The sequence below is a fragment of the Camellia sinensis genome, chromosome 5 (genome assembly GCF_055761805.1).
Source record: "Camellia sinensis isolate YWXY chromosome 5, ASM5576180v1, whole genome shotgun sequence".
Classification (NCBI taxonomy): domain Eukaryota; kingdom Viridiplantae; phylum Streptophyta; class Magnoliopsida; order Ericales; family Theaceae; genus Camellia; species Camellia sinensis.
Genome location: NC_138965.1, coordinates 172,752,005 through 172,824,093, shown reverse-complemented (window position 1 = coordinate 172,824,093; position 72,089 = coordinate 172,752,005). Strand labels below are relative to the sequence as shown.

Sequence of the window (72,089 nt, the reverse complement as noted above, 5' to 3'; positions counted from 1 at the left end):
CAGTTGTGGTGACAGTTTACGGAGTCTTGCTGGACCCTTGTAGAAACTAACCGGAATCAACGTCGGGACAGTTTACAGAGTCTTGTCGGACCCATGAAGGAGCTAACCGGAATCAATGTCGGGACAGTTTACAGAGTCTTGTCGGACTCTTAAAAAGTTGCACCCTCAAAAGGTGTGCCCAATTTTGTCAAAAGGCGTGCCATCAAAAGGCGTGCCCAATTCATCAAAAGGCGTGCCATCAAAAGGCGTGCCATCAAAAGGCGTGTCCACTTTGTCAAAAGATGTGCCATGAAAAGGCGTGCCAGTTTGTCGGGCGGCAAGAGGCGCGCGATACGCGTGGCTGCCTCGGCTATTTAACCAAGACGAAGGCTGAGGCTGAGGCATACCATTCTGAAACCTCTGAAACCAACCCTTCGCTGAAAAAACTCTGCCTCTGCGGAGAGAGAAACTGTGGAACACTTTGTTGCCATTCTGTCACCAACCCTTCCGAACATTACCAGTCTGAAATTGCTATTTCGCTGAAACACTTAGCAACCCAAAAACATGGCCTCTTCTTCCCGTCCAGCTACCCAGAACCTGCTCACGCTCTTTCCAGAACTGAACGAGCCCACAAGAGAAATAACTGGTGCGGTGGCCAGTGAACCTCAACCAAACACCTCTGGTTTTGCTCCATTAAACTTTCCGATGCGGTCGGTGGAGCAAAAAATGGCGGTGCAAACTGATATTGAGGCTAATCAGTATACTCTGAAGTCATGCGTGGAAACCATGACGGCGGTCACAAATTTGTCGAACCGGCTGCAGAGTAGGACAAATGAGGTGCAGCATTTAAATTCCCAGCTGGCTCTGCTCCAACGCATGTATAAGGATGCGCGAGCAGAGATAAGTGTGCTGAAAGCAGAAAATAAGGAGCTGAAGCGGAAGGCCACTGTGATGTTCCGATTTGGAGGTCCGCCGTATGCTGCAGTGGAGGAGTATGGAGGAGTGAACGTGCTCGGCGGCGTAGGAAACACGGAGGCAGCACCGTCAAGGGCCGCCCAGGACGGAGGAAAGAAGAAGAGATCTGCAGCAGAGTAGAGAAGAAAAATCCCACTGTGGGTGTTGGGTGTGTTATGGTGGTTTTTTTTTTTTTTTTTTTCTCGTGTAAAATTATGATCGGGGTTGATCCTGACATGAATAAAATAAGTGTGTTTGGCAAACTCGAATGGTAGGTGTGGTAAGGCAGAAAAATCAACTGGAATGATTTTTTTTTTTTTTTTTTTTTTTTTTTTTGTGAAAATAATAATAATAATAATAATAATAATAATATTAATATGGAAATCATGGAGTGGGCGGTGGTACAAAAATATTGTGTAGAAAAAGAGGGAGATGGTGGAAAAGAGAGGCCACTCATGTTATTAAAATAAATTAAGGAATTAAAAAAAGTGATATTGGTTTTGTTTTCAAAAAAGATGGATTAAAATAAATATAAAAAAAGAAAAAGAAAGTGGAGACCATGATGAAAGGTGGGAACAAGTGTGCTGGTGCTGTGTTGTAATGGTCAGAAAGAGAGATAAGAAAATAAAATAAAATAAATTTCAAGGTGCTGTGTTGTAATGGCATTGAAATATCCACCATCATAAAGAGTATCAGTGGTGCTGCATATGTTTATGAGCATTATTTGAGGCCTTTCTTTCTTAACCCACAGCAGACTGTTAACGTCTAGTATGTCCCAAGGAAGAAGGACATCTTCAGTAAGCCAGATGACATTCTAACTGCTGCTGAGAAGTACATAGAAGAACATGGCCCGGAAGCATTTGAGAAGCTTGTTAGCAAGGATAGGGAAACCAAGTTCAGGAGTAGCAATTACACGTATTTTGATGAGGACCACAGCTATTGAGCCTTGTTTGGCTGAGGGAAACACCTTTTTTCCGCTGCTGTTAGGAGTATCTTTCCGGTGGAGAAGCTGCTATGGACTATTTGGGGAGAGTGATGTCGAAAGCCGGAGCCTTGGATCTCGCCACCGGCGTCGGCGGAAAGATCGAGAAAGACGATGTTCTCTCCGCTGTCCAGAAGTATGAGCAGTATCACGGCTACTATGATGCCGAGAGAGAATGAGATGTTATGAAGATATGATGAGGAGGTAGGTATGTAGTAGACAATTCTAGCGGACTAGGTTGAGGTCCGGCGGGCGGCCAAGGCGAGGTTGCCGCCCGCCGGTGAAGCGAAAAAATATTAAATTCTTAACCTTGCTCTGATACCATGTAAGAATTTATGTATTATTGATTGATGTCTTGATTGATAGATTACAAGATTCCTATATATAGAAGAGTAGGTGGTAGTAGGTGGTAGGTGGAGTAGGTGAAGTGGAGGTGGTAGTGGTATAGTGGGTTAGGTTTAGTGGAGTAGGTGAAGTGGAGGTGATAGTGGTGTAGTGGGTTAGGTTTAGTGGAGTAGGTGAGGTGGTAGTGGTATAGTGGGTTAGGTTTAGTGGAGTAGGTGAAGTGGAGGTGATAGTGGTGTAGTGGGTTAGGTTTAGTGGAGTAGGTGAGGTGGTAGTTGTGTAGTGGGTGGATTTTAACAAGTATGATTGTTTGAGGGAGCATAGCAGCCGACACACAAATATATATAGACAGGGGTAGAATTGTAATTTTATTTCGGGGGGAAAATGGGGCTGAGGCCGGGCCGGTTCGGGGTTGGGACATGTATCCCCGTCCCCGGCCCGAACATCATTGGGGATTTTTTTTTGAATATCATCCCCGGCCCGTGGGAGATATTTTTCGGGGAATAAGCGCTCAATTTGGGGTCGGGGGGTCGGGTCACCATCGGGCCGGTTTTAGATTGCCATCCCTATGTGTCTTTGGCTTTGAAGTTATATGACCAAAACCAACCATAGCATTCTGTATAATTTTTCTCTGTTCATATCATCACTGTAGTCTAATTTTACGTAGGAGCGGAATTATGATATCGTATCTTGTGTAATTTTGGAGGATAGCCCTTCACATTGGACATAAATGGAGAAAGAATAGTTTGCTTTGTGCTCATGGCACAGCTTCATCCGGTACCTACTTCACGGCATTATGCTCTAATTGCATTGCTACATTGTCATCTTGTTGTGGCTGTGTGCTCATATTGCTGCACCTTTTCTTTTTATATTAAAAAAAAATCTTTATGCTATCCCTTTTTTTTTTTTTCCTTGCATGTTTGGAAAAAAATTAATTTTCTATTCTGTTCCACTTACCTCACTGTGGTTTATATTCCTGATGCAGCTGCTGATGTATCTGATGTTGATTGCATATTGAACTGTGATAGTGAGTCAGTCTCCATCGGTGCTAACAATCCTGAAGCATATTTACACCTACCAATTGTGGTATGTGATGTTTTTATCACAAAGTATTTAGGGACTTAAGGGATCTAACTATTTAAAGGTTGGAACTTTTTATTGGTCTCTTTTAGTAATTGTCTTGCTAATTTTCTGCTTTTTTTTTTTCTTTATTTCTGGCTAGAACTCAAAATTGGACAGGTTTTCTTTGTTAAGAAATCTCCCTTCTGTGCTGAATTTTGCAAAGATAAACCTAAGAAGAGGGAAGAAACTTCTAGTTTGCTGCAATAATGGTAAGTGTAATGTTCATTTGTCCTGTCTTTCCCTGGAGAGTTACACCAAGAGACATCAGGATCTGGCATGGGAATGACATTGATCCATGTAGCAGTTGGACCTATGTTATTTTGTTTTACATAGCATATAAAATGTTTGCTTTCTATAATATGTAAACATTATTTTAGGATCTCCGTTCTTTGTTTCTTTGGCTGCCCATCACTATCTTCTTACAGGTTTATTTTATCACTTATTTTGAATTTTTTATGTATATTGTGCCTTGAGTGATTGCATTATGTTTTGTGTGTTTCCAGGGGAAGATATTAGTATATGTGCTTCTTTGGCAATCTTGACATCATTATTCACTGATGAAGGTACACTTTTAAGAAATAATTCTATTTCAAGCCCTAACTTTCTGTGAGATATTACGAAGACCCTTCATAGAATTAATTTTTCATGTCTAGAACCAGAGGAAATCATATTTGACAACTTTCCTTTTGAATGTAATTCCATTACAAGTATGGTGCTCTTTATTTTCTTCGACTTCTTTGATAATGCAATTGGTGTGTACTGTTTTTTGTACGTTGCATCGGTGGTCTTAAATGCATAAAGTGAAAAAAAGATCAGCATTGTTTTGATTTTTTCTCAAATTTTGGACACTTTTCAACAGGATTGTTTGATGATGGGGAATCTTTCGGTCAGACATGCATTACTAAGTTGGAGATGCGAAGACGACTGGTGTTCATCTGTAAATTTGCAATAAATGCTCGACCGTCTAGAGGAAATCTGAGACAAGTCTTCAATTTCATCAGCCATGGGAGTGTTAATTCTGTCATGGCTAGTGAATATAGATGATATGCTATCTACTTTCGTATGTTGTATTGTAGCAGAACCAATAAACAAAGGTTGTTGCCCCACGAAAACCATGGAAGACTGCTGTAGTAAAGTAGGCGTTTATTATGCATCTGCAGTTCTGCGAAGCTGCTAAAATTTTGAGAAGAAATGATGCGAAGACTCACTCTTGGCCTATGTTTAAGGGCCGATTTTGTGTATTTTTTGGGGGTTTTAATTTATGGAATTTTTTTTTTTTTATATATTTAAAATACATGTACTATTAACCTCTGTGATATAATTTCAGCCCCCCAATTTTTTTGGGCGGATTACACTAACAACCTCTATGGTTTGGATTTATGTCACTTTAGTCCTTAATTTTTCAATTGTAATATATTTGATCTTGAATTTTAAATTTTATTCCAAATAAGGGTAATTGAAGTTATCGTTGCTTAATTTTAAGGATAAAATCGTTAATTTAGTAAAATATAAGCTAATTTGACAAAAATAAATGTCAAAAAATTATTTTTACCCATTAAAGATAAAATTATGTAAAATTTGATAAATCTTTAGGTATTTATTTATTTATTTACTAAATTAATTTTTATTATGTGTTTGGATGACGATCATGTAATGGGTAATTATTACGATTTTAATGTGTGATCGATATATTTAATATATGAAATATTTTTAATTTTGGATTTTTTCATTTAATTGATTGGTTTAATTATGATATCAAAATTGTAGCCATATTTGATTTTTAAAAAAAGAAAAACTAATTTAATTAAAATATAAATAACCACTTATTACATGATTATTATCTAAACACATAATAAAAATTAATTTAGTAAAATAAATAAATAAAGTCTAAAAAATTTATCAATTTACATAATTTTATGTTTAGTGGATAAAAATAATTTTTAAAAATTTAAAAATATTTTTTTGATATTTAATTTTGTCAAATTAGTTTATATTTTATCAAATTGAAGATTTGACTTAGAAATTAAGTAATGATATCTTCAATTGTCTTTATTTAAAACAAGATTCAAAATTTTGGGTTGAATGTTCACCATTGAAAAGTCAGGGATTATAGTGACACAAATCCCAAACTATAGGGATCATTAGTGTAACTCACCTTTTTTTTTTTTTGAGAAAAATAATTTCAGTTTATCGTACCGGCTAAGTTCTGTTCTGTCTTTCTTTTGTGAAATTCAAGTATGCCATGCCTATATTTTTTTTTTTTGGTGAAAAAAATAGATATGTAGGTATGCTACTTCACATATCTGTTATATCTATTAGGAAGTATTGTCCCTTAGCGCTCACCTACAGGGAATCTCACTGGTTGAAACTAAGGTCTTACGTGCTCTTTGCATTAAGAAGTACATTTAGAAAGATTCAAACTCATGCTTGGTTGAAATTAAGGCTCCTACGGACTCTTTAGGTTAAAAAGCAAGTTTAAAATGATAGACCAGAGTTAAGAGAGAGGGTAGCTACTCACTTGTTATCAGTGTGGGAAAGTGCGGCACATGAAGAGATTTTTTCCTCAGTTGGGTGACACATCTGGGTAATAGGGTCCCCGTCGGGGGTCGGGAACGGAGAGATTTTCACCATCGGAGATCGGGGAGTGTGATTCCCCACCCCGCCCCACCCCGCCCAACACACAAATCAAACCACTAAACAATTATAACCTATAAGCTGAGAACAAAAACAAGGACTTTGAGTAAAGAATTCGAAAGCCTTACCATCTCAGGTTGGTCTGCCTGCCATGCCTGCATTGAGAGAGAGAGAGAGAGCGAGTGCAGTATTCCATGGGTAAAAGAAAAAAAAAATATTTCAATTAATTTATTAAACAAAAACATACTAATAAATTCTTAGACCTGTCTACGTGATCTGATTTGTTCAATTTATTGGGTTTGTCAAAAAATAATTTGTGTGAAAATTAGGTTGATTGAATATTAGTAATCACATAATTGGATCATAATTATTTTTAAATAACAGACTACAAACGTAATTTTAAGAATAAATTGTTTAATTTTTGTAAATAAATGTGATTTGTTCATTAGTTATTAATATTCGATTAATTTAATTTTTTCATTAATTATTTGATTAATGAGTTTAACAAAATAAATAATTCAGATCATTAAGTTTACTAATCAACTTTTTATATGACTAGTAATACATAATTTATATTTATAAAAAATGAAATTACACACAATCTATATAGATATATTATATAATACAATTTGTAGGCAAGGTGGAGTAGTTGGAAGCTATCCTTCAAAGCACAACTCATTTGTTTGGGAAGTAGATTTATTTTTTGATTTTTTAGTTATTTTAGTCTGAGGCTAAAAAGAGGTCTTCTGGAAAGAGGGTAAAAAGTTAGCTTTTAATTTTTTACCCATTTTAGGTCACATCACCTCTCATATTTTTCACCCACAAAAAGACAAAATAGACTAAAAAAGTCAAAAAAATTAGGTTTTTACCAACTTCCTAAAACACTCCAAAGTCTCGTTTGAGATAGACTTTTTGACTTTTGTAAGAGAAAAAACAAAAGGGTAAATTACATTTACCTCCCCTAAGGTTTTTGACAAATACAGGGACCTCCCCTGTGGTTTGAATAATTACAGTAACACCCCCTACTTTACCTGACAATGTCAAGTTTCCCCCAAAAGTTGACAGCCGTTTAAACCCCTAACAGACCCTGCCTATGTCATCAAATGTAAACAATAAAATGCCCATAATACCCTCAACCCATCTATATATAGCAAATGCTAGAGTCTCTCCAGCTTCACTTCAGTAAATCCAAGTGGAAGAGAAAAATTTAGAGAGGCAACCAAAACTAAAGAACAACAAAAAGAAGAAAGGGCCAAGCACAACACAGGTATGTTCCCAGTCACATTAACTATTTAAAAAAAAAATGCATATGAAAATGCATTATAACTATGCCCATTATTGAGAAATGAAGCACAAGCACAACACATGTTCCCAGTCACATTAACTATTTATAAAAAAAAAAAAAATTGCATCTGAAAATGCATTATAACTATGATCCATTATTGAGAAATGAAGCACAAACACAAGTATGTCCCATGAATATATGTCCTGAAAATGCATTATAACTATGATCCATTATTGAGAAATGAAACACAAACACAGGTATGTCCCATCAATATATGTCCTGAAAATGCATTATAACTCTCACATTTCATGAATGTAGGTTCACTGGATGGATATATCATCATCAAGTAATGGAGGAGGGGTGATGAAATATAGAAGCAAGATCTGTTACTGTGGGAGCAAAGCAACAATTAAAGTCACTGAATCTGAAAAAAATAGAGGCAAATTGTATTATTTATGCCCAAATGGGAAATGCGGATTCTGGGAGTGGTGCAAACCAGTAAACTCATCTGTTGGAGGAGAAATGATGATGGAAGACACTCAAACAACTGTTAACAGACACACTTTATCCTATGAAGAAGAAAGTCCTGCAACGAATTTAATGAACCAAATGGGGGCTATGCAAACAAGGATGCAAGTACTTGAAGCAAACATGGGGTTTATAAAGATGATAATGATCATGAATTTTGTGATGTGTTTGATTTCCCTAATGGTTGCTCTAAAAATGTAATGGTAATGATTCACCTAATGTTTTGTAATGGCCCTGTAATGGCCCTTTTGTAATGGCCCTTATGTAAGGTTTTGTAATATTTGGTAATAGACCTTGTAATGCAATATGTTTTGTAATGGACCATATATAAATATGATGAAGTTATTTCAGCGTTATGTAAATATGCACATCTCATTTGAATAACATAATGACCTGTAAACATAATCTAAACAGCAAGTAAAACCATTCCATAAATATGCACCTGTTTAATTACATCATGATTGTTGTAAAATATGTTCAAGTAGTTTACTTACATCATTCCTATCAGATATGTTCAGTTACATCATCAGTTATAAAATACTTCATGGCCACTACAAAAAAACAAAAATGGCCACATCATCATATTGCTATTCTTAGCATTGCATGTCCACTACAAAAATACAAAAAAGTGGAACATGATCCTCACTAACTATACAGTCAAGCAACATATATTTTATACCTTTAACCTATGTTAATCCTTGTACCCAAAATATCAACAACTTAGCTAAGTCATCTGCAAAAAAAGTCAAACAAACAAACAAACAAATAAATTGATGTTGTCTGGCCTGTGTCACAAACAAACAAATATCAACAACTTAGCTAATTTCATTGTAACTTCATAAGTAAGTTCATAACTAACATGATGTTGTGTGACCTGTGTCACACATTCAGCAGGCATTGGGGGGTCCCTCTTGGAATATCCTAAATTGAAAACCAAAGTAAGGTAATAAATATGCATATCAATATCATAAATTGATAGAAAACAAATAAAAATCACAAATGAAAAGGCAAAACAAATACAAAAAACTTACTTGTGCATGGTTGGCCTTGCCCTTGCCTCTCCCACTTGAACTTCCCTTCCCAGCTGAACTTCCTCTTGTAGTTGTATTTCCCCTCCCAGCTGAACTGTCCCTTCCACTTGAGTTGCCTCTACCACTTGCATTGCCCCTCTTAGCTGAACTACATCTCCCACTTGAATTGTCTCTACCTCTGCCCCTACTCACAGATCTGCCACTGCCCCTACCAGTAGTTTTGGCACTGCCTCTACCACTGGATGTGCCGTCAGTTTTGCCACTGCCTCTACCACTGGATGTGCCACTGCCCCTACCAGCAACAGATACTTCACCCCTGACTGGACCTCTTTGGCAAGTTCTCTTGTTGTGTCCAAATTGCATGCACCATTTGCATCTCAAGGTACTAGACCTTTTGGTTTGACTTGTTCCAACTGGTGGCTCATGAGCAGCCCTCTTTCTTGAAGTCCTCGGCCTTCCTGGCAATCTTTTCAGTGGTGGGGGTTGTAAAGGGTCCCCAGGTATAAGTGTCCACATGCTATGGTGTAAGATGGGATGTATCATTCCACCATTGGCTCTCAAGTAAGTTGCCTTAGAATAGTAGGGGTGGACCAAATCTTCTATGTTTAACCTACTGTGAGAAATTGCAGCCACAACATGCTTGCATGGAAGACCAGATATTTCCCACTGTCTACATACACAGGTCATTGCCCCAATATGGACAATGTGATTAACCCCCTCATTATCCTTCACCTCATACTCATTGCCTCCTGCATACTCCACTGTGCAAGTCCTTGACCATTTCAGTGTGACCTCAAGCTGTTGCTTCACATTCAATGTGACATTAGATTTCCATTGCATTGCCTTTTGGTACCTCATCTGAAACTTACCCATCAACTTGCACCTTATGCCCTCTAACATAGTTAAAATTGGCTGACTTCTCAAATTTCCTAACCAATTATTGAAGGACTCTGTCATGTTATTTGTGATGTGATCACTTCTAATCCTACTATCAAATGCATGCCTAGACCTTCCTTCAACTGGAACCTTCTACAATCAAATGCAAGCATCATTGTTCAGGTCCTTAATGGTTTGCATAGCCTTATCATACTCCATCTGATTGTAAGCCCTTGCTGCTCTCCAAAATTGCTTCCTCAAAATTAAACCCGGAAATTTGGCTCTGAAATTGTTATATAGGTGCATGCAACATCTTCTATGAGTTGCCTCCGGTATAATGTCACTCACAATCTTATCAAGGCCCTGCATATAAAAACAATGAAACATTACTAAGTATTACAAGTTTAAAATTAGAGAATCATTTGTAATTATGTAAGTAAAGTAGTTGTTGAATATGTCAGTAAAGTACCTTTTGTTGATTAGACATGATGGTCCATGGTCTAGAAGGTAGTGCATCTTCTATGATTGTTCTCAAGTTGTGCAAGAAAAAAGACCAACTGTCCTTGCATTCACCCTCTATTATTGCCAATGCCAATGGAAACAAGCCATTATTTCCATCCAAGGCAACTGCTGAAATTAAAACACCACCATAGGGACCCTTCAAGTGACAACCATCTACCCCTATGAATGGCCTACATCCATTAATGAACCCTGCTTTCATTGCATCAAATGATATGAAAATTCTTTGGAACAATGGATATTGAGGAATGGTAGGGTCTGGTTGTTCTCCATCTTCTGAGACTGGGGTAGAGGGTATGTCATAATTTATGACAACCAAGCTGCCAAGGTTTGTTTTGTTGATTTGACTAGCATATGTTGGCAACAACACATTGGCTCCCATGATCACCCTCCAGCTCCTCCTTGCACCTCCTTTTGGCTCTATACAGTTGCATTCTTGAAGCCTCAATCCCAAACATTTTATTCAGTTTCATTTGCATGGTATCTAAGCCCATGTGTGGATTGTCCTTAAAACTTTCAACCATTTTTTTAGCAATCCAAGCTGATGTAGCTTCAGTGTTTGTGTTCATCCTGCTACATGTGTGAGTAGGTACTAAGGTTTTAATCCCATCTGGAAGTGGAGATGCATGAATTCTCCAAGGGCAGCCCTCAGCAGCACAATGGGCTGTTACTCTAGACTTCTCATTTTTGTCTCTTACTATCTTGAAACCAGTTTGCACTGCATAGTCCCTTAATGTAGCCCTAAAAGTATTCACTTCTGGAAAAATCATCCCTTCTTCCAACACAACTTCTCCATTTTGATTTATATATGGCTCTTTCCCATTGTAGGTACCATCATACTTCATGCCTGGAAACCTCATCTCTTCATCATCTAGACAGTCTGCTTCATCATCATAATCATCATCAGTAGTAGAATATGGCACTTCATCATCACCAGATTGGTAATCACTAAGTTCAGCATCATCACTTGAGTACTCATTATCATCATCACTCAAAATCTCATTGGCATCTGATTGGTTTTCATCCTCAGCAATTGCATTCCAATCCCTATCCTCATCACTAAACCCATAAACATTGTCCTGATGGTACTCTTCATCTACATCTACAGTATGGTAGTCTTGCTCTATATCTACAGCATCTACTCCATGATTTTCATTTCCAACATTACTTTTATGTCCACCATCACTCATTCCAATAGAATATTCTATGTTTACATACAAGTTAATTGTTTTACTCCTTCCTTGCACATAAAACATGTCTAGCACATCAAGATCATTTTCTACTAATCTCCTTCCGTCAGTACCAGGCATATCACAATGCAATGTGATTGATATTGCTTCACTACAAGAAATGTGAGACAGGACTGTTGCAGCTACATCCTTCAAGGCATCAATGTAGCAATACATATTTGGGTCCACATCAAACACTCTTCCCACTTTTCCTTTGTAGTTGATGATTAAATCAAAATAAGGAAATGCGGCCATACTGTAATCATAATGATGTACCAATTATAAAATAAAATAAGCAAGCCCATACAATGACAACTTGACAAGAAAAAGAAGAAAAATGATGTAAAAATTAACTCAGTACTCAACAATTAACTGAAGAAAATATGCAAACATGAAGAAATCCGTAAATTACAGTATAATTATACTAATATTAAACAATCATAAGTAAAACCCAACAAATCAGAAATTCATTCTAAACATACATCTCCTGAAAAACACCCAGAAAATCATAAATTCATAAATTTTCAACAAATTCCTTCTTTTCGAATCAGAAATTTTGCAAATCAAATAAAAGCCCTGAACATTGCAAATCAAATAAAAGCCCTAAACCTTGCAAATCAAATAAAAGCCCTAAACAAACATCTCATAAATAAAATAAAAAAAGTCAGAAATTTATATTAAATCCCTACATTACACTACTATTATAGTAATATTCAACAAATTCCTTTTTTCCAGTCAGAAATTTTGCAAATAAAATATAAACTCTAAATATATATTTTCGAAGAAAACCATTTTCACATACATTTCATCAAATCAAACACAGAATACAAACAAATTTGTAAGAAAAAAGATGGAAAAAAATATTCGAAAATCATCAACACACATTTTAAAACACTATTCGAAGCTTACAGAGTTCGAAATCTTACCTGGAAGCTGTAATAGCAACTTCTCACCGATGAAACTCTTTTACATTGTGTACTGGCAACGACGATTGGTTCAAAACCTCAAGCTTTTTCGTCTTCTTCACAATCGACGATCGGTTCACGACGATCGCCTCCCTCTCTCTTTTCTTTCTCTGAACAATTCGATTTGTATTGTGAATGAATTGATTAGGGATTTTGTGAACAAAGGGCTTTTTGGTCTTTTTGCAAGAAAAAGCAAGGGTCACATAGTCATTTTCTATTGGATACTAACGTCGTTTGGGCAAAATAGACGGAATGGGGGAATCTTGACATTGTCAGGTAAAGTAAGGGGTGTTACTGTAATTATTCAAAACACAGGGGAGGTCCCTGTATTTGTCAGAAACCTTAGGGGAGGTAAATGTAATTTACCCAAAACAAAATAATTATAGTTTGGATGTGAGATTTTGTCTTATTAGGCTAAAAAGTCTATTTTGTCTTTTTATGACTATTTTAATAAAAAAAAATCTCATTTTAACTTATGCAAAATGAATGACATTATAATATAATTAGGCTTAAAAATTTGTTGAACCATCCCCAGTAGGTGATGATTGGTCTAACAATTTTTTTTTTCTCCCACTCTTTGCACGTAGTATACTTTTATAAGGGAAAATGGGGAGAACACCCCCCCGCGCTGGGGTAGACCCCAGCATCCCCAGTAGGTGATGATTAGTCTAACAAATTTTTTTTTTCTCCCACTCTTTGCCCCCCACGTGTATGTGGGGGGTCGTTCCCAACTGGAGGCCTGCAGCAGTGTTGTAGTTATAATGGCAGCAATGATTTAGAAAAAATAACAATTTAGTTGAATGTTGAAAATAAAATTTCAAATTGATAGTAAAGTTTATAAGTTTTAGGGGTCTTACGTGTAGGTCATAATAAGTAGATTTATTATTTAATAAGTTCTATAATAATTAATGACGTTTTTCAAAAACTATTAAAAAAATTCACTAATTGTTAATTTTCAACAACATCTTGAAAATTTTATTATAAAAAATGTCACTAATTATAAATTTTAGTGACAGTTTAAAAAAATTATTATAAAAAAGTGACTAATTTTTAAATTTTAGCGATAATTTGAAAAATTCGTCACAGAAAAATGTCACTAATTGTAAGTTTTAGTAAAAATTTATAAAAATCGTGACAAAAAAGTCACTAATTGTCAATTTTTAGAGACATGTGCAAAAAATTGTCACAAAAAATTCTTTTTAGCGACGATTCTATTAATACTTATTTTTAATAAGACTTGATGGGAATTAGATCAAATTATTAAGACCTATTAGTAGTTTATTCTAAATTTTAATAATTAAAGTTATAAAATTTTCCATGTGTACGTAATTATTTTTGAAAGTTGACCAGAGTTGTAATTTCCCCAATGTTTTTGAGACAAAATGTTGGATAAAAAAAACACATTTGTAAAATGAGTATAATTGAAAAGAGAGTGCTTAGATAAATATATGATAACACTAGAAAACGTCCAAGGAAAAAAATGAATATATTAGCAAAATGACAAAGGTATCACCGATTGAAGTTGAGAAAGAATAAACTAACTTATTGGCAAAATATAAGCTCACAATAATATTTATATTATGAAAGTTAGTTTGTTTGATATATTTTTAATTTTTAAAAAATTTCTATTTTTTCTTAGAGTGACTAAAGTGATTTTTTTTGGGCGCAGCACAAATGAGTCAGCCAAATAAACCAAGATTCTTTTAGCAAACTGATTTTTTTAGCTAATAAATTGGTTTTAACCACAACCAAATGAAGTCCAACATGGTTTGCTTATATATAAAGAAAACCTATAGATATAATGATAAGAAGGAAAAAAAAAAATGATTATCATAAATGAAAATATTAGTGGGAGAGAAATATCTTAAGTGACATGGAAAGCAGTAATTAAAAAAATATAAATTTATCTAATTTAACTGAGTGTATAATCTTTGACATAATAGAATGACAAAAAAATTATTCATATAATCGACCCATTTAATTATGACACAAAATTTAATTTGATTTGATTTAATTTAGCAAATAAAAATAAAAAGAGAAATTATATAGCGCAAAAAAAAAAAAAAAAAAAAAAACAACAACAACAACAACAACAACAACTCAATCTCTTATTAGTGTTGATAAATAGACTATTAGGAGATGACCATGTTAATCACATAAAAGGTTGCTTTTTAATAAACTTTAACTGTGATTACTTGAAAATGACTAAAGGGAAACACTTTATCAACAACTAAAGAGTTAGGGGCATCATGGACAAAACCACAATGACTTCTTTTAATTTTTTTTCTTCTTGGGGTCCAAGCTTTTTCATATCACAATCCTCTCTTCGCTTTTGATCAAAGGTAGGGTAATTATGTAAATCAAATGAAGATTTTATTGCTCTTTTGTTTTGCTCACTCTCTGTGTTGGTTTAATATCTAAAAATATCTATGTGTGGTTTGAATTGAAATGAGTGGGACCAATCTAGGGTTAAAACTCACTTCAATAGTTAAATTTCATTATGAGAAAGGATTATCTCTACTTTATTGTTTGAACTTGAAGATGCTACAAGTTAAGTGGTTCAATTTTAAAATTTTTGTGTGAACAATTTATAAAAAAAATTAAATTGATCAATAATCTTAGTTCTATAATCTTATTATATTTGTAATAAAAAAAAATAGATAATATGCATGACTTAAATTGTTCATTTTATTTGAAAACAAATATAATAATTTTTTGTGATTATAATTATCAAATCAATTTAATTTAATTAATTGATAATTTATACATAAAATTTACAAAATAAATAATTCAAATAACGAGAATGAAACACGCAATGAGCAAATCCAAATAATATTTATCTCTCTTAAATTATTTGTTCTAGAAAGTCTTTACTTTATCGTCATCATTCATATTTTTTTTTGACATTTTTGCAAATATCTATCTCAACTCAAAAGTAGTGGCTTTAGGTGGGGTGGCGTGTCCATAACAGCTATTTGTGATTAGTGAAGGGTACCAAATAATATTATAAAATTTTCTTTATAAGATTGTTTTGAGAATTACAAGATTTTGTTTGGATAAAGAAAATGACTACTTCCATTTACGCCATGTTTTTATCTCGTTACAATAATTTTTAATTACACCCCGTAAATAAATTTAAAATTTAAAAATCTTTTACACCCCTTCTCTTCCTCTCTCATTTCAGCCCTCTTTCTCTCTCTTTTCCATCTTTTCCTTATTTGTTTGGCTGTATGGTTTGTTCAACCATAAATGATCGAATAAATCAATTTTATTCCGTTCTGGCCAATCAAATAGAGAAAATTGATAAAACTAGTTTTCAGAGGTTGAATAGTTTGATTTTGTTCGACCAACCATAGCTGACAAAATTCAGACCAATATATATATATACATCAACATGATAAAAAAAAAATCATACTCAAGTAGCCCTAAACACCAAAATCTGTATATAAAATCTATTTACAATTATTATATGTATGTTTTAACTGCGATTTTTCCAAATTATATATATATATATATATATATCTATATATATTGGGTAAAAGTGAGCAGAATGAGAAGAGAGGAGAGGATGTCAGTGGTTGGTGGGGTTGAAGGGGTGGCGGTGGTTGGTAGAGAAGAAGGGTGGTGGCTATTGAAAATGAGAAGAAATGGAATGGGAGTAAAGATAAATTCTATTAGCTTGTTTGGTTTTGAATAGTTTTTAGAAAATTTTATTTTTTTATTTTCTGTATTTTAATGTTTTTAATGAATTTTTTTAATATTTTAAAAAAAAAATTAATTTTTTTTTGGACACACCTAATATAAATACACTTAAAAAGTATAATATTTGTGAAAAAAATCTTTAAAAAATACACTAAAAATACCAAAAAATACAACAACAAAAAAAAAATTCAGTACATTTTTCGTATTTTTGTGTATTTATTAATTTTTTAAAATATTTTTTCACAAATATTTTACTATTTAGATACATTTAAGTATGGTACATCTAAAAAAATAAAAAAATTACTTAAAATTTAAAAAATATTCACTAAAAATAAAAAAAAATATGAAAAAAATACCCTCAATTTTTAAAAAATTAAATTTAGAAAATTGAAACCAAATACACTAATTAAATTTTTTTATGTTTTTAATCCTTAAAGGTAGTTTTAAGAGGGGTAATATTGAAATAAAAAATATTTAAAATGAAAAGTCTAATAAAATAATACTGTAATGTAAATAGAAGCACCCAGATCATGTTAGAGGTCCCAAAATTTCTATTAAATATTTTACCAAATGTCATGTGGACCCCACACTTATATGGAACCCACACATATTAGACATTTAGAAGAAATTTTGATATCCCTAATATTCCTCCCTAGATAAAGGGTTGGTAGTTCTGATAAATAAATAAAAAAAGGATAAAAGGTTGCTAGCAGCCTTTATTTCTTTATGGATCCTACAAAAATAATTAATTAGATAAATTATATTAAAAGTATGCGAGAGAGTGGAGGGTCGTGGGAGTGGGGTACGGCGAGGAAGGGTGAGAAGGGGCTGGGAGGTAGCAGGGAGCACTACTAGAAAAAGGGTATATGACATGGAAGCTTTTGCGACGGTTTAAAAATTGTCGCAAAAGGTTGATTTTTGCGACAGCAAATAAAATCGTGGCAAGTAGATTTTTTTTGTGATAGAAAATCTAATACCATGGCAAAAAGTAAGATTATATGCGACAGAAAATAAAACCGTGGCGAAAATCTTTTTTTTTTGCGACAAAAATTATAAGCCCGTGGCAAAAAGTAAGATTTTTTGTGACAGTTATTTAATTGTCGCAAAATGTTTTATTTTGATGGTCCTCAACATGGTCGCAAATCGTAATCCCTAAATTCGCCCCCCTTCCCTTTTCCCAAACTTTATGTATTCTCTTAGTATAAAAAAAAAAAAAACCCTTCAATCTTCTGCCCTAATCTCACTGTCTCTTGGCTCTGGTAGAGCCGTGAGAAAGTGATCATAACTTATAACCTAACAGCTTATAGTTTATATCTGTGAATATAATCTAATTTTTGACTTATAAATTAAGCTTCTCCTCTCCACTCAAAGAATAAATTGATTTTTAACTTACAAAAAATTATAAACTATATTGTTAAACTGAATCAAACACATCAAAACAACTTAAATTAAATTAAAAGTAAATAAGTTACAAATAAGTTCTACTAAACAGAGCCTTTCTCGCGCCCAGTCGATCGTCACACTCTCTCTCTCTCTCTCTCGTCGCGGCAACAACACCAGCGTGGGCTCGTCCAAGTAATCCTCATCTCTTCTTCTTTCCTCTCGCTCTCGCTCTCGCTCACTCAGACCCTGACAATCTCTTCGCGTTACCCTCACAGATTGTCTGTAGCAGCAGCGACTTCGTCACCGGTTCTCCCTCTGACATTCAGGTATAGTTTTCCTCTGGTCTCCTCGACTGTCTTCTCTTCTGCTCTCCTCACTGGTTCAATTGATTGAATTATTTTGATTAAGAATATATTTAATTAATGTATTGTGTAGTTGATGTTTAGCATAAGCTCTAGTTAAAAAAAAAAAAGAAAAAAAAAAAAGAGTATCTTTTCTGTTCTTCAATTTCTGCTAAACCAGAAAAATTTAAGAAAATATAATGGAATCACATGGGATTTATATGTACTTAGCACTTGTTAAACTCACTGGGGTAAGGAATCAATTAATTCAATTCCATGCAAAACGTACTCAAGTTTGATTTTGAGAGAGAGAAGACACATAATTCTGTTACTGATTTTAGATTATTGTTATCAATTATTTCTGGTGACAGGATGTGTGAACATTTATTAGATTGCTGTACTTGATACAAAAGTTCCTTTTCTTGATTTACCACAAGATTACCTTTTATATCAGTTGGGCGGAGAGAATTAACTAGCTATTTCTGTAACCAGACATCATTACTGCTAGTATCGACGAAGTCTCATCAAATACAAAGCCTTTGATTCGTCAAATATGGAAATTGCCCAAGAGAGTTAAGAAACTAATGGAGATGATTCCTCATCTGTCTCATGACTTTCAAACATTTCCAGAAGGTAAATACCCTCAATGCATTTGTTAGTTTTCTGCCACATCGGTCTCTTACTTTCCTACCAAACAAAAAAATAAGGAAAGTGGAAATGTAAAAACCTTGTGTGGTTTACTCTAGAATATTTATTGATGTCTGAATTTTAGAAAACCAATCAATTTTGTGGTGTATTGTTCAGAAAGCTTTTTGATTTACTCTAATAATTGATATTTTAATCTCTGACTGGACATGATTTTTTTGGCTTGATTCCATATCGCACCCAGAGCTATATAGGTTGTATAAAACTTAATATTTGCATATTTATGGCTTAAATTTTAAATACTGAGAGATGAGAATTATCTTTTACTGATTTCTGTTTTCAGTATGTTTCGTGGGAGGTCATTTTGTTTGTCTTGACATTTATCATATGTGGAAGCACTTTTACACACTGATGGTTTTGGAGTCGAGTGGCACATTACCCTTCCACCCCTGTTTGAAGAATACTGTGGCTTCATGCTGTCCACTGCTGTTGGATTTTGTTATTCTAATAAAATATTCAACAATATTTTTTCACGTTCTTCATGTGTAGGACTATGCATAACACATAGGGTTACAATTCAAATATCACTTGTAAATGAATAAATCACATAGAAAGGCAACATTTCAATAACAGTTAAATTTCATTGACCATTTGAAAGATGTTTCACTATGCAGTTCTCTGATCTTTTCTGGATTATCATCTTAACAGTCATGATAATGCACATTGATGATCATTGTTTTCTACAGTTTTCTTTTCTGGTAACAAGTTTAAACAAAACTGATAGGGTGAATGCTACTTCTATCTAACATTTTAGTGAAAATTTACCCTTTTTTTCTAGCTCATTAATTGAAAATTTACCCTGTTCTCAGGTGCTTTTACTTAGCTACATCCTACAGTTTGGCTGGAAAGAGGACAGAAGCATATGCATTGTACTGCCGTGCCCATTCTCTAGCTAATGATGCCCTTAAAAAATTTAAAAGTCTGACTACTGCTGATCAGGTATATATATTTTGGTTTTGGTTATTGTTTTGGTTTTCGTTTACTACTTTTCTTTGGAGTATATTCATAAAACTGTATAGAACTTATATGCAGCTGCATGAAGTGATGATGTTACTGATGTCCTATGATTGAGACATTGGGAATCCTTCTCTCAAGTTCATATTAGAAAGAACTTTCCTTTTGGCTTTAATTATTCAGTTAGTATAATTTGCTATGGTTCTTCACTATCACTAATTCATTATTTTCTTAAAGGACCATCAGTTTGCTGAAGCTTATAGACTTTGGCTTAAGATTGGTGACCCAAAAACATGTAATAACATGATTTCTCACATTTTCCCCTTTCCTGCTACAGGTAATGATCAAGAAATTGAAGATGTTATATGATGACAGCAGGTCTAACAGCTGCATAGAACATGCAACAGGAATTAGAGGAGGAGAAGGCTCCAGAGAATCTCTCGAAAAAAATCTCTACGATATCATTAACTGGAGCTGATAAGGAGGTACCGTTTAGCTTAGGGTTTTCTACTTGCCTTTCTTAGACAAGAAATCTAGTATTAAATTGGATTTTTCAGCAAATCTTTCCAAAATAATAGTTTTAAGCTCATAATGTGGCCAGCCTTCTTATCTACACTATTACGGACTATATTATCTCAGATGTAACTCTGATATACGTGAATGACTTCACAGTGATGTTCATCCCAGGAGGTTGCATGTTTAACCTTGTATTGAACAGAGTAGTTAGGGATTTTTGCGACATTATTCATAGAAAGCAAAATGACAATACCAAGCATTGATTTGGTGTGAATATTATAAATAAGTGATCCTGGCCTGTAGAGAATTGATCTCCCCTATAATTTAGGTTGTGCACAAGTTGCTCCATCTAAAAATCTTTTTAATATTTTGGGTTTATAAATTCTAAATCGACCAGTTGGATGATCCCAAAGCTTGGTTACATTTGTTAAACCAATTTATCTCTTCCAAGTCAACCATCAAGCACCAGCCATCACCTAATGTTACATGGACATGGTTATGACTGTTGGGTGCGGGTGCGTATTCAAGCATCAGATCTTATTAAATCTTAGGATATTGGGATATGCATCCAAAAGTTGGGTATGGGTATGAGGACACGTCTTAAACACTTATATATTGTATATTCTTGACTAATATGCAATATATGAGGACACATCTTACCCTCGTATGTGTCCACTACATATATATGAGGACACTTCGTACATTTAAATTATGTATGTGATTGTAACAGCCCATCTTTTCCAAGGAATGTTAATCCATCTGTGAGATTGTTGGAAAATTGCAAGAAAATGGAAAAAAGGAAAGAAGAGGTTTCAAGTGGGAAAATGATGGACCATCAAATGAGTGAAGAAATCTATACACAAAGAAGGGTAAGGGAACTAAGTGTAATACTGCAGTGCATGAACCAAGTACTTTGATTTCACAATTCAACTATTTTTCTATACTTGATGAATGCACAATGAAAGATGGGGTTTATAAAGGGTGTGGCTCTTAGTTACATGAAGTGGGGACCGGTGGCTGGGATGGAACCACACCGTCATGGTGCACTGCTAGGTTGGGAGTGCCTCTGGGAGAGCTTTGTATTATGTGTATATATAATGTAACATCAAAAATAAAAGATTTTCTTTTTTGTTGGGTTTATTCAAAAACTGATTGGCTTACATATTGAAGCAAGGGTTCTTACTGATAACATCCTCTCATTCTTGTTCTTGTACTACTTCTCCTCTTATTGGTAACAGGGGTTCGATATGTTTGGCAAGTGTGTTGGCTTTGTTAAGTTCAATGCAGATGTGGTTGATAAGGCAACAGGAAAGAAGGTATTTCATCAGCCATATGGTTTCCTTCTTTGGATTTATTTGATTTAGCATCTCAGTGTTTTGCATCTGAATTTGGATCATGCCCTAGTCCTTTTTTTGAAATTTGAAATTTTATGTTCTTTCTTTTTTCAACTGAATTTAAGCATGCTTAGGTTCCAGGTATTGTGTTTGCACATGGGCCAGCAGTAGCTGTGCTGATCCTTTTGGAGTCGGATGGCAACACTTTTGCTATGCTTACTGAGCAAGTACTGTGTTTTTGTCTATACATGTATTTTATTTTATGTTCTTAATGAAGTGTTGGAATTCTTAAAATAAGTATAATTGTTAGCTAATGAGCTAGACAACAATTCTTAATGAAGAGTTGCTAAACTTTAGTAAACTTTAGCAAACTTCAGTAATTTTATCATTGAATATAAATACAATTAACAAAGAATACCATGAATATCAAAGGTACCGAATGCATTGAGTGGCCACCGTGAATCTACAGATTATGAGACCGATGAGAACCCACATACACCACCACCAGATGATGAGGTAATCTTTCAAACACTTGAATACTTGTCGTTTGTGAAAACTTGTCATTTAGTAAATTTTTTTCCAAGCTGGTTGACTCACTAAACTGATCAAATAGCATCGAATGTCAACAAAACTTGATACACATGACGATCTAGGCACAAATGACTTGTAGGAGAAAAAGGGACTTGAAACCGATTCTCTGGTTTGAATCTAGAGCCTAATTTGTTTATGAAAACTTCTTCTTTACAAACTTTTTTTCCAAACCAGTTGACTCACTAAAATGGTCAAACAGACTCGGATGTCAACGAAACTTGACACACACAACACAAGTGACTTGTAGGAGAAGACGGGACTCAAAACTGATTCCCGATTTTGAATCTAGAGTCTAATTTCCGTTTATGAAAACTTATTCCTTACGAACTTTTTTTTCAAACCGGTTGACACATTAAAATGCTCAAACGGGCTCGGATGTCAACAAATCTTGACACATACAACATACTAGGCACAAGTGACTTGTAGGAGAAGACGGAACTCAAAACCAATTCCCGGTTTTGAATCTAGAGCCTAATTTTCGTTTATGAAAACTTCTTCTTTACAAACTCTTTTTCCGAACCGGTTGACTCACTAAAATGGGCAAACGGGGTCGGATGTCAACGAAACTTGGCATACACAACATACTAGGTACAAATGACTTGTAGGAGAAGACGGGACTTGAAACCGATTCCCGGTTTTCAATATAGAGTCTAATTTCCATTCATGAAAACTTATTCCTTACAAACTCTTTTTCGAACCGGTTGACATACTAAAGTGCTCAAATGGGCTCGAATGTCAACAAAACTTGACTCACACAACATACTAGGCACAAGTGACTTGTAGGAGAAGACAAAACTCGAAATCGATTCTCATTTTGAATCCAGAGCCTAATTTCCATTTATGAAAACTTGTTCTTTAGAAACTCTTTTTCGAACCGGTTGACTCACTAAAATGGTCAAACGGTGTCCGATGTCCATGAAACTTGACACACACGACTAAGTAGGCACAAATGACTTGTAGGAGAAGACGGAACTCGAAACCATTTCTCGGTTTTGAATCTAGAGTCTAATTTCCGTTTATGAAAACTTGTTTTTTAAAAACTCTTTTTCAAACTGGTTTACTCACTAAAATGCTCACACGGCGTCCGATGTCAATGAAACTTGACACACACAACTAATTAGGCACAAATGATTTATAAGAGAAAATAAAACTCAAAACCGATTCTCGGTTTTGAATCTAGAACCTAATCTCCGTTTATGAAAACTTGTTCTTTAAAAACTCTTTTTCGAACCGGTTAACTCACTAAAATGCTCACACGGCATCCGATGTCAACGAAGCTTGACACACACGACTAACTAGGCACAAATGACTTGTATGAAAAGACGGAACTCGAAACTGGTTTCCGATTTTGAATCTAGAGCCTAATTTCCGTTTATGAACACTTGTTTTTTGCAAACTCTTTTCATCTTTTGTGTTTATTCGATTATTGTTAGATTATAGCACAATGTATTCAATCACTACCTGATTTTAATAGTATTATCATCATTGTAGGTTGTAATTAAAGTTTCTTTGGATAGTTCACGTATACCAATAGTCCAATTGGCAGAGGGACTTCTTATTAGTGACGATCCGTTGCAGTTTACAATCTTTTTTGTATTTATTTAATTTTTGAAATAAATATCAAATGTTTTATATTTTCTGTAAGCTTGAAATTAATTATATTGTAAATGATGTCTTTTTTGTGTTTCTTTTTGTAGATGCAACCCCTTTTGAGTATGTGATGATATCTTCGCATATCGATATTTGAGCTTACTATTGATATTAAAACAAACTATAATATATATGTTTTTTTATTTGCATTGTCGATACTTTTGTTTTGCTTTAGATACAAAAATTTAAGTTCTTGAATATAAAAAATTATTAGTATTGCTGGAGAATGTTTTATATATTTTTGTAAAGAATATTTGGTTGATAATTGTTACAAGGTGCATATATACGCATGATTTTGAGAATGTGAATGTGGATGTGTATAGATGTAGATGTGGATGTGGATGCATTTTATTTTAAAAAATATTAATAATTTATACAGGGAATGAATTAATAAAATATATGTTGATTTTATAAAAATAATTTTATTGCGACAATAATAACCGTCACTAATGTAATCATCATTTCCTTACATTTTATTAGCAACGGATTAACCTGTAGCATATACATATTAGTTCAAATCTTTAGCGACGGTTTAAACTGTCGCAAATATGGTATTGATTAATTTTATTTTTTTGCGACGTTTTAGATCGTTTCTAATAATACTTTTCGCGACAGTTTAAATTGTCGCAAATATGATATTAATTTAATTCTACTTTTTTTGTGACATTTTAGACCGTCCCTAATAATACTTTTCGCGACGTAAAATACCGTAGCTAAAAAAGTTTTGGCGACGGCAACCAACATCGTCACTAAAGTGAAATTTTTTTCCCTTTTTTTGTGTCGAGTTAAACCGTCGCAAAAACTATTGATTAGCCGTTGCTCCAAGAACGTGACGGTTTGTAACCGTCGTAAATACTTTTTGTCACGCTTACTTTTGCCACCCCCATTTCCCATCGCTACTCCTTTGCAAAAAGTCTTTTGCGACGATATATGAACATTTTGCGACATTTGAGACAATCGCAAAAAGTTCGATTTTTAGTAGTGGAGGGTGAAGAAGGTGCTAAGGTGAATGAAGTAGTGGTTGGGGTTGTGTAGAGTTAGATGGGATATAGAGTTGAAATTTTATATCAACAAGGGTTAGTTTAGTGGTAAGGCTTTCGAATTTATCACTCAAAATTTGAGTTCGAATCCCTATAGCACTTTATTGGGATTAAACATACTTCTTAGTACCCAGAGCATGATGGGGGCTTTAGTTTTGACTCCAACATAGATGTAGTGGAGTTTCTTACAGATGCGTTGTAAGTGCTAAGAGACAATACTCTCTGACGGGTATGTGGAGTAATCTATCTACATATCTAGTTTTTTAATAAATAAAAAAAAAAGTAAAAATTGAAAGAACTTCTAATTGCACCACATTAATATCTCTTTACACTTGTGTGTAAGTCTTTCTTGATATCTTGCAAGTGTTACAATATATAAAATATATATATATAAGAAATTTCATTAGTGTCCACATAATCTTCCAAAAGTCAGAGCTCCAAGGGTAGGAGTATAAAAATGGCCCGTTACCCGTGGGTGGTCCGAAGCCCACCCGCGGCCTGGAATGGGCCCGACCTGTTTAGGCCCTTGGGCTTGGGCCATTATTTTGAAACCCAACCTGGCCCATCGGCCCGCTTAAGGCCCATTCAAGGCCCGACTCGAGACCTGGCCTGGCCGAAACCCAATTAGTGTGTTTGGTTTGAGTTTTTTGAAAACTCAATTTTTTGGTTTTCGTGTTTTTTTGTTTTTAGTGAATATTTTTAAAATTTTAAACATTTTTTTTTACTTTTTTAGATGCACCTTACTTAGATGTATCTAAAAAGTAAAAAATTTGTGAAAAAATATTTTAAAAATTTAATAAATACATAAAAATACAAAAAATGTATTGAATTCTCATATATATATTTTTGTGTATTTTTGGTATTTAGTGAATTTTTAAAAGGTTTTTTTCACAATTTTTTTTATTTTTTAGGTATATTTATGTTAGGTATGTCTAAAAAGTAAAAAAAAAATTGCTTAAAATATTAAAAAAATTCAGTAAAAACAAAAAAATATGAAAAACAAGAAAGTAGAATTTTCTAAAAAGTGTTTTTAAAAAAACACAATCAAGCAAGCTAAATGTCTTTTTTAGTGGAAAATAATAAAATTTTAGTAGAAAAAATAAATAAAAAATAAAAAAAAAATGGTCAGGCCTGCCCAAGCCCAAGGCCAGGCCTAGGCCTAGGCCCATCGAGACGGGCCCCGAATACCCTTGGACTTGGGCATGAGCCTAATTTTTTTAGTCCGTGGGCCAGCTTGGCCCGACCTAAATTTTGGTGGGAGTCCACGAGGCCTGACATGGGCCGGGCCGGGGCCGAGACAGATTTATATCCTTATCCAAGGAGGAAAAAAAAATAGGAGCAAGTAACAACACCTTAGGTAAATTTTTAAATAAAGTAATTCGAGTGAAAATAAAATATGAAAAGATTGATTATGATATATAGATTGAAAATTTTAGGGTCAATTATTGCATAGTGATATCAGAAAAAATTAATTACACATAAATAAAAATATTATAATTTTAATCATTAATATTTATAATGTTTGTTATTTATTTGTAATTATTTTTTTTTTCTATCCCCCCCACCGTTATTTTCCCAAAATTTTAAAAGGAAAATAGGTAGAGTAAGAATAGAAATATTTTAATATAATCTTTGTATAGATATAATTCTTAGTAAAACAATTTAAAATAATTATTTTTATATTATTATTTCAAATTTGTCATAATCTATCAAAATAAATCTCTCAAATTCAATTTTAAATTTCATATCAAAACTATAATCTTTGCAGGGGACACCATGGACAAAACAATAGTGATTTGTTTTAGTCTTTTGTCTTTTTTCTTGAGTAATATTACCAATCTACCTTATCAATTCGGAAATTAATCAGAATCTTCATCTTGTGATTCAAATTTATTCTACATATAAACCCTACACCATACAAATTCAATCACAACCACACGGTATCATTGGAGGTAAATTCAGAAAATTACTCAAAATCTTCATCTTGTAATTTAGATTTATTCTACATATAGATCTTACACCACACAAATTAAATCACAACCATACAATATCATTTGGATAAATTCAGGAAAGTTAAGGATGAGTACCTCGAATTATTCTTTTTTCTTGGGGTCCAAGCTTTTCCATGTCTCAATCCTCTCTCAGCTTTTGATCAAAGGTAGGGCCAAATATGCAAATCAAATGTAAATTTTATTCCTTTATTGTTTTGCTCTATTTGTATGTGGCGAACATGGAAAATTTTGAAATTATTACTTAGAATTGAAATGATTGGGACCAAGCTAGTGTTAAAATTCACTTTAGTAGTTTAATTCCAATTATGAGTCATGAAAAAGGATTTTCTATGGTTCATTTTTTGAAGTGGGGGTGTTGTTTGAGTTGATAGCGCATTATGATTCTTATTTTAATAAGTTAAGTCGGTTTATTTTTAGACTTTTATGTGTTGATAATTTATGAAAATAATTCAATTGATCTCATAAGTGTAGTCATATGAATTCATTGTACTTTTAATAAAAATATAAGAAGTATGGTTTAGACTATCCATTTTATTTGAAGAAAAATATAATAAATTTATATGGTTACAATTATTATATAATTTTTTTTTTCTTTTAATGCATAGAGTCTTGCAAAATAAGTAATTTAAATAACTAAATTGAAACCCGTGATAAGCACTACAAATTCAATAATTCTCACAAATCTACGTAGTGGACTAAAAGAGAACCATTCCCGTTTTCAAGTCATTTCAAGACAAATATCCATAGCAGTAACTTGTGATTGGTGGATGATATCAAATGACATTATCAAGTAGAACACTATTGATATGCAATAATTTTTTTTTTTATTTTTATTTTTTATTTCTATAAGATTGTTGCTAGTAGCCCTCACATTTTTCTTTGGAGCCCCACCTTGACCCGGCCAAAATATTTCGGTTTTTTTTTTTGGAACACCTTTAATCCCATCTCTAGTCTCATCTATGTTGTGCCTAGAAGGCACCATACGGGTGTTGTGCCGCTTAGTAGGCAGCTCAAGTCTATTCCAACAATATGAACCATTTATACTATAAATCTGTGGAGAAGATTATTCATATAAAAAGTTATTAGGTTAATTTAATATCAATAATTAAATAATTGATTTTTTTTAATACGAATATTTTATTATTAAAATCACAAATTTAGTCCATATTTTTCAAGACAAATCTGATCAAAACATGCATTTATCTATGTTCGATTAATTTAATTTTTTTTATCTAGATAATCTTCCCAACAAAATTTATAATGTGAATGATTTAAATTATTAAAAATGTTCAAAATGAAACCCCCTTATTGGCATAACACCCCCTGCAGTGGTTGCTATTGTGAAATCATAGCAACTTCACCCAAAAAGCAAATCTAAATGGCATGTTAAAAGGGTTGTCAAAAATTGACATTGTGAACCTCAAAATGCTAAATTTTGGCTAGAGCTCACAAATGACATTTTAATTTGATTTTTTTGTGAAGAAAATATAAAAAATGATTAATGCACCATTAAAACAACATTACTAAAATTTAATATTTTCACACTGTAATATTTTCAAAATTTGATTTTGACTGTCTATTTAATTTTTTTGCATTAAAGATACTCTTATCCTCTAACCTTGCATTTGCTGTTGTCATCTAAAAAAATAATAAATAAATAAATTGGCATTTGCTACCTGTTGTATCTTGTTGCTTTCTATGAATGAATTTCACACCATTACTCAACAAAACAAAAACAAAAAACATATCACTTTCAATGAAAGATTTATTTGATTAATCTCTTTAAGAAATTTCCTGTCATGATACACATTTCAATATGAAAAGTGTGTGATGCCAAAATTATTTTTGCATGCATGGCTATAATTTCATCTTAAAAAGCAGTGTAGAACATAACCTTGGCCCCAGCAAGCACTAACCAAAAAAAGAAGAAAACAAAATCCTTCTAACAAAAATGCTATGGATTATGAATACATATCTCGAAATTTATTTCGAAATGAGTTATATGATGATATAAATTTAAAGTTAGTATGATGTAAATCCCATCTAAAATGATTGTAATTCATAAATGTGATTTTCTAAACACTTTTCTAAATATATATATATATATATATTGAATTTGTAGTATTGTTATTCTTATGCAATAAAAACAATGACTTATTTGGAAAATTATTAAGTATTTCTAAATTATTAAGTGTACATACTCCTTCACTAATCATCATTTATCATGCATTCTCATGTTTTTCAATCATCCAACACAAAATCATAGTACCCCACTCTCTCCATCAATTATAATACCATGAAACACTACGTAACCGTACTTCCGGACTTTCCGATAATCACCCAACTTATTTTGTCTCTGCTTGTCCTCAATCATTTTGGAGAAGTTATTTGGTGTTGTCTTTAAAAAAGGAGACACAACAATAAAATGTTATCTAGAAAATAAGTTTATAAATCATTTTTTATATTAAATTAATAAAAACATCTAATGATTTGATTCCATTTTATTTAGTTCTTTTTTGTCCTAATTCATGAATCGAACTATAATCAATGATTCTTATTTATTTATTTTTAGAATTTGAACCAAACTTTACCCTTAAAAAACCATATATACCATATGATTTGGATAACTTCGAATCAATTTACAACCAATATAAATAAAAAACAGGTGTCTCGGTGTTTGTATATTGTATTTTTATTAATAATCTTTCTTTTTTTTTTACTGATCAAAAAAAAATTAGGAGGTTTTATTTTGTCACTTCTTATATGGTGCACTGGCTTTAAATTTAATTAGTGGTTAGAGTAGAAATGAGGGGGACCAATCTAATGTAAAAGCCATTTTATTAGTTCAGATAAAGCCATTTTAATGTTAAAAAGCCTTATTGAATGGAACCATTCAAGTCTCCCACCATAGCATTTCATATATCATTGATTTTTTTTTTCTTATCATTTTATATTATCAAATAGGATACATAGTAAAATATTATATATATGTATTTATCATTTTTAGTAATTATCTTTAAATAAAAAATGAATTATGAAAATTCATGCAAACGATGAAAAAAACATTTGGTGTTGGAAACTGAACTTCTGAATTTGTGAAGAAATTTATGAAGGAAAAAGACAAAAAATAAAATAAAAAACAACAACATTACTTCAATTAACATTTTCCCTTTCTCTTACACTGCTTGACTAACTAAAACTAAAATTAATTAAGCATTTCAAACTAAAATTAAAATTAATGAACTCAAGATTGTTACTTCTCCTCGTATACTAGAAACCCTTTCTCTTATTTTTTTTTTCAATTTTTAATTTTTAATTTTTAAAATTTTTTTTTTTTTTTTTTGTGATCAAACATTGAATAATACATTTGCCAAACCTAATCCACTGGTGAGAATAATCAAGAATTATTTATTCATATAACTATTTAATCACGCGTTCTTGAAGACATAAAACATTTTATTAGGCTTGATTGCATTTTGTAATTTACTGGATTTTTAACAACCAAATCAAAAACACTAAACATATCTAGAACACTCCATCTCCAACTTGTGGCTACTTTATTAAAATATTCCTAGGGATTATTCCAATTTTTGAGCCATCCATTTTCTGTTTTATTATTAGACAATAAATAAAATTCCTCGTGCGCATTTTTATAGTATCTAGAACCTTTTTTTATTTATAATAAAATGTAAACTAAGTTAAATTACGCCGGAAACGTCATTTTTGTAAATTTCGCACATGTTACTTATGACTAATAGAGAAAAAAAAATGATTAAGGACTTAAAAGTAGGAACTATGGGATGAGTTTTGTTGGGTTGAAATTATATTTGACCACATTTCGAAAAGAAGAGAGAGCTTTTCGATGTGCAAGCAAATTAGTAGAGATTAGTTTATTTCTAAGTGGAGATTACAATAACACCTCCACATTGTATCACAAATACAATTATTCTATTACCCCCACTAATTAAAATTAAATTAAAATTATCAACATAACCCTATAGTAGGTGTAACCTAGCCTAACAAGGTTATTCCAAAAAGTAAGCATTAGGGTCTGCTCAAGAAAATAGCATGGAGGACCGGTCAGCCATATGATGAGAACCTTCAAATCTGAGGGTGAGAATACCAAAATCAAAAATCAATTAATATTACATGTTTATGGTGTGTGAAGAATTTTAAGCAACTCCAAAGGTCGCTAAGTGGCATGTTTGAAAGAATCAAAATTTGATTTCGGCATAAAATAAAATAAAAAATTATTATAACCGATTCAACATGTGCACAATTTCTTTGCTGCGTTTCTCCATTAGCTTGGTTAAAAATACTATAATTAAGCAACTGCATCTTATTGTTTACTAGTTATTGTTTTATTTTATTTTCCCTAGCATTGACATGATATATGAACTTCCTTGACTCTCTTTTCTTATATATATACACCTATTGAGAAGAGTACGCTTCTATACTCATTTCAAGTTACTATCTCAGTGTCTTCCTGTCCAATTTCAAAAAACAAAACTGATATCTATAGTAACACGGTAATCATTTTCAATTATTCATATTTGATTACTTGTCTAAAAATTACACTCGTTTACATATCAGAATAAAAAGTTTGTATAAATTTTTCGTCTAGTGTGAGCAATATTCTATTTTTTATCTGCTAATTTGGCCTTTATGTGATACTTTGTTAGTCAACAAATGCTGGACACTGATATATTTCGAAGGAGATGAAGTTAGCTCGTAAGATTGACTAATTGGGTCGACTTTGGGTTGCTTAAATCGGTAAGTAACTCTTTGCGTGCACATTTTGTCATCTTTTTTCTTTTTTTTTTTTTTCTTGTTCACTACTTTATTATAAAAATTTCCCACTTCATAATATGCTATTTTAATCAATAGGAAGGTAGTTTGTACGTCATGGTTATGAGTTTTTTTTTTTTTTTTCCTATTTATATCCTATGTGCACATATAACATAACCAGAAGGCAACCAAGAGGCTTGGCTTAGTGTGAGGAGAAGGTAACCAAAAGGTTGCCACCCAAGAGATTACAGGTTCGAATCTCATGAATGCTAAACATCATAAACTTTGGAACCACTGAAAGTTTGTCTGATCGTTAACCTGTAATTGCAGATCAACAATTACAAACCCAGAAGTATATTTGAATTCAGTAATTACTGACAAACAAGCCCTTACAGAATAAGGGTAATTTAAAAACAAAAACGATGTGACAATAAAGTTAATACCAAGAACCCTGTATACTATATATAATATAATATAATATAATATACAACAATTTGTCGATCGAAACCAGAATTGCATAATGCTGGACAAGATTAGGGGATCAAGAAAAATGCAAGAGATATACTTGTATTCAAAAAACAAACCACCTTGTCAAATATATTAAAAGGTACCTAAAAATTAGTTAAACTATTTAAAATACAGAAAATTAGCAATCAACTGATTCCCCGGTTGGCCTAAATAAATTAGAAATGCTTTAGTGAGAATAAGCTGATTTTTTGGCCAAAAAATTATCGTAGATCTAGCATTGGCGCTTACATAAAAAAAAATTGCATTCACAACTTAAGAATACTTAAGAAGCTTTTCAGGGGTTTAGTATTCTTGCTTTCAAAGATGTTTATTTTTTGAACTCGTATTTTTTTTAAAATGTTTTTTTCGCTGATAAAAAAAAATAAAAAAAAAAAGTTTGCCATGACATAATGAACTTCATGAGACGGAAATCTTGTGCAAGAGCATATAAAATCTAACAATGATGATAAAACATTTAATTTAATTTTCAGTAGGTGTTTAATGTATAGTCTAAAGATGGAGATCTCACATATATATCTCCTGAAATGTACTTATTTATTTGAAATAATTTTTAGAAATGCTTAGTGACCTCTTGTGATCATCTTTTGTTTTGTTCTTTTGCATCTTCTTTCTGTTATTTAAACATTCAAAAAAAAAAAAAAAGAAAAGAAACATGTTTAGGAGAATCATTGGTTGTGTTGACTATGATTATTATCTCCTTTATTGTCGGAAAATAAAATAAATAAAGAGATAGAATAATAATTCGTTGTGAGTAAGAATTAATAGATTTGATTTGGTTTAAATTTTTGGTTCAATCATGGAGTAAAGAAATTTGGGGGCGTAAAAAAAGACCTAGGACAGCTGTTGATTAGGGCTGGTGGGTAGTTGGTATCCCTTTGGATTGTGGCTTGCTATTATTATTTTTATATTTTTTGTGGCTTACTATTATTATCCCTGGGGGGACTCGTAAAAAAGACTTAGGACAGCTGTTGATTAGGGCTGGTGGGTAGTTGGTATCCCTTTGGATTGTGGCTTGCTATTATTATTTTTTTATTTTTTGTGGCTTGCTATTATTATCCCTTGGGGGGACCCGTAAAAAAGACCTAGGACAGCTGTTGATTAGGGCTGGTGGGTAGTTGGTATCCCTTTGGATTGTGACTTGTTATTATTATTTTTTTATTTTTTGTGGCTTGCTATTATTATCCCTTGGGGGGGACCCGTAAAAAAGACCTAGGACAGCTGTTGATTAGGGCTGGTGGGTAGTTGGTATCCCTTTGGATTGTGGCTTGCTATTATTATTTTTTTATTTTTTGTGGCTTGCTATTATTATCCCTTTGGGGGGGGACCCGTAAAAAAGACCTAGGACAGCTGTTGATTAGGGCTAGTGGGTAGTTGGTATCCCTTTGGATTGTGGCTTGCTATTATTATTTTTTTATTTTTTGTGGCTTGCTATTATTATCCCTTTGGGGGGGGGGGGACTCGTAAAAAAGACCTAGGACAGCTGTTGATTAGGGCTGGTGGGTAGTTGGTATCGCTTTGGATTGTGGCTTGCTATTATTATTTTTTTATTTTTTGTGGCTTGCTATTATTATCCCGTGGTGGGGGGACCCGTAAAAAAGACCTAGGACAGCTGTTGATTAGGGCTAGTGGGTAGTTGGTATCCCTTTGGATTGTGGCTTGCTATTATTATTTTTTAATTTTTTGTGGCTTGCTATTATTATCCCTTGGGGGGGGGATTGTGTCTTGCTATTATTATTTTTTTATTTTTTGGGAAGCAAATTAAAATTCATTGATACATCAATGCAGAAGGATAAAAAATAAATAAAAAACTTATACACATTCCAACTTTTATTTTAAGGTGTACAACATGCAATTTAAATCAGGTACAAACAATTTTTCTCAATTTCTTTAGCAAATAATGTTACAATTTATGTACTTGAGAAACTATGAAATTTCACAATTTCTGCACAAAAACTGTGAAATTTATGAAAATTGAGAATTTTTAAACACAACAAAATTTCATAATTTCTATCCTCAACAAACTTTAAATATTTATGAAAATTGAGAAATTTATCAATTTCTTAAAAACTATAAATTTCACAGTTTTTATTGTGAAGTTTCTCAAATTTTTAAAAACTACAAATTTCGCAATTTATATTACAAAACATCTCAGTTTTTTTGTTTTGTTTGATGGAAGTTCTCTAATAGGTTCCAAAAATATAAATTTTATGAAAAATGTATATAGAAAGAAAGATGTGAAATTTTAAAGTTATCATAAAACAAAAAAGTACCCGTTTGAGACCTCCATTTGGTTGTTACGCAGATGCATCTCACATTTTAAAAAGAGAACGACATTAATATTGGGCCAGCGTGAGATTTAATTGGTTAAAAAATATTTTATAAAATTTAGACTATTTCCTAGTATTAGTTGAGATACGCGTAAGTTGTCTCCGGACATTTAATTATCAAAAAAATTGACATTATGAAAATCTATTGAAAAATTTCCCTTAAATAAAATCATGTCATGAGTTCTATTGTGACATACCAAATTTTTTTACGCATTGGAATATACAAAGAATCTAGATTTCATTCTAGTATATGAAAAGTCATTCTAATATATGAAAAGTCTCGAATCTCCAAAAAAAAAAAACCTTGAATTCCCAACAAACAAACCTTCAAAAGAAAAAGACTGAATATTATTAATAAATGTTGTCTGCACCATGTCTTACATTCTTGTTTATAATAAGAGCACTTTTAAATTCAATAACGAAACAATTAATTAGACTAATTTGTTACTACAAACAAAAATAATAAAATGTAATAAAAAATTACAAAAAATTATTAATAAAAATTTAAATACTGCAAGTACAGGAATCATGTGAAAACATGTGACACTGAAACGGATGGTCCTAAACAGAGTTATTAAAAAAACTAAAGTTTCATCATAAATATAAATATAAATATAAATTAAAAAGAAGAAGGTGAATTCGAAGACTCAATATTTTAAATTTTCCTGAAATCCAACTTGAATTGCAATGAAGTCCTAAGTTTTGCTCTCTGGCCTGTTTTTAATCACACTACCAAATTCAAAGCAATTCCACATTCACCTTTTAAAATTATATTTGTACCCCTAAAATTTATATTTTTAAAATTTTATTCTGAAATTTGTTAAATCTGCGACGTAAATTTAAAGTTGATAAAATGTGAGTCATAGTTAGAATGATCATGCTACTTGCACATACTTTTCTTGTGTAATTTTCTAGATAATTTTCTTAGTATTTAATTGTTGTGTATAGTTTTCTTCTCAGTAGGCCCTAAAATCCCATTTTCCACGAAAGCCAATTCTATAGTGATATATATATACATATTTATATCATGGAAGCCACCCACTACCAACCCACCCTAAGAAATTAGGCTAATCTGAATAAGGAACCAAAGCCAACTTTCTAATTAATGTTAGCAGCAAAAAATAAATAAATAAATAATTTTTTTTTAAAATTAATGTTAACAAATGATTTCATTAGAAGTGGTTTGGCTTTTTCCTGTGTGCGGTTAGATCTTTTATTATGTCATCTTCTTTGTTGCATTTCCATAATTGGATATCATTATACATAGGGTTCGCTTGGGATGTGGAGCTTTTTGACTTTTTGATTTTTTGGTTATTTTAGCTTAGGGTTAAAAAATCTCGTTTATGATAGGCTTTTTGACTTTTTTAACCTTTTTGAGAGAAAAAATAAGATAACTATGAGTTGGATGTGACATTTTGTCTTATTTAACTAAAATAACTTATTTTGTCTTATATAACTGTTTTAGCCCCAATGGGGCATCCCAAACCAACCCATCCCATAGTATTCTATCTTATCATTTTCTTTCTTCACTTTGCTACTCGTTTGGTGTATGTATGAGAGGACTCTCCTCTGTATTATATTATTGGTATGTAACATGTTTGTATAAAAATAAAAATAAAGCTTTTGGGTTAGTTTTTTTTTTTTTTTAAATTGGCAAAAAAGAAACTATATTGATGCAAGAAACAAGAACAAAGTACAAAACAAAATACATCAATAGAGAAAAAAGAAAGTGCAGAAATATCACAATGGACTAAATCATCCCAACTCGGTTGACACCAAAATCTCATTCTATCATTTGCCAACACTTTCAGAGTTGGTGAGAAACCAACTCTGGATAAGAGAGAATAAGAGAACTAGGAGAACCATCACGAAAACTAGGAGAAACATCGTTGGGTTAGTTTATAATGAAAATTAGGAGAAATATCATCACCAACTCAGAATAAGAGAGAATATACCAACGAAATGGGTTTGCTTTTCCAATGGGGGTCTATGTTTTTTTTTTTCTTTCTTTCATGTTTATATATATTATTGTTTTAATCGTATTCTTTTCTTGCTTCTGCTTTTTCTTTTTCTTTTTCTTTTTTTTCTCTCTCCTCTCCATGTTCTTTGTTCATTTGAATTTGTAGTCTATGCCAAAAAGTTTGAGTTACAAATTATTGTAATTATGTTACAAATTTTATAATTACGTTACATATGAATATTAAAATATAATGAATTTTTGTTGTAATTTTGTTACGATTATTATGATATAGTTACAAAAGGACATATGATATGTACCCTTTTAGAAATATATGTATAGTAAATTTTTCCTATCAGCTGAATATATATATATATATATATATATAGCATTAAAATGTGGAAGATTTAAAAGTGGAGTTCCTATGAAAAATGAAGGTATATCCCTTTTAGGAATATATGTATAGTAAATTTTTCCTATCAGCTCAATATATATATATATATACATAGCATTAAAAGGTGGAAGATTTAAAAGTGGAGTTCCTATGAAAAATGAAGGTATTGTCTCAAAATTATTGTAAAGTATTATTGAGGCATATGCTCATCTCCCTAGTAGCAATATGGTGGGTCCCCCACTTGGTGGAGGTTAATTTCTGGCTGGCAACCGGCTACCCCGAGGTCAGGACCCGCAGGGGCAGTGATGACATTACAGAGCATTTTTTTTCTTGATCCAAAAATATATATATATAAATTATAAATAAATTTAAATTGTTTAGTTTATATTAGAAGTAAGTAAGACAAAGGAAGAATTTTCCGGATTTGACTACTTTTTACCTTTGAAAAATGGGCTTTGAGTGGGCTTTTATTCAAAGTAGGCCATACAATGATGCAAATGTACTTATTATACAATCATCATTATAACATATATACTAAGGAAAAAATATGCTTAATCCAACGAGGAAAACATATTCTCCCAATAAATCTGGATTTTGAATATTGATGTCTATAACTAAGTATTTTTTTTATTTTATTTTTTAAAATTCTGTAGTGTAGTTGGGGGTCTCATGTGTTGGCTGGATTGAAATACTAAATTGAGCAACATAAATGATATAAAACAATTACGTTTTACCCGTATGTGTAAACCTTACACAAGAGGCTTAAACATTGTCCTAATATTATTGAATCCTCTCCAAAATCTGTTTAACATCATCATATTATTTAATATTAACATGCAATTTTCTTTTTTAGATTTTTAGGACTAAAATTGGTTTGAAACCTCTTGTTGACATTAATTTAATTTCAACCATCAAATTCCTTGTAGTGGTAAGCACCCAATTTACATATTGTATTCCTATAAAACTGAAAAGAAAAGAAACGAAAAAGAAGCAAGGCATGGTTATTCTACAATCTTTCTAATTTCCATTCTCTTATGACATGAATTTCAACAATCAAAATTTTTCATTTTGCCAAAAACTATCATACTTAACTACCAACCACAATGAAAGTAGTGCCTATATGTGTTGTTTTCACTACAATCACAAAAAACTTTTTTGGTTGTGTATTTGTTATATGCATAATGTGATCAATCAGAAATTACATAATCAAGTATGCCATGTTTGCATGATTTCATGCTTGCTTTTGAGTAAGTTTCAACGTGAAATCCGTCGACATCCTTAGTAAGTGTCAGTTCCAACTATGGGTGACATATTATAATGTGTTCTTGAGGGGTCCTACTAGGGAGATCTCAGATCTCCTAAATGAACTTTGCTATGCATATGATGATCTAACACAATCGTTTGGAGAATATTTGATGATCTATTGATGACATAAATAAACATACTAGGAAGAACCAAAGGTAGCCTAGCTAGCGTGTATTGTGTGGGATTGATTCTTGATCTCCTTTGGTGTATGGGAATATACAAATAAAGAAAGAAATGTAATCTATTAAGTCATAAAAATTAATAAATTTGATTTGGTTGGTCATATATTTAATCATGCATTATAGAAAATTAGGTAAGCTAAAAGACCATTGATATTTTTTAGGAGATAAGAGTGTCAGGCTATTAGGAGACACTATTCCCCTTCTTTCTTTCTTTCTTTTTTTTTTTTTTTTTTTCAATAGATAGGAGAGTAATTATAATTATAAGAAATATTTACATAATCAAATACACCACTAACCCACAATAACTAAAAAATCTAACGACCAATAATCATATCAAACTTTCTATGACCTCACACCACAAAGGGTGCTACATAATCACTAGACCAAATGCCCTGGTTAAATTAAAACTTAAACTATCCATTTTATAAAACAAAATGTGATTTATTCTTATTTTTATAGTTATCGATGAAGTTGATTTTTTGTATGGATAAATTTTATTGTGAAGTCTATGAGATAGATGGTCCAGATCATCTGTGTGCGTCTGGATTGGGACCCACAAAAGGAATACAAAAAAATATGGAGAGATGAGATATGTAGACCTAAATTAACTTGGGATGTAATAGTTAAAAAATAAATAAACAATCTAGGGAGACTTATATGTAAGTCTTAATAGGTGAACTTATTATTCAATATGTCTTATGATAATTAATGGCGTTTTTACCAAACACTATTAAAAAAAGTTATTAATTATTAATTATCAGCGATAGTTTGAAAATTGTCACAAAAAATGTTACTAATTATAAATTTCAGTGACAGCTTAAAAAAATTGTCACAAAAAACATCATTAATATTCAATTTTCAGCGACAGTTTAAAAAATTCGTCACAGAAAAAGTCAATAATTGTAAGTTTTAACGACAATTTATAAAAATTGTAACAAAAAAAGTCACTAATTATCAATTTTTAGCAACACATAAAAAAAATCGTCATAAAAAATTATTTTTAACTACAATTTTACCAGGACTTATTTTCAATAGGACTTGATTATTAGAATTTATTAATAATTTATCCATAAATATATTTATTTATTTAATTTAATTGAACCGGTAACCTTAACAAAGCAAAATGACAAAAATAATTCATGTAATCAATCTCATTCAATTGAGATACAAAACTTAGGCCTCGTTTGGCAACCGAACTTTTTAGTCAAAAAGTCAAAAAGTTACTAAATTAGCTAAAAAGCCAACAACACATATCAAAAAGTCAAAGATTCTCTTTTCTCTCTACTTTTTGCACATCTTTTTGTAAAAAGTCAAAAAATCATCTCAAATATACAAGTTTTTTTTAGCTCATATTTTAGCCAAATAGCCAAAATATTACTAAATTAACCTGTTCCCAAACGAGGCCTTAGTTTAGTTTCAGTAAGTTGTACTTTTTCAGTGGGTTATATGCTTTAGTTAAGATAGTCTTTGGGTGGTGGCAACCAGTTGTTAAGCTGGTTTTTGGGTTGGTGGCAACAAGTGTTTGTGATCTCATCAACACTATGCTTGGTTTTCCTTTTTCTCTTTTTTTTTTTTTTTTTGTTTTTTCAACCTTATTGATGTATTCTCATATATATTGTATGGTTTCGTTATCAATAAAGATTTTTTTTGTTAATAAAAAAAAAAGTTATACTTTTTCACCCTATAGTTTGGGTAATTTTAATTTGGTCCATATATAAACTTTTCAATTTTGCCAAATTACTCCAATCATCGAATTGAAACAAATTAAAAAGTATAAGATTTAGTTTGATATAATAGAAAATTTCAAGATAAAATTGAAATTTATCCCAGACTATATGGGTTTAAAATACAATTCACCCAAGAAAATAATAATAAAGTGCTCAAAAGATTTAGAATATAGAGGAGTTCTTTGGGTCTGAGTTTAATATTAAGCAAAACAAGAATTTGCTATGAGAAAACCCTCCTTTCTTCTATGCATAGACACACAAACCTACGATATAGGAATAATGGTAATTTTGTAAATAAATCAATTCTTGTGGATTTTGTTTTTTAAATTTAAATGCAACCGCATCATTCTATATTTAATTTATATACATGTATTTTTATTTGATCAACACTAATTGCAAGGATAAATGTGAAATAAATACATCTACCATATATTCAACTAGGTCAAATGTGAGGACGGATTAATTCTGCACAAATAGAAAACTATATATAGAATTATGTAAATCTTAATTCTTAAGAAACCCTCCATATCAGTTGAATAAATTTTTTATTCAACTTTCTCGCAAGATTAAAATTTCAGTAAGCAAAAGATGTCAACAAATGCAACTAGGAGGAAACCATGATAAATCTAAGGAAGCAATTGGGCCAAAAGGTGACAAAAAATTAGCTACTGTCAATTTGTCATTTTTTTACCTAGTGGTTAGAGATTTGATGCCGCGCTCATGTAGCTGCTTAGATTAATTTTTCATCTTGGACCACGTATCACTCTCTCTTAATCAACTTTTTGTTTCCAAATATGCATTAATATTTTTAAATGCTCTACGTAGGAAAAGATGTTAACAAATGCAATTAGGGGCAAACCGTGATAAATCTATCGATGCAATTGGTCCAAAGTACATCAAAAATGAGCTGCTATCATTTTTATCATTTCTTTAACGAAGTAGTTAGGGACTTGATGCTTCGCTCGTATAGTTGCTTAGATTAATTTGTCATCTTGGGTCCATGTATCACTCTCCCTTAATCAACTTTTAGTCTTTGGATGTGCATTAATATTTTAAAGTGCTCTACCTAAAGATAAATTGATAGGTACCCAATTGGGGGCCAAAGCTTAGAATAACCCCACACACAACTCTTTAACTAGTCAATAATTGAAAACAAAGCAGACTTTAAAGGTCATGTGCTCAAAGTAGCACCATGTATATTACAAAACCATAACTAAACCAACATAAAGAAAACAATAAAAAGGGACAACACCTATAGGGGGCAATAAGACAGTGGTCATAGTCATCTTTGTTCAACAGTCCATGAATGGGGATATCATTTTATGGTTGCTTTGAAAGTGACAACCAACAAAACATAAAAGAGTATATTCAATAAAGCATCATCCACTTTTCCCATATATTAAAATAGAAAGAAAAAAACATTGACGTACGTAGAAAAATTAATGTGTAATTGAGATTTATTTTAAAATATATAAAACTGTATCACACATTGTTTTTTTTTTTTTTTTTTTTTTTTTTTTTGTCATTCTGTGATTTTGTTGCACGTAACCGTGCTTATATACTTGCATTGTCACTTGTTAGAGAGCAAATCAAGGCTAGTACTTGTTCATTTCTCTCTCCTCTTGCTTTTGCAGAAAGAGTTGAGCAAAGCAAAGTGGTGGCTTCTCTATATTGAGGAGGTGCTATTAGGAAGCTAGAAAGATGAGCTCTAAAGACAAGAATGAGGTAGAGATTAATGGGGAGATGGGAAGGAAAGAGAGGAAATCAATAGCTATAATGTTGAGATGTGCTGATAGGGTTGACATTTTGCTAATGGTGTTGGGTACCCTGGGAGCCATTGGAGATGGAATGTCAACAAACTGTTTACTGTTGTACGTTAGCCGCCTTTTTAATAGCTTGGGTTATGGTAAGACCCAACAAAATCATGCTAATTTCATGGCTGAGATTGAACAGGTTAGTATTCAGCAGCACCACTACTCTCATTCTTGCTTTTCTGTCTCTCTCACTATCTATCTCTCTCATATCTTTTTGGGTTTTTTGTTACAGTGCAGTTTATACTTCGTGTACTTGGGATTAGCAGTCATGGTGGTGGCATTTATGGGTAAACCTTTTCTTCATTTGCTTTGCTTTGTTGACAAAAAGGTTAAGGAACTGTTTGGATGTCACTTCCAAATTGGATTATGCCAAAATCTGTTTATTTCACACAGCATTTGAGACACAAAAATTGGTACTTTAATAAGGAGACATCACAACAACCAAGATAAGAACAGAAATGAGCTCATGTTTTTTGAAACCCTAAACAAGCCCTACTTTTTTTAACTAGAAAAACACAAGGGGTTCACTAAATGCCTCAGAATAACAAATGGGCTGATTCATTTCCAATACGTTTCGATGAATTCTATTTTTTTATACTAAGAAAATACTTAAATATTTGCAGAAGGTTACTGCTGGAGTAAAACAAGTGAGCGGCAGGTGCTGAGGATTCGGTACAAGTATTTGGAAGCTGTTCTTAGGCAAGAAGTTGGATTCTTTGATTCACAAGAAGCAACAACTTCAGAGATCGTCAACAGCATATCAAAAGATACTTCTCTCATACAAGAAGTTCTTAGTGAGAAGGTATGTATGGACTAATTATATATGATTTCAAACATTCACAGCTAGTAATCTCAAGTTTCATGAACTTGTTCTTCACTATCATCTTACACAACTTACATGAAATATATAATTGATCATTGAACAATAGAGAAAGTAAGATTGAACAATTCAAGATAATGATTATCATGTTAAAAGAAAATTGTCAAATCTTATATCAAATCTTAAAAAGGCGTCACTGTGAGATCTAAGAAGAGTTAGATGTATACATCTTTACTTTGCATAACGTTTAGGTAACGATGGAGCAACCTTACTATTGAGACCCAATCTTATGTCAAATATGCTTATCAATTTGTGACATTTAACTTATCTTAGAATGTTTAATTCTTTACAGGTACTAAAATTCAAACATTCACAACCAGTAATCTAAAGTTTCATGAACTTCTTCACTATCATCTAACATAATTACGCAACATTTATTCAATATGTATAATTGATTCTTGAATATAATAAGGGGAACAATATGAGCAAGTAAGATTGAACAATTCAAGAAAATGATTACTATATTAATGAAATTTTTCATGGATGTTTTTAAGTATCTTATATCCAATTTAAAAAGGACATCATTGTGGGTTTGAAAAAGATTAAATAGATACAATCTTATTGTGTATGACATCCGGGTCATAATGGAGCAAACTTACCACCAAGGCCCAATCTTATGTCAAATATGATTGTCAATTTGCGACATCTGAACTTAGCATGCTTAATTCTTTACAGGTGCCAAAATTTTTGATGCACATATCACAGTTCATCTCAGGACTTGCATTCTCCACTTACTTTTCATGGAGGCTGTCTTTAGTAGCATTCCCAACACTACTTCTTTTAGTCATTCCTGGAATGATTTATGGCAAATACCTTCTCTACTTGTCTGACAAATCCTTCAAGGAATACGGCAAAGCAAACACCATAGTTGAGCAAGCTCTAGGCTCCATCAAGACCGTCTATTCATTCACTGCCGAGAAGAATATAGTTGAAAGATACTCAGCAATACTCGATAAGACAACCAAGATGGGGATTAAGAAAGGAATTGCGAAAGGCCTTGCTGTTGGGAGCACGGGGCTTTCTTTTGCAATATGGGCTTTCCTTGCTTGGTATGGAAGTCGTTTGGTTATGTACAAGGGAGAGAGTGGAGGACAGATCTATACAGCCGGCATTGCATTCATAATGGGTGGGCTGTAAGTGGCTTCTTTTCATCAAACTTTGCTTTCTTGTATTGCTTTTATATTGTGTTTAGATCTTGAATTTCTTGTAAAAAATAAAATGAAAGGAAAATGACATTACTTACACATAGATAGAAGAGGAAAATGATCAAAGTAATGTTTACGTTCAAGATTTTATGAATCACAACAAAAGTTACAAACTCAATAAAAGACTTGGCTACTGGAGATTGATAGAAAAATTTGGAATTATGTGAAAGGAGATATTTATCAATTGGGGGAAGAGTAACTTTGATTAAGTCAACTTTGGGGAATTAGCATCTACTTCCTATAATGCATCATAATTAATTTTAGCAGCGACCATTTTTCCATTCTTGAGGTACCTTAAATATTCTTACATTGCAAACTGATACATGGCAAATGAAGAATTTGAGAAGAAGTACTAATTGCTAGCTTGGCTAATACAAGCCTCTCACTGCAATTAAACTAAATCGATAACTTTTTCACAAAAAACAACAACAACAACAACAATAATGAGAACTTGTTAATCTACTAGTTGGAGGTGCAATGAGTTTGTTTTTTAGACTAGTTAATTTTTCTATTTTACTGTAAGATTTGAATATTTATTTCTCTAGTTTATTTTTCTTAGTCTATTTTAATTTAATAATATGACTTACTTTTTTTCATTTGAACAATGTAACATTGTTATTTAGCCAATAAAAACAATTTTACAATATAAAAGTGCAAATAATACAAAACAAATCTACTAAATCTTATGCAGATCCCTTGGAGTGGCACTTCCTGAAGTTAGGTACCTTACAGAAGCCTCAGTTGCAGCATCGCAAATATTTAATAGGATCAACCGGATTCCAGAAATCGACGGTGAAGTCCTAAAGGGACTAGTACTAGACAAAATACGTGGAGAAGTAGAATTCGAGCATGTCAAATTCACCTATCCTTCTCGCCCAGACTCCATTGTTCTCAAAGATTTCAATCTCAAAGTCCAAGCAGGAAAAACCGTGGCTCTTGTTGGCGCAAGCGGGAGTGGAAAATCCACTGCCATTGCTTTGCTTCAACGATTTTACGATGCAGATTGTGGAGTCGTTCGCATTGACAGTATCGACATAAAGACATTTCAATTGAAATGGTTGAGAGGACAAATGGGACTTGTTAGCCAAGAACACGCACTTTTTGGAACATCGATAAAAGAGAATATCATGTTTGGGAAACATGATGCAACTATGGATGAAGTGATGACTGCTGCAATGGCTGCAAATGCTCACAATTTCATTAGGCAGCTTCCAGAAGGGTATGAGACCAAGGTAGGACTTTTTAAGGGCGTGTTTGTTTCGTTCATTTTTTTCCAACTATAATGCCTTATATAGTGTTTCTTGATGTTTTCTTGGCTTGATGTTTTCTTGGTTTAATTTACAATGTGTGGTTTTTTGATGTGATAAAAAATGTTACAGGTTGGAGAGCGAGGAGCACTCTTGTCAGGCGGGCAGAAGCAGAGAATTGCCATAGCTAGGGCGATTATCAAGAACCCTGTAATTCTTCTACTTGATGAAGCAACGAGTGCGCTTGACTCAGAATCAGAATCACTTGTGCAAAATGCCCTTGATCAAGCCTCCATGGGAAGAACCACACTGGTATTGTGTATCCTCTCTGTTAGTAAAATATGGGTATTTTTATAAGTACAATAACCAGCTTCATTTATTTCTTAATCATAAGATGATACCCTAATTCCAACATATGACCATACTCATCCAATATGTGTGCAACTATTGGATTTGTTAATGTAAATGTAAATTACTACTACACCTACTACCAAACCTACCTCCACCTACTACTCCTATTACCTACTACACTCCACCAAACCTACCTCCACCACTCACTCCTCACCTACTCCAGAATCATCTCCTATATAATAGGAATTCTTGTACAAAATATATACACAACAATCTTGTAATACATCAATCAATAATATACATCAATTTATCTAAACTCTTGGTGTTCTTCGTCCTCCGGCGGGCGGCAACCTTGCCTTGACCGTCCGCCGGACCTCAACCTATTCCGCTTAAATTTTCTACACATACCAGTGCACAAAAGCCCTCTTCGCATACATCAGATCAAACTTATGATCACTCCTCGAGTTCACCTGCAAGGCCGACGCCGCCTCTCTCTGCGTCGTGGCTGCTTCCGAATCCGAACCATAAGATCGTCGACGACAGTACTGATCTCAAGTCTTCGGAATATCTGTTCGCTGATATTGATCCGTATCTGGATCTCGACATCATGGCCTCATCAGCATCATCAGCAGCAGCAATACATCTCTCCCGCCGATGGAGTTGTTCCGGTGCAGATCAAGAACATTCAACAACCGCCTTCATTGGTGGAAGGTCTACCTTGCTACGACGTAGACTACTCTGGATCTAAGCCTTTTCTGTACAATTTCAACTCTCATCAGTCTCTCAACCATCTACAGATCCACATCCGCAACGTCCTCCCCCGCCACGAGCAAGGCGGCCTCTTCGCCGCCGAGGGCTACGCACGCGCCTCCGGCCTCCCCAGCGTCTGCATCGCCACCTCCGGCCCCGCCGCTACCCACCTAGTCAGCGGCCTCACCGACGCCATGCTCGCCAGCGTCCCCGTCGTGACCCTCACTGGTCATGCTCGGCACTGATGCTTCCCTTACCTTTCTTTTATTTTACTATATCTATATGCATATGTTTATTATTTTACTATATCTGATGCTCTTTTCTCTCTCTCTCTCTCTCTCTCTCTCTCTCTCTTTTTTTACTTTCCAACCCATGTGCATTTATTTATTTATTTATTTTTATTATTCTATTTTTTCGACAATCCATAGGGTCCCAAGTCTCTCTCTTCTTTTTCCAACATAATCATCTCTCCCGGAGCATCATACGCACAAACCCATTCTTCTTTCTAGATTTTCTCCCCTTCACTGCACTTTCTCACATGGATTTTGTCCTCTCTTTTCGTTTCTTTTTATTTTACTATTTTCTCCCAATTTAAACATCAATAAAAAAAAACAAAACAAAAAAAAAAAAAAAAAAAAAACAAGAGAAGAAGAAGACGAAGATGACCTGCACACCGAACTCCTTTTATTCATGTCGGGGCTCACCCCGTTCCCCATTTTTACATCAAAAAAAAAAAAAAAAAAAAACCAACACACAAACAAAACAACCACACCCACAGTGGGATTTTTTTTTTCTTTATCTCTACTCTGCCGCCGGTCTCTTCTTCTTGCCTCCGTCTTGAGCGGGCCTTGACAGTGTTGCCTCCGTGTTTTCCACGCCGCCGAGCACGTTCACTCCCCCATACTCCTCCACTACAGCATATGGAGGACCTCCAAATCGGAACATCACGGTGGCCTTCCGCTTCAGCTCCTTGTTTTCTGCCCTTAGCACGCTTATCTCTGCTCGCGCATCCTTATACATGCGTTGGAGCAGAGCCAGCTGGGAGTTTAACTGCTGCACCTCATTTGCCCTACTCTGCAGCCGGTTCGACAAGTTTGTCATCGCAGTCATGGTTTCCACACATGACTTCAAAGTATACTGATTGGCCTCCACATCCGACTGCACCGCCATTTTTTGCTCCACCGACCGCATCGGAAAGTTCAACGGCGCAAAACCGACAGTGTTTGGTTGAGGTTCACTGGCCACCGCACCCGTTATCTCTCTTGTTGACTCGTTGAGGTCGGGAAAGAGAGTCAGCAGACCACGGGACGACGAAGCCATTTTCTCTCGCAACAGAGTGTTACAGACTCTCTCTCTCAGCACAACAGTGTTACAGCCTCTCTCTCTCAGCACAACGAAGAGTTTTACAGAGGATTTCGCAGGTTTTTTGCTTCTGCCTCGGCCTCAGGCTCTGTCTTGGTTAAATAGCCGAGGTAGCCACGCGCATCGCGCGCCTCTTGACGCCCGACAAACTGGCACGCCTTTTCATGGCACATCTTTTGATAAAGTGGGCACGCCTTTTGAGGGCACGACTTTTGAGGGCTCGATATCTACATCCATGTATATCTTTTGGGCAGCCTATATACACACTCATACAGTGTCTTCTACACCGGTCCGCTTTATCAATCCCTTTGTTTCAACCTCAAATAGGTTTCTATCTTCACACCTATTTGAGTTTGAGGGGGGGTTATACATATATCATGGTAAGTATGGTTACACACCATGTGAACCACTCAAGCTGGTGAGCATGGTTATACAACATGGGAACCACTCAAGCCACATCATGGCGCACTCCCTAAGTCGCCTCCTTGGTGCACCACCACAAGCTTCTACAACGGTCCGGCATGACCACATAAAACTGTCCCGACATTGATTCCGGTCAGCTTCTACAACGGTCCGTCATGACCCCGTAAACTGTCCTGCTACAACGGTCCGACATGACCCCGTAAACTGTCCTGCTACACCGGTCCGACATGACCCCATAAACTGTCTTCTACATCGGTCTGACACGACCACACAGTGTCTGCTACAACGGTCCGACATGACCCCGTAAACTGTCTGCTACAACGGTCCGACACGACCATACAATGTCTCCTATCCCATTTTTAATTTTATTTGTCAGCTTATTTTTTCTGTTTTGTTAATCTCTCCAAACTCAAGTTGGCTAGTACCTATCCTCCTTGAGTTTGAGGGGGGCTGTTAATGTAAATGTAAATTACTACTACACCTACCACCAAACCTACCTCCACCTACTACTCCTATCACCTACTACACTCCACCAAACCTACCTCCACCACTCACTCCTCACCTACTCCAAAATCATCTCCTATATAATAGGAATTCTTGTACAAAATATATACACAACAATCTTGTAATACATCAATCAATAATATACATCAATTTATCTTACAGGATTATATTGAGTGAGGTTTAGTAGAATTCTAATCTATAGCTTAATTGCATGCAAGAAAGCTAGTTGTTCTATTTTTTCTTATGAAAATTGCCAAAATTGGAGTACATATCAAGGTTTTCAATCACAATATCGAGAGATTAATCGGTATTGATCATCGTGTAGCAGTATTAGGAGTAACAAATGATACATATTGGTAATATTTAAAACCATGCAACAAATTAATCAACATAACTTGTCTCCATTCCATTGCTAATATTGCTTTTGATGATCAGGTTGTTGCCCACAAGCTCTCCACAGTGAGAAATGCAGATTTGATTGCAGTCATGAGTGGAGGTTGTATCATTGAAATAGGTTCACACAATGACCTAATCAACATAAAAAATGGCCACTATGCAAAACTCGCAAAACTACAAAGACAATTCAGCAGCTTCGACAACCACCCTGATGACCAAGACCAGCATTCCGAACCTGGCCTCTTGTCAGTCACAAGAAGCAGTGCTGGCAGGCTAAGCACTGGTCGTTCCAGCCCCGCTTTCTTCTCCACACCACATCAACCGACTGATGACCCACAAACCGTATCTCATCCACCACCATCCTTTTCCAGGCTCCTTTCTATGAACTCCCCAGAATGGAAACAAGGCCTAATTGGAAGCCTGTCTGCTATAATCTTCGGTGCGGTACAACCTGTCTATGCACTCACCATTGGGGGCATGATTTCGGCTTTTTTCTCACCTAGCCACGAGGAAATACGATCTAGAATCCGAACCTACTGTTTAATTTTCTCTTCGCTTTCCCTCATTTCTATTGTTGTAAATCTCTTGCAACATTACAATTTTGCTTACATGGGTGAGCAGCTAACGAAAAGGATTCGATTGAAGATGCTTGAGAAAATATTGACATTTGAAGCGTCGTGGTTCGATGAAGAAAAGAATTCTAGTGGGGCTTTATGTGCTAGATTGAGCAACGAGGCTTCCATGGTCAAATCCCTTGTTGCAGACAGAGTTTCACTTTTAGTCCAAACCGTTTCAGCTGTGACCGTCGCGATGGTAATGGGACTAGCTGTAGCGTGGAAGCTAGCACTTGTTATGATTGCGGTTCAACCGCTCACAATCCTATGTTTTTACACTCGAAAAGTTCTACTTTCTTCGATTTCAATGAACTTCGTCAAGGCTCAAAATCAAAGCACTCAAATCGCTGTCGAGGCAGTGTACAACCATAGGATTGTGACTTCATTTGGAAGCATACAAAAGGTTCTTAAGCTTTTCGATGAGGCTCAAGATGAACCAAGGAGGGAGGCAAAGAAGAAATCATGGCTAGCGGGGATTGGTATCGGATCTGCTCAGTGTCTAACTTTCATGTGTTGGGCATTGGATTTTTGGTATGGTGGAATCTTAGTGAATTCGGGGGAGATATCATCCGGAGCTGTTTTCAAGACATTCTTCATATTGGTGAGTACGGGAAAAGTTATAGCTGAAGCCGGTAGCATGACTTCTGATATAGCCAAAGGCTCAACCGCTGTGGCATCTGTTTTCGCCATTCTTGATCGACAATCTCTAATTCCAAGGTCTTACACTGTAAGTAAGACATTTCTTGTTAACAACTCTGATTCGTATTTTGACAACAATAGCGCTACGAACACATAATTTTTTTACAAAAAAAGGGCACATTATGTAGTCCAGGAAAATTGCAATGCTGTCTTAACTACATTCTATGCACTTTTTTAGAAAAATTCTTATGACATTGATATTAATTGTTGATATTAGGCCGAGGATGGAACCAAGTTGGAGAAAATGGCAGGCGGGATAGAGATGAAAAGGGTTGATTTTGCATACCCAAGGCGGCCTGAGAGCCTCGTATTGCGCCAGTTTTGCCTGGAAGTGAAACCAGGAACAAGCGTTGGGCTTGTGGGGAAAAGCGGGTGTGGGAAGTCGACGGTGATTGCGTTGGTTCAGAGATTTTATGATGTCGAGAGAGGGGCAGTGAAGGTGGATGGGGTGGACATAAGGTCACTTGACATCGGGTGGTATAGAAGGCACATGGCACTGGTTAGCCAAGAACCGGTGTTATATTCAGGCAGCATTCGTGACAACATTGTGTTTGGGAAGCTTGATGCGACCGAGAATGAGGTTGTGGAGGCTGCTAGGGCTGCCAATGCTCAAGAATTCATCTCGTAAGTAAAGACATGATGTTAAATTTCTTCATAAATTCAAAATCCAAATACGACTTCTAAAATTTTGTTAATGCAAAACAACGTTTTCACAGAGCACTGAAAGATGGGTACAAAACTGAATGTGGAGAGAGGGGAGTACAATTATCAGGAGGACAGAAGCAGAGGATTGCCATAGCAAGAGCGATAATTCGGAACCCAACCATACTACTGCTAGATGAAGCAACCAGTGCTCTTGATGTTCAATCAGAGCAAGTGGTGCAAGAAGCACTGGACCAGATCATGGTCGGAAGGACAACAGTGGTGGTGGCACACCGCCTTAACACGATCAAGAACCTTGACTCCATTGCCTTTGTTGCTGATGGAGCACTGGTGGAGCGAGGAACCTACGCTCAGCTCAAGAATAAGCGCGGCGCTTTCTTCAACCTTGCCAGCCTTCAAAACACATAGCTTGTATTTTCACAAGAATAACTTTTTATGATATTATTAGCTTGTTTAATGCATTCACGCAAAGAGTTAGGAAAAATATGTATTCATAAACAAGATGCAGGAACCTAGTAGGTAAGAAAATGCTATAAGGGCTGCTATATACGTATATCACCAGATGAATTTACCCACTTTTTCACGTCCTGTATGAATTTCAACTAATAAATATCATGCGTACATGTTTTATACACAAACTGTAAACAAAAGCCAAGTATATGAAATACTTTAAGCAGAAGCAGATCACTCACAAGCCTGAATTATCATTAAGATTGCAAGAACAATCATCAACTCACAAACGGTCTGTAGTTACCCATGACTTCCACATTCCAAATTTCAAAAACTCTACGATGGTACTGTTAGAGAGATTGAAAAAGAGAGAAGAACAATATCTTTCTATAGTTTGAGCATGCGCGCACACTTGAATGATGTATCTATGTATCAGGTACATAAAGATAGAATCCTACATATATGGGATGAGGGATGTCATCCTAAACAACTTTATCTACAACATGTATATCCCATATCAGGGTTCAAATGCATGGTCTCATCAGATAACTCATATGGATTCTCCGTGGATTATGGATCGGTCAGATCCAATCGAATTTCCAAACACAAACAATAATTGACTGAACAGGAAATGTATTGCAGCATTAGATATCAGAAAAAACAAGTACTATAACAAGAGACAAGTCATGGATTCAAATTTGATCATAGATTGTTGCTGTACATGTTTTTACATTCTTCCGTGAAACTCGGCTCTATATATAGTGAAAACACACTGAGCATACTGTTTGATTTGAATTCATCCAGATTGGGGCCTCACAAACCATGAATGGCCACCAAACTGCATTCTTGCATGAGCAATTCTTTACACAAGGTTTTCAGCAATCAACTAATGAATCAACAAACCAATACAAATGTATGCACAAGAGCAAACATATATATGCAACTATAAGATATTCCTCAGTGATCAAGACTAAAGCTGCAGGAGTATTTGAAGCTTTACTGCTAATAGAAGAGCCTTCTGTCCTTCAGTTCTTTGGGATGTGACATAGAAAAACTAAACTTTCCGAGAAAATCAACCTTTTTTTCTGGAAATACATCCACATTCATTAGTTAAATTTTTCTCGAGGCATAGAAATAAAAATAAAACAATATGATTAAAATAATTGCAAATGCTTTAAAAAAATATATAATTTGTAATTTTCCCTCATTTCTTAAAATTCCCTCTGATGGGATTTGAGTAGTGATAAGAGAAAAACTAAACTTTCCTTCGAACTTCAATTGAACAATTTTTTTTTACTTTTATGATTTCATATTTAATTTTTTGTTGACCAAACCAGTTAAAATTAGGAAATGGTCTAGCGTAATAACTCCAGTAACAAAACCAGTTTCTGGTTGTAATCGAGGCATGATCATCTGTACTCCTTCGAGCCTTTCTCGTCTCGGGGCTTCAGGAAAGAGAGTTGGATTTTTGGGGAAAGAAAAGAGACAAGTAAAAGAATTTACTCGCTTTTCTATTGCCTTTGCTGACGTTTTCTCTTCGATTTTATATCAACAACAATGATAGAAATGTTGTCTGAACTGTTTCTTCCGAAAGCTATTTCTTTGAGACTATCAGCAATGGCTTGTGCCACAGGAACCTCATCATCCGTCATGGATCTGCGCCGTCTCCTTAAGAGGCGGCGAGCCACCTCTCCGACCTCATCATTTGACATGACATCCCAAAGACCATCGCTTGCCAAGATCAGACACTCATCCTCGTCACTCCTTGTCGTGAAAGTTATTTCAGGAACTGGAATTATCCATGGCCTCAAGTACCTATCACCTGAAAAAGATATGCTTACTAAGCATAGTACTAATTTCAAAAGAATGGTCGTAATAAAACATAACAAATAGAGATGTTATCACCATTTTTTCGAAACAGGGTGTTTTTGGAATATATTCCTCTGCATTTTATTGATTTGGGATTGACTGTTTGGGCTTTTTAGATGCTAAAAAGCTAATGTGTTTGGGAAGCTGTTAAAAAGGTTTGTCTTTTTTTTAGTAAAAAAATGGATGTGACATTTGGCTTTTTTAGCTTATGACAAACAATGGTTTTCCTTTTTTAGCCAAAAAGTTGGCTTTTGAGGTGACTAATGGCCCACTAAAACTCATGATGGGCTCCTTTCGTATCAAATACAGCAAGACATAAATAAAGGACTCAAGCCGAGAGAGAGAGAGAGAGAGAGAGAGAGAGAATAAGGGTTCAGTTAGGATGTGGGTTGGTTTTTTGACTTTTTGGCTATTTTAACTTGAGGTTAAAAAGTCTCGTTCGGGATAGATCTTTTTGGCTCTTTTGACTTTTGTGAGAGAAAAAATGAAATGATTATGGTTTGAATGTGACATTTTGTCTTATTGGTCTAAGAAGCCTATTTTGTCTTGTTGTGGCTATTTTAGCCAAAAAACCCCATTTTAGCTTATGTCAAACGAAGGCTAAGATTTCCATAGCCTACACACTCCATTTTGTCAGTTTTATGTACCAAATGTTTCTACATTGCTACTGTTGTAACATAACAATTGTATTGGAAAGTTACAATAAAACAATATATTCATTCCTATGTATTTACAATTGTAAGTCATTGACTCATTGGTCAATGTCTATCACAGACAAATGGAAAGTATTCAACACAAAACAATCTTTTTCAGTTCTGTGTGGTTTAGAGCAAAATGTTACAAAAATTGTAGCAAAGGGAAACAGCAAGCTGACATTTGCATAATGGTTTGAAAAGGGCATATGTATCATTAGATGCTTTGATAATAAAATAGTGGTTATTTGCAACGTTGAAATTTATGTAATATTGATTGTTATTGATTGTTGTACATTTTGTATATTACAAGGATGTATTATATAGGAGAAGTTTTGGGAGTAGGTGAAGGTGGTAGTGGTAGGTGTAGGTGGAGTGGGAGTGAAGGTGGTAGTGGAGGTGGTAGGTGGAGTGTGTGATAGTGGAGGTGGTAGGTGGAGATAAATTCTAACAGCCCCCCGCAAACTCAAGGAGGATAGAAACTAACCAACTTGAGTTTGGAGAGAGTTACAAAACAAGAAAATACATAAAAATAAAAGAGGATAAGAGACACTGTATGGTCGTGTCAGACCATTGGTGAAGACATTGGATGGTGGTGTCATAACGTTGTAGAGGACACTGTATGGGGGTGTCATAACCATGTAGAGGACAGTTTATGGGGTCATGTCGGACCGTTGTAGCAGACAATGTTGGGACAGTTGTTGTGACAGTTTACGGAGTCTTGCTGGACCCTTGTAGAAACTAACCGGAATCAATGTCGGGACAGTTTACAGAGTCTTGTCGGACCCATAAAGGAGCTAACCGGAATCAATGTTGGGACAGTTTACAGAGTCTTGTCGGACCCATGAAGGAGCTAACCGGAATCAATGTCGGGACAGTTTACAGAGTCTTGTCGGACCCTTAAAAGGAGCTAACCGGAATTAATGTCGGGACAGTTTACAGAGTCTTGTCGGACCCATAAAGGAGCTAACCGGAATCAATGTCGGGACAGTTTACAGAGTCTTGTCGGACCCTTAAAGGAGCTAACCGGAATCAATGTCGGGACAGTTTACAGAGTCTTGTCGGACCGTTGTAAAAGGTTGCACCCTCAAAAGGTGTGCCCAATGTTGTCAAAAGGCGTGCCATCAAAAGGCGTGCCCAATTCATCAAAAGGTGTGCCGAACATGATAGCGAGGCACGTGGGCGTCTTGGCTTGCGTGCCCGTTTGTCGGCTGGTGGCAAGAGGCACGCGATGCGCGTGGCTGCCTCGGCTATAAGACGGAGGCTGAGACTGAGGCAGAGAAAAGCTGCGAAAAACCTCTGAAAGAAAAAAAAAAAAAAACTTCGTTGTGCTGAGAGAGAGAGTCTGAAAAACTCTTCGTTGTGCTGAGAGAGAGAGTCTGTAACACTCTGTTGCGAGAGATATTCTGTAACACTGTTGCCCAGAAAATGGCTTCATCGTCTTCCCGTGGACTGCTCACCCTCTTTCCCGACCTCAACGAGTCAACGAGAGAGAGAACTGGTGCGGTGGCACTGGAAACTCAACCAAGCGCCCCGGAGTTTGCTCCGTTGAACTTTCCGATGCGGTCGGTGGAGCAAAGAATGGCAGTGCAGTCGGATGTGGAGGCCAATCAGTATACTCTGAAGGCATGTGTGGAAAGCATGACGGCGGTCACAAACTTGTCGAACCGGCTGCAGAGTAGGACAAATGAGATGCAGCATTTAAACTCCCAGCTGGCTCTGCTCCAACGCATGTATAAGGATGCGCGAGCAGAGATAAGCGTGCTAAGGGCAGAAAACAAGGAGCTGAAGCGGAAGGCCACCGTGATGTTCTGATTTGGAGGTCCTCCATATGCTGCAGTGGAGGAGTATGGGGGAGTGATCATGCCCAGTGGAGTGGGAAACACGGAGGCAACACCGGCAAGGGCCGCCCAGGACGGAGGCAAGAAGAAAAGGCCGGCGGAATAGGCGAAGAAGTGAGGTCGGTTGGTGGCCGGCTGCAGAAAAGAAAACAAATTGTTTTGTTTGTTGTGGTTGTTGTTTGTTTGTTTGTTTTTTTTTTTTTTTTTTTTTTTTGGATGTAAAATGATGATCGGGGTGAGCCCCTGATATGAAAAAAATATGAGTGTTGGGCAAATTTGTAAATTGTTTGTTTTTTTTTTTTTTTGTTGTTTGGAAAGAATAATAATAAGAAAAATGTAGTAATGGGGAAGAGGCAATTCCCGTCGGTGTGTTTTTTGTTTTTTTTTTTTTTTGTTTTTTTTTTTTTTTAATAAAAAAATAATAATAATAAGAAGAAGAATAATATGGCGCATTGAACAGCATGATGGCTTTGGTGGGTGGAGTCTGTGGGTGCTGTAGTTAATATAGTATAATAAGCATATATTAAAAATAAAAGAAAGTGGCTGAGAGAGAGAGATAAAATGCCCATGTGCATAGGTCTGCCATGTAGTAAAGGCTGGTTCCTCTCAAATTTGATCTTCTTCCAAGGGCCATCACGTAGAAATGTGAACTGGTCAGAAGAATAACCAGCATTGACAGGCAGTTGTTGGGATGGATTAGAATCAATTGTGATCTGTTCTGAACGCCAGAATGGCAAACCCAGGGATTGGTGTAACTGCTTAATGAATGATGCTTCCAAAGCATCAAGATATGAATTGTGCTTCTCATCCGTCCATGCCGTGCACGGTGCCACATTTGTATTCCGGTGAATGAAATCCTTGGAATGATCGACGGTTACAGAGGAAGACTCCAAGTTGGTCCGAGTCAACTCACTCCGGCGACCGTCCGGAGCGGCGAGATCTGGCGGCTGCTCCGGCTGGAGATTCTCTGCCATGGCGTGTTCGGACAATGCAATAACAACCTCTAAATTTAGAGGAACAAGCCCTTGATTCAGCAGAGAGAAACCCTCGCCTGGTTCTTCTTTCCTCTCGGTGTGAACAAGTTTTAGAGAGAGAGAGAGAGAGAGGCGGTCCATGAGGAGAGGGAAAGAAAGCTGCGGGCTACTCACTGGTAAATGTGGCAGCGGTATGTGTAGAGGTCCGGCGAAATAGATTGAGGTCCGGCGGGCGACCAAGGCGAGGTTGCCGCCCGCCGGTGAAGCGAAAAATAGTAAGTGCTTAACCTTGCTCTGATACCACGTTGAATTTATGTAATATTGATTGTTATTGATTGTTGTACATTTTGTATATTACAAGGATGTATTATATAGGAGAAGTTTTGGGAGTAGGTGAAGGTGGTAGTGGTAGGTGTAGGTGGAGTGGGAGTGAAGGTGGTAGTGGAGGTGGTAGGTGGAGTGTGTGATAGTGGAGGTGGTAGGTGGAGATAAATTCTAACATGCAAGCTTTGAAATTGACAAACAGCAAATCTGTAAAGAAGAGAAAATGTATATACCTATCGCTCTGGACATGGAAAGAACACCAAACACCCTGGCACCATTCCAATTAATAACTTTCCCTCCCTCGCCTTCAATTCTCATGAGTTCATCTTCTCTATCAGGCTGTAAAAAGCAACAACAATTGTTTTTAAACCAGGCCAATGAAATAAATGACCTATGAATTTGTGTCGACCAAAAATAAGTTTAAGGAAAAAAGTTGTTTAGACGGACTAAATTTTTTCTCTACCTCTCTGAACCCCATTTGCTATACATATAAACTCATAAAAACACAAAAAATATTTCAACCAGTAAAAGCAAGGACTTAATTTTCATGTAACCTACAAAATAATGTATGAAATTGAAAGGGAAGAAACAAATCAAAAGGAAAAGTATTATAATGGAATGGTACCATCTATACCAAGCACCAGAGTTTTAAAAGGCATTCTTGAGGCTCGCCTTGAGGCTAAGGTAAAACGCATCAAGGCTTTGATTTTTAGGCATTACTCCCCAAAGGCTTGCGCATCATAGTTTGAGACATGCGCCTTAGGTGCACTTTGTATGCTTTTTGCGCATTAGTATGTGAGTATGCACATGCAGAGGTTGCCTTGGGCTTTTGTTAAACTTAGTCTATTGGATTGTTTAAACATAAAAAAATAAAACGAACCCTTTTTTGCAACTATATTCTACATGAAAAATTAAGTAAATGATCAATCAAGAAAAAACACAATTAATGGTCAAGTGAGAAGCTCAATCCCTGAAGTTAAGAATATCAATTTTACTTTCAGTGAAGGAAAACATCCTTCTATGTAATAAAATGTTCAACGCATTAAAGTGAAAAGTATTTACACTTTTATATTTAATTTTGTTTTTATTTTTTTACTATTTTAAAATATTTAATTTATTCACGAAATATTTAAATTTGAAATTTGAAATGCCTACGCCTTAACGCCCTGAGGCTTACGCCTCACCTCATGAGGGGGTAAAATGCCTCGAGGTACGCATTCGCCTTTAAAAATTTTGCCAAGCACAAACAAAACTTCGAGAATTTCTTAACTGACCTTCTGATCAACAGTCAAGGGGATTGTTTCAGCTCCTCGATAAAGAACTGCCCTCGAGTCACCACAATTGGATGTAATGATTTGGCAACCAGATAGAACCACAACAACAGCAGTTGATCCAACCATTTCTGGTGCTTCTGCCTCTGTCACAACCTCATTGTCAGCTCTCTCAAAACTACTAGAGAAAGCTGCTTCCCATTTCTGGCGCCATTCAAATCCGTCGACTGTTTCTCTATCCCACTCCTCCGCTACCACTTCATGCATACGCCCCGCACAAAATTTAGCTACCTATTAATCATCAGCAAAGTTAATTGAACCATCAAACTATCATCTCATCACAATATGTTGCAGTAAGTTTTCCCTTCTCAAAACATAAAACGCATGCAAAATCAAGGCAAATTGCGCAATTAAATGTAAAGGAGAAAATAAAAATATTAACAGAAGATGTTGAAGGTTAAAAATAAATTCAAAAGCATAATGTCATAAAGCATTATAAAAAATATTCTGAAGTATTGCTTATTCAACAAACAGAGTTTTCATTGCTTTACACTATCGTGAAGTCCAAAACATTAGCAAAACATATATTTAGATGTCTATCACAAGCTTGATTAAAAACCACTAAAAATTAGAAGGAGACAGACTAATGTAGCACCCAAGATCAAGAATTGGAAAAAAATTAATTCGGCATCGCAATCCCAAAACAACTCCCAATCTCAAACACAATAATGAAATCAAGAAGTCCAGCCTCTGAAAGTATTACATAAAATCATATATACAAGCATAAGCATTATCTAAATAGGAAACCCAACGATTAGAAACCAGTGAATAGGAAACTACAAATAACGAAACAAAATCCTATTAAACCCATTTCCCAATTATACTAAAATTCATACTATATTCTTGAATTTATAGTCATCTAATTTCTTTCTGAACCCCCATCAAAGACAAAATTGAGGTTAAAACATATGCACCAATGAGTTTCAAAGGTTTACTTGTGATAGAATACATAGCAGTTCCAGTAACAGATTCCCATCAAGCATTAACCAATATTCCAAAAACTGTTACACCGTTACTGAGACTATTATGGTGGTCTATACCATGATTAAAACCATGTTCCTAAAGTAAATTCGTTTCTGGCAAATTATCGTCTAAGGAATTTAAGTGAGACTATCTGCCAACTTTTTTTCCAACCAAATGTACAATTTCAATGAAATCCTTATACTCTTCGATAATTTCTTTAACTTTACTTACGACAATGATACTACAAGAAAAACGAATATTATGTTATGATGACTACATTTTTTTACCATAATGTGTTTACCAGCTCATGTGTCCCCACTGCATTGGTGACAATTATAATTGGAAAGGCACATTAAACCAATACAATAGTGACACGAGATGATAAACAAAATACAGTTATAAAATATGGTAATCATAGCATTATTTAAGCAAGAAAAAAACTCTCTTGGATCCTTGAAACTGGAAAAAACAAAACCTGATCATTCCAACCAAATAATCTCAACAAATTCACCAAGAATTTATGTAATAGAAATTGTGTCAACCGACCAAATCTAGACCAATTACTTAAAGATTGGCAATATAAATCTTCACCACGCTATTCAATTTCTAGCTAATATTCCTTCCAATATAGCCTTTGCCCTCATCAACATAATTTGCAGTGTTCATCTTGCCTTTGAAGCACCTAACAAGTTAATATGTGAACCAAATTACAAATGATTGGTACAATCACTGATCTTGGGTTAGTGTGATTAGCAAGGTCAATACTGCCTTAGTTTTCCGTACTTTTGATATCTATTTAACACTACTTAACTTCCAACAAATCCTATATTTCCTAGTCTATTATCACCCTTTTCAACTTGACCATCTCAATATTCTCCTCACTTTTAAATATTAACTATTTTTATAGCTATTTTACTCATCATTTAAATGATTGAATATCATTATGTTTATTGTAGAAAATTTGCATGGCATGTGTATCATAAACTTTTCCTTTTTTGTGAAAATTTGTAGGCATAAATGATACGTTTCTTTTTAGTGGAAATTTGCATGGTATGTATATCATTATGTTCGTTATGCTCACTGTACATCATAGTGCTTGAGCAAGTTTATTTACCAAAAGTGTGGAGTTTTACACTTACAACTTCTATATCACAGTTTTAAATATGAATATTCACACTTTATTCATTGAAAGTGTGAATATTCATATTTCTAAATTTCACACTTAGCATAAATTCACACTATTAGATCTATATGTATACAAATGCAGAGAGAACAAATCTAAATGGTAAGTACTCTAACTATCATGATTTTCTCCTAAAATATAGATTTCGATCCAAATGGGTAAGTATTCTAACTGTAGTGATTTTCTTCTAAAATATAGATTCCGCTGCCATTTTTGGTCTTCTGCATAACTACTTTTTTGGATTTGTAAAATATCTTTGGAACTTATCATGAAACAAGTTTTATGTATAGGACTTTTCCTTAACAACCCCATTTTTTATACCATAAAGCAAGACTGATTATCTACTGTTACACAATCATTTCCTTAGTACATCTATCTTTTTACAGTTGTTTTACTTTAGCTCTCATACAATCCCCTCTCAATATCCAGCTTCACATAGACAATCAATCTATTCATTATACAATGGTGACTTTTCATGGGAAAAATAGGACCTATTGGGAATTTTTCCCTTATTTTAGGCAAAGTAAAAACTCATAGATTCTTGGCCATGCTTATTCCAAACCTATTTGATTTTGAAGCATATCCTAAGTTTTCGGGGTTTTTCTGAAGTTGAAAAGAAAAAAGAAGAAAAAAAAGGCATCTAGGCCTCTTTAAAAATCCAACAAGTCACAAGGCATGCTTATTCCAAAACTAATTGATTTTGAAGCATATCTTATGTTCCCCCGGTTAAAAAGGAACTCTAGAACTCCAACTAATCAGAAGGCGCAAACAATCCGCTTGTTCCATGTGCACTCTACAAGTGGACCAGCAATGAAAGCCTCGAACTTGAGACTTAAGCTTCATGAGGTCAATGACTGATCATCTTGTCTACCCCTTAAGGTGCATATATTATGGTTCTAGAAAAATGAGTTTTGCACTCTACACCAGAGTTTTAAATAATGCCCATTGTGTAATATACCATCCATATACGTAACAGGTTTTTGAAGTCCCAATACAACCGGCGGTAACCATTGCAACCGTTGTTTTCCCTTTGTGGCACCGTAACGGACCATATTGATCGTTACAACTCTTATTTTATCTGATACAACCCTTACCATCTATGTTGGCAATATAATAAACCCAAACACAATATGTTCATTTTTCTCTCTCTTCTCTCTTCTCTCTGTTTCTGCTCTCCACCTGTTTGAAATACTTAGATCTACTCATTTGGGCTTGAGATTTTGTATGTATTTGATTAGTATTCAGGCGACCGATCTGTCTCAATATTTTGATAGACATGCCCAGACCAAGTGTCACTACAACGCCATTCACTGATCTTATACTTAAGAGATAAGAATGCGAGAATTGATAAATGTCTTTGTTACTTGCAGCCCATACCAACACAAAACTGGATAGAAACCGCGCTGGCATGTAATCTTGTCATCAGCCACTTCCTCATTTCCATTTAATATGTCCTGTCCTCCAGTAATACATCCAAGATCTTTATCTTGCATCTAAGGCCGTGGCTTTTTTTGGTGTTGATGTTGGTTGCTTCAAATCAATAAAATTTGATGATTTCAAGCACTGTTTCATTTTCCTGTGATGATTTAGTGATAATCATATACCATGGGTTTTCTTGAATACCTTTAACTTGCAAGATGATTTGGTAGTCACTTGTGAAAATTAACAACGAATAGATATTAGCATGTTACTATATTAGAGAGCATGTATTAGCCACTGCTATTGTTGTGTTATTTGTATTATTATTTAACCAACAAATGTTGATTTATTAGTGGCAATTCTAATTATTCTAGATAGTAAAATTCGTTTACCAAATTCTCAACTATTTTAAGCCTTGAAATCAACATAAAACCCAATAACATTTATAAAATATGTTTTTAGATGCCACTATATAGGTCCAAACCCATTACAAACATTTAAATTGAAATAAATAGACTTAGAACATGATTACCAATGAGTTTTTGGCATTTTCTAGAATGTGAAAAACATTCACGAGTTCGATTTTTTATTCTCGTTACACATTGATCGAAACTCCCAATATCATTAGACTATGACCGCGACCATTATGTTGGTTGACATCACGATTTAAAACGATGCTCTCTACCATAAATTAAATTTTAATATCCATATTTTATGATCCATACACAAAGATATTATTAAGGAAATTTGAAAATATGTGATTTGGCTACCTAAGTTTAGTACACCTTAATGTGCTAACTTAAGAAGCTTGAACACTCTTCTCTATTATTTGTGCTCCGAAGCTTAATAACAGAGACGAGGCTAGGTTAGTTTTCATAATCATGTAGAATGACAGATTTTGATCTTGTTAACATCATGCTTTTGCATTACCTATGCTGGAGACTTGTCCCATATCGCTTTCCTAAGTCACCCAAGTTTAGTCTATATAGTGTAGAGGCTTTTTACTTAATGCCAATTAGTTTCGAATCAGATGCTTCCAAAAAATTATTACATGGTATCAAACTAGGTCATGGCTGGCCTCGCAGGCCAAGTTTCGCCTCACCAGGTCTATTTCTCACCTCCCATCGCTCTATCACCTCACATGCAGCCTGGCCCAGTAACACTTTACTCCCTAGTCTTTTAAAAATAGTCAAATACCCCTCACATGATTTTGAATTAAAGTGCTACCATTATATTTTCTGTCCAAATAGACAGAAATTGTGTTATATGCATCTGTTTCAAGGTTGGGGAAGAAAATCTTTTCATCAAAGTCAAATTTTAATGTATATGAACAATGATGATTTTTTTGTGGTTGTTTCTAAAATTTTTGATTTGGGTACTCTGAATTAAGTTATGTGAACATGGAAATAATTATATATTTTGCTGCAACCTACTCATTTCCAGTGGTTGTGGCTGTATTTTACAGAAGTGGCAGTTGTATTTTATACTATTACAATGAAGAGGGTACATAAGTCATTTTGCATTTTCCATTTTCCATTTTCCATTAACTGAGTTAATTGGGAGCTTCTATTTACACACCACCATCTTTCTCAGTTCTTCGTTCAGATTTTAATTACCCAATAAAAATCAATTATATCAACTACCGAACAAAAATGAATTGTTCCAATATCAACTTTTTTGTTCGATACTTGATATACAAACAATGAATTTGTATTCGATAGTTGATATTTGAACCAAAAAATTTATGTGAATTGAGAATTTTTATGGTGTGTAAATAGAAGCTCCCTGAGTTAACTACACAATTTTGTCCAAAACCATGTAGGAGATATTTAGGCTAAATTTAAGGGGTAAATTACACTTTACCCCCTACACTACCACCTTGAACTATTCATTTGTATCAATATGAACCTTCCATTAAAATTTGTTTACATAAATAGATGTAAAATTAACATGTGTGTTTCCCATGACATTTCAAATATAGTTAAACGCTTAAAATGATCTTATTCTTCTCATCCCCTCTCTCTCTCTTCTTCCCTCAATTTTTCTACCGATGAGAGCAGCCATGGCTGCTGATTTGTATTGGAGAAAATAGGGGAATTTTTTTTTTTTAAATAATGTTATTTTAGGCATTTCACAATATTTGAGCACATGTGAGTTTTCCATCCATTTATGTAACCAATCCTTAACAAAGATGGTTCATATTGATATAAATTAATAGTTCAAGTTAGCAAAGTATAACATTTTTTCGTTGAGGGGGCAAGGTAATATTGTGCAATACTTTAAGGGGTAAAGTGTAATTTGCCCATTTTTAAAAGACAAGAAGTAACGCAGAGGGGTTAAAGTGTATTTTGGCTAAATTATAGTAATAAAGGGATAGGGCCCCAAACCAAACAACACAAGATAAAGGGCACTTGCCCATTTGGTTAAACCACCAGGTGGGCAAACAGTGACATTATGAAGATTCTACTCTCTCTCTCTCAGTGACCTGAGAGTATGAGGCGGCATAATCATAGTCTAGAGGACAAAGTTTCAATAGACTCCAGCAAAACCATTGTCCCTGTATAGGACTACCTGACGTGGCGCACCCAGAAAAAAATCAAACAAACTGTGGTCCCCACCAATATCACTGTTTCCCAACTACACCAAAAAAAAAAAAACAAAAAAGAGAAAAGGAAAGAAGAATCTCCTTATTCTCGTGCCACGCAGCTCACTTGACACTCAAATGAGAACTCCACCTCACCTAAACTCTCCCATCTACCCAAATACTATAACTCCACGCATACCAATTTTACAAGTCAAAATTATCAAACTAGTTTTTAGAGTACATAACTATTTTGAAAAATATATTAAAATTTTAACCTTTTTTAAGGTAATATTTTCTTTGTTTTATTGACAACTTCACTATGACTCATCTTATTATAATTATATATAAGCAGTGAAGAATCTACAGCAGCTTAGGAGGGATATTGGAATGTGTTATATTTTTGCCAATAATTTTAAAAATATTTTCAATTTTCCTGTCCTGATAATTAATATGTCCTGATAATCTTTTTTACAAAGAAAATGTTTGAAATTTCTGAAAACTTCCTTCTTTTTTGACTCATAATGACATGATTTGATTTAAAGAAACATATAGAGCTTTTTTGTGATGAATGTGATATTTTTTTAAGTGGATACAGGGTATTGATGATGAATCTATTGTATTTTGTATTTTTGTTGATTTTCTATTTATTATATATTTGGCATGCTTATTTGGACTAAAATAGCCATATAAGGCAAAATTGGCTATTTTAGCAAAATAAGATAAAATTTCACATTCAAACTATAATCATTTTTTTTTTTTACAAAAGTTAAAAAAGCCAAAAAACCTATCCCAAAAGAGATTTTTTAACTCCAAACTAAGGCCTCGTTTGGGAACAGGCTAATTTAGTAATTTTTTGGCTATTTGACTAAAATATAAGCTAAAAAAAACTAATATGTTTGGGATGACTTTTTGACTTTATACGAAAAGATGTGCAAAAAGCAAAAAGAAAAAAAAATCTTTGACTTTTGGTATGAGTTGTTGCCTTTTTGACTTTTTTAATAATTTTTTGACTTTTTGACTAAACCGGCCTGTTGCCAAACGAGACCTAAAATAGCTCAAAAGTCGACCCCATCTCAAACGCAGGCTATATCAACTTATCATTGTTTATATGAGACAAAAAAAAAGTGGGTAAATTACACTCACCTCCCGTAATGGTTGAAGAAAATATATTTAACTCCACACCTTTGAAATAATTGTCCTATATCCTTTGAGATTATTGTTCATTACTAATTCTTTAGTAATATGAATGGAAAAAAAATGATGTCATCTATTTATTACTAAAATGTTTATTTATTTTTATCTATTTCAGTATTTATCCACCATATGCATTTGTTTCAGTCAATTTAATCTTATTAAAAGAAAATTCTATATAATTATATCAAAAATATAAAATTAATTGTATTTTTTTAAATCTCAAGTAAGATTAGCATAATTTACCATAAAAAAGATTATACGGTGGTTATTAATGATGGTTTCTCTGAATTAATTTTTAGAATAATCTATATATACATATTAACGGGCCATTCAAAAAAGGGTCTGACTAATGATAAACCGACCAAATTGCGGATGTGATCGTGGGTCCCCCTTACTTCACCCAATTGTTTGAGGGGAAACTACGTATTAGTGTTTTTCAAGAAATGAAAATTCTAATATACGCACTTGCACCATAGTATTTTTTCAATAATATATATATCAAATTAATAGAAAATTTTATAAATAATAATAATAAAATTAATAATTTTTAATTAATTTGTAAATATTTTGAGTAATTTTTCCTTTTTTAAAGGCTCGCGAACGATGGTGATGCGACTGTGACAACCATCATGAAGCAACGCCGTGACGCTAGCATCCTCCCCGTGCACTCCCAAAATTTCACAACTTTCAACGACACGTGTCCACAAAAAGAGAAATAAATTATGTTGGTAGATGGACCACTACAAGTACGCTACGTGTCATCCCTTGTCCTAAGCAATCATATACATATGCAATAAGAAAATGCTAATAAATGATTAAATGTTTAAGTTATTTATTTAATAAAAAATTTGAGATGTATAACATTTTTCTACATAATATATGTGCATACACTCCCCAAAATAAAAACAAATTATACATAAAAATAAAATATTACTAATAAATCTTTTGTATTTAGTACCAATTTATAGGCGTCGTTTGGCAAACTTGACTTTTTAATTTTTTTTTTAAACATTTTTTAATCTGAGACTTCTTTCTCTGTTTAATTTTTTTGCTTGGCTTTTTTTGCATTGGAATGACAAAATTATCCTCCACTTGAAAATAATTTTTTTTGAATTTTTGTTTGTATATGGGTCAATTTAGTAATTTTGCATCAAAAAAAAGTGTTTTGTCATTTTGTGATTTTGTTTTTTTTTTTTTTGTCCATATGTGCTTATTTAGTCCCAATTCAAAAACCAAACAGGGGGATAGGATAAAATAATTAATACAGATTTTCTTAGTTAAGCCTAATTTTTTTAATAATTAATTAATGAATAATAAGGAATCGTGCTAAAAACAATTTACTTGTTAAAATAAAAATGTGTTTCGATTTTTTTTAATATTTTTTTTTTTGGTTGATTTTTCATGTTTTAGTGAAAAAATAGAATTTTTGGATTTTATTAGCATATTTCCTTTACACAATTTACTAAAAAAAAATTAAAAATATACGACTTTTTTCAAACTCATTATATTTTTTCCCAATAAAATGTCAATATATTTTTAGACTCATTATAAAATGGTGTAAATTACATTTACAACCCGTTTGGATTTAATACATATTGATGATATTTGAAAAATTACACTAATTCTCTATCATTATAATTATTTAGAGGGAATTAATGTTGGTATAAAAAGATATTAAATTCACGTTTTAAAATATATATATATCGAATTCATCCATCCTCTCTTATTTTACAACTTCTCTTCTTTTTTTTTTTCCCTTTGCTTTATGTAATTTCTATAACATGGTTACATGGAGTGGATATAATCGGACCAAACTTTATATTTTTTATATTTTTATACGATATTAGAAACATTAAAAAAAATCAAAAAAATACATACTATATGAATTTTTTTTTGAAAAATTAAAAAATTCACAGTACCTGAGAGCCACCGTGGCCATCATAAACGGCGAAGAAATGGAGGGGCGAGATCTCGCCGGAGCTTCGAGAACCAGGGGCGGTGCACCCTCCCACGTGATCGCACGTGCGAGTCATGAACCCAGGCACGACGGCGACGGCGTCCTCCATCTCTCTCCTCCTCCCTATCACCGACGTGAACCCCCACGTCACTCCCTTGTTGTTCCTCCCCACGCACTTCACTCTCCCCGAAACCGCCACAGCCGCCCCCTCCGGCACCGGCGGTCCCACCACCAGTCGCGGCGGCACCGCCAACAAGGCCGAAGGAATCTCGCCGGAACTGCTGCTCGCGGCGGAGATGTCGCCGGAGCTACTCGGAACGTCGTCGCTGCCGAAGATCGACGACACGGTCGAACTCGTCGAGGCCAAATCGAGAACAGAGTCGACTTGGTGAAGGTCCTCGTCTTCTAATTGCTCCGTACTGTCCATCTCAGACCTCACATTCACCACCGAACCTTTGAATTTGGAGATGGTGAACAGAGAACCAAAAACAGAGGAGAGGTTTTAGAGAGAGAGAGAAAGTGAGAGAGTAAGGGGCGAGGAGGGAGGGGATAAAAGAAGGGGAATGGGACAGCTAAGGAGTCGACACGTGTGAGTAGATATGAGAGTTTGATGACACGCATTTGTAATTTCGTAGTATACGTTTGTTATTTACAATTTTTTATTTATAAAAAATAAACATGTTTATTTATGTTTTTTATAAGTTACTTTAAAAATAGAGGTGGATGGTTGTGATAGGGCTGCTCACGACCACGAGTCATCCGTCAAAATCAACCGACTTTATTCATTTGTTTTTAAATAATATTTGAAGGTTCGAAATTTTTTCTTTCTAATCTCTTTAATGTTTAAAATGATGTCGTTTTGGGTTTTTTTTTTTTTCCTTTTTCCTTCGTCTTCTTCATGCAGCTCTGAGACCGGGAGAGGGAGAGAAAGAGAGAGAGAGAGAGGGAGAGGCAGTTCGCAACTTGTCGCCGTCGCAAAGAAGAGCTTGTCGCCGGGATGTCGCAGCTCATCGTCCCCGTAGTCGTCCAGCCCAGCCTGATCGCCGCCCAGCCCAACCCCGCCTCTGCCCAGCCCCGCTTCCGCCTCCGCCTCCTTCTCCTCCTTTCCTGTGATTATGGCCCCCTCCAGTTCCTCTCCTTCTCCTTCCTCCTTCCTTCTCTTCTCCTTCTTCCTCATGATTTTCTGCTTCTGAAACAAAAAAAAAAAAATTAGGGGGATTCGGGGAGCTCATTTTCGAGCTCCCTAGCACGACCGTTTGTTTTTAAACGACTTTGATAATAGGATGCAGCTTGCCTTTAGTGCGAGATTGGATTGGATAGTATTATTTGTTCTGTGAAGATTCATTACGGATTTCGTTTTGATAATTTGAACATTTTAATATATAGAACTCGTTGAGTACAATAAATTTGTGAGAAATCACATTGATCAGATATCGATAGTTATGTGATCAAATCAATTTTGTATAAAAAAAATAGACAGTGAACAAATTAACGGTTGACAAAAAAACTAATCTAATGAAATAATTATCGATATCCGATCAACATGATTTTTTACAGACATATAATATTTGACGAGTTTTACATATTGAATAATTTGAATTATCAAAATGAAATCCATAATGAATTTCTATGGACTGAACAATACCACTCAATTTGATCCCAGACGGGGAGGCAAGTTGCTCCCTTGATAATATGTGAATGAATGTGGATGAAATTTTTTTAAATTCACCTATAATAAATGACAAATTAGGAGTCACTAGACTCAATTTAACTCGTCAATTCTCCTTTAAAAAAATAAGGTGACATTTTTATATTTCATATGTTAAAAATTGATATTTTATTTAATAATAATATTGACTACTTCTGAAATAGGAAAGTTTGTCATTTATTTTAATTATAAAAAGTGAAGAATATAAAATTTTGGACTCAAATAAGGCCTAAAATAGTAAAAGAAAATAAAATAAAAAAGTAAAGTCCAAACCGTCAAAATTGATCTGCATTCATTTACCAACCCACATGGCCCATTAAATCGGGAACGGATCGTCGGTCGCCCTTCCATGTCGCCTTTTCCTGTCGCCCCCAAAACGACGTCGTTTTGGGGGCGAATTTTCAAAAAAAAAAAACGCAGAAGAGGGAGGAAGGAGAGGAAGAGGGAGGGAGGGAGGAGGGAGGAGGAGGGAGGAGGAGGAGGAAGGGAAGGGCCGGACTGGAGGGGGCCATAAATACAGGGGAGGAGGAGGAGGTGGAGACGGGTCGGAGGCGGAGGTGACGGCGGTCGCAGGTGCTGCGACGAGGTGGAGCTGCTGTGACGGCTGCAACGGCGGCGAGGGACGAGGACGGCGAGCTCGCAGCCTCCTCCTCCTCCTCCTCCCTCCTCCCTTCCTCTCCCTCTTCCTCTCCTTCCTCCCTCTTCTCTGCCTTTTTTTTTTTTGAAAATTTGCCCCCAAAACGACGTCGTTTTGGGGGCGACAGGGGAAAGCGACGGGTGATCCGGATTCCATTAAATCTGCATCCACTAACTAAACGAATGGATATAAATTATTATTTTAATCCGTCAAAATTTAAACGAATAGCGAATAAAAAATCACCTAATTTAACCCAATCCGTAACCATCCCTAATTGGTGGTGGCGACTACCAGTGGCATGAGGTGAAAAACATGCCGAAGGTGGAAGGTAGTGCCTTCCTTCCAAAAAGATTAGCCGCAGAGATGCTATCACGCAACGATAGTTGGAACGATGTGACTGTAGTAATGGTTGATCATTGAAAAAAAAAATTAAATAAAATTAAAATACGTGAAAACACCATTTATGTTTATATTATTTATTTTTTTTTTGTATTTTTAAATATATAAATAGACACTAAATAAATTTTTGTTTTAACTTTTAAAATATTCTATAAAAAAACGAAAAAGAAAATATATGCGTGGCATGGGGCTTAGGCTTTTTTGTTCTTTTTTTTTTAAGAGGGGTAAAACCCAACATCAAGAAGCATGTGGCTTTTAGTTAAGAGTAGTGTTTTGATTTTTAAAGTTTTAGGGCTTTTAACATTTTGAATTATAAAAGGATGTTTAAATGTGCCATGAACCTCATAAAAATTAATTAAAACAAATTATTCCATTAAAAGCATTTGAAGGTGCAATAGATCCATAAAGATCAATTAAAACAAATCCTCTCACTAAATTACACTTTGAATTATGAAAGGATATTTAAATGTGTCACCGACCTCATAAAATATCAATTAAAACAAATTATTCTATTAAAATATTTGACAGTGCAATTGATCCATAAAGATCAATTAAAACAAAACATCTTACTAACAAGTGCTTCTAAGGTATAAGTAAAAGACCAAAAAAAAAAAAATTAAAGAGCACAAGATAATTTTTACTAAATTTAATGTAATTTTATTAAAATCAATACACTTTTTTAACAATTTTACATATTTTCAAGAGTTTCTTTTACATATTTCTTAACATTAAACAATGCCCATAGGGCACTTGTTATCCTTTGCCTAAAACAATGTCTCCTAAATTTAATCAATTTTAGCGATTCCCCTTAAATTGCATTATCTTTAAAGGTGTGAGTTGTTATTTTGAATATCTTTCAAGTAGGGCTAAATCAGGAAACAAAAATCAAACCAATTCAAATCAAATTGCACGGCTTGATTTCTTTTTCTCAATATATAATTAGGTTGTAGTTCATAAAAAAGGGATCATTACTTGACGATTTCAATCCATGATTTTATAGTTACAATTCTTATTTAAAACAAAATTGAACAGTTTAAATATACATATGCGTACACATAATATATATATATATATATATATAATTTATTACTATGGGTAAACTTTAAGTTAGGTGTCTCATTTTCATACATAAGTGGTTAATCTTCCATTCAACAATGATAGAGATCACTAATTTTAGAGCTCTAAAAGACAACTAATGACATGGCACTCAATAAAAAAAGAAAAAAAAATACAACACCAAGGCCAAAACATCAAATCATTCCTGGTGGGACCCACTGCCACATCATTAGTGATAGCACTAATTAGTGCTCTCACTCATTTTCCATCTTCCATTATTGCAATTGTTTTTTGGGTCATGTTGTTGTACACACTGTTGAAAAAGTGTGTGCTTTTATTATGCATTTTTGTAGATATTGTGTATTTTTTTTATTGAAGCTATTACAATTTGTAGTTTATAAATAAAATTACACATTTTATGATAATGTTATATATTTTTATAATAATATTACATAATTTTTTATCCAAATATTTTTTAACAACAAAATATATAACAATACCACAAAGTATGTAGAATCACCACAATAATGTGTACTTTTATTTTTTAATCAAAAATAGTTGTAACTTCTATTAAAAAAAATATATAACATTCATTATAAAATTACCTAACATATATCACAAAAGTACAAAATAAGGTGAATTTAGTACACACCTTATAGAATTTACCTATATTAGCCCCAGATGTTTGGGAATTGCTCGTTTGGTGACTTTTTTA

The 72,089-nt window shown here is 34.2% G+C and overlaps 4 protein-coding genes across 23 annotated transcripts in view; 3 read left to right on the top strand and 1 right to left on the bottom strand.

Annotated features, from left to right (window-relative positions):
• The window catches only part of LOC114280035 (initiator tRNA phosphoribosyl transferase family protein), a 10,697-nt gene extending 5,957 nt beyond the window's left edge, over positions 1-4,740 (top strand). For both annotated transcript variants that reach the window (XM_028222353.2, XM_028222350.2), the window contains exons 4-7: positions 3,246-3,346; positions 3,483-3,591; positions 3,886-3,945; positions 4,242-4,740. In XM_028222353.2, the coding sequence (XP_028078154.2) occupies positions 3,246-3,346; positions 3,483-3,591; positions 3,886-3,945; positions 4,242-4,426 (455 nt within the window). In that variant the 3' untranslated portion in view covers positions 4,427-4,740. The remainder of the gene's footprint in view (positions 1-3,245; positions 3,347-3,482; positions 3,592-3,885; positions 3,946-4,241) is intronic.
• A 12,157-nt stretch (positions 4,741-16,897) lies between these two features.
• Positions 16,898-23,927, top strand: LOC114279971 (nudix hydrolase 14, chloroplastic). 16 transcript variants are annotated; one of them, XM_082870460.1, is made up of 9 exons: positions 16,945-17,726; positions 17,810-17,860; positions 18,368-18,508; positions 19,390-19,519; positions 19,872-20,019; positions 21,289-21,366; positions 21,519-21,611; positions 21,854-21,900; positions 23,673-23,927. In XM_082870460.1, exons 5-9 carry the CDS (start codon positions 19,933-19,935, stop codon positions 23,686-23,688), a joined length of 321 nt encoding a protein of 106 aa, XP_082726586.1. In that variant the 5' UTR covers positions 16,945-17,726; positions 17,810-17,860; positions 18,368-18,508; positions 19,390-19,519; positions 19,872-19,932; the 3' UTR covers positions 23,689-23,927. The 16 variants fall into 16 exon arrangements, with proteins under 16 accessions (XP_082726583.1, XP_082726587.1, XP_028078128.1 ...); XM_082870454.1 differs by having other exon boundaries at positions 21,817-21,900; XM_028222292.2 differs by having other exon boundaries at positions 21,817-21,900; positions 23,467-23,927.
• A 6,602-nt stretch (positions 23,928-30,529) lies between these two features.
• LOC114279943 (putative ABC transporter B family member 8) lies at positions 30,530-51,431 on the top strand. Of its 2 annotated transcripts, XM_082870452.1 has the most exons (11): positions 30,530-30,790; positions 31,360-31,450; positions 41,520-41,838; positions 41,932-41,986; positions 42,323-42,501; positions 43,255-43,712; positions 44,476-45,016; positions 45,164-45,343; positions 48,857-50,158; positions 50,348-50,754; positions 50,847-51,431. In XM_082870452.1, exons 3-11 carry the CDS (start codon positions 41,587-41,589, stop codon positions 51,199-51,201), a joined length of 3,729 nt encoding a protein of 1,242 aa, XP_082726578.1. In that variant the 5' UTR covers positions 30,530-30,790; positions 31,360-31,450; positions 41,520-41,586; the 3' UTR covers positions 51,202-51,431. The 2 variants fall into 2 exon arrangements, with proteins under 2 accessions (XP_082726578.1, XP_028078032.2); XM_028222231.2 differs by lacking the exons at positions 30,530-30,790; positions 31,360-31,450 and having other exon boundaries at positions 41,316-41,838.
• Positions 51,432-51,911: 480 nt separating this feature from the next.
• LOC114279953 (putative protein phosphatase 2C 6) lies at positions 51,912-68,241 on the bottom strand. 3 transcript variants are annotated; one of them, XM_028222260.2, is made up of 5 exons: positions 67,537-68,212; positions 58,218-58,505; positions 57,177-57,282; positions 52,747-53,065; positions 51,912-52,328 (listed from the first exon to the last, which is right to left on the bottom strand). In XM_028222260.2, the coding sequence occupies exons 1-4, from the start codon at positions 67,999-68,001 to the stop codon at positions 52,755-52,757; spliced, it is 1,170 nt and encodes a 389-aa protein (XP_028078061.2). In that variant the 5' UTR covers positions 68,002-68,212; the 3' UTR covers positions 51,912-52,328; positions 52,747-52,754. The 3 variants fall into 3 exon arrangements, with proteins under 3 accessions (XP_028078061.2, XP_028078052.2, XP_028078070.2); XM_028222251.2 differs by having other exon boundaries at positions 51,912-53,065; positions 67,537-68,241; XM_028222269.2 differs by lacking the exon at positions 52,747-53,065.
• Between the last annotated feature and the right edge of the window lie 3,848 nt (positions 68,242-72,089).

What these genes read in the sequence shown, in the direction of transcription:
- LOC114279971 (XM_028222279.2), top strand. Translation starts at nt 19,933, where the DNA reads ATGCAACAGGAATTAGAGGAGGAGAAGGCTCCAGAGAATCTCTCGAAA. An exon ending in TAACTGGAGCTGATAAGGAG is followed by an intron (nt 20,020 to 21,288) that starts GTACCGTTTAGC and finishes TATTGGTAACAG; the next exon opens with GGGTTCGATATGTTTGGCAA. An exon ending in CACCACCACCAGATGATGAG is followed by an intron (nt 21,901 to 23,466) that starts GTAATCTTTCAA and finishes TCATCATTGTAG; the next exon opens with GTTGTAATTAAAGTTTCTTT.
- LOC114279943 (XM_082870452.1), top strand. Translation starts at nt 41,587, where the DNA reads ATGAGCTCTAAAGACAAGAATGAGGTAGAGATTAATGGGGAGATGGGA. An exon ending in AAGAAGTTCTTAGTGAGAAG is followed by an intron (nt 42,502 to 43,254) that starts GTATGTATGGAC and finishes AATTCTTTACAG; the next exon opens with GTGCCAAAATTTTTGATGCA. An exon ending in AATGCTCAAGAATTCATCTC is followed by an intron (nt 50,755 to 50,846) that starts GTAAGTAAAGAC and finishes ACGTTTTCACAG; the next exon opens with AGCACTGAAAGATGGGTACA.
- LOC114279953 (XM_028222251.2), bottom strand. Translation starts at nt 68,001, where the DNA reads ATGGACAGTACGGAGCAATTAGAAGACGAGGACCTTCACCAAGTCGAC. An exon ending in ATGGCCACGGTGGCTCTCAG is followed by an intron (nt 58,506 to 67,536) that starts GTACTGTGAATT and finishes GATGATTAATAG; the next exon opens with GTAGCTAAATTTTGTGCGGG. An exon ending in TTCCATGTCCAGAGCGATAG is followed by an intron (nt 53,066 to 57,176) that starts GTATATACATTT and finishes TATCTTTTTCAG; the next exon opens with GTGATAGGTACTTGAGGCCA.